Source organism: Dermacentor variabilis, chromosome 9 (genome assembly GCF_050947875.1).
Source record: "Dermacentor variabilis isolate Ectoservices chromosome 9, ASM5094787v1, whole genome shotgun sequence".
In the NCBI taxonomy this organism is placed as follows: Eukaryota; Metazoa; Arthropoda; class Arachnida; order Ixodida; family Ixodidae; genus Dermacentor; species Dermacentor variabilis.
This window is the reverse complement of record NC_134576.1, coordinates 104,399,587-104,460,534: the sequence shown is the minus strand read 5'-3', so window position 1 is coordinate 104,460,534 and position 60,948 is coordinate 104,399,587. Positions and strand designations below refer to the sequence as shown.

The 60,948-nt window shown below is 48.1% G+C and overlaps 2 protein-coding genes across 2 annotated transcripts; one reads left to right on the top strand and one right to left on the bottom strand.

Annotated features, from left to right (window-relative positions):
• Nucleotides 1-282: 282 nt before the first annotated feature.
• Nucleotides 283-16,067, bottom strand: sha (shavenoid). The gene is made up of 5 exons (XM_075670612.1): nt 15,621-16,067; nt 12,704-13,027; nt 8,974-9,221; nt 2,671-2,814; nt 283-1,317 (listed from the first exon to the last, which is right to left on the bottom strand). Exons 1-5 carry the CDS (start codon nt 16,065-16,067, stop codon nt 405-407), a joined length of 2,076 nt encoding a protein of 691 aa, XP_075526727.1. The 3' UTR covers nt 283-404.
• A 21,883-nt stretch (nt 16,068-37,950) lies between these two features.
• LOC142557205 (uncharacterized) lies at nt 37,951-41,636 on the top strand. Its single transcript, XM_075668896.1, has one exon. It carries the CDS (start codon nt 38,442-38,444, stop codon nt 41,568-41,570), a length of 3,129 nt encoding a protein of 1,042 aa, XP_075525011.1. The 5' UTR covers nt 37,951-38,441; the 3' UTR covers nt 41,571-41,636.
• The last annotated feature ends 19,312 nt before the right edge of the window (nt 41,637-60,948 follow it).

Sequence of the window (60,948 nt, the reverse complement as noted above, 5' to 3'; positions counted from 1 at the left end):
GAAGCTCAGTGAAATGTATGTAGTTTGCTTTCCTTCACATTTCATAAGCCGGCTTTATTCGCTGTGCGTTGGATGTGTCCACATCCATTTTAGATAAAAGCGCGCCCTGGCCACGCGACGTCCTTTTACTGCGTTAGATTCGTTGCGCGTGCCGGCATGCCGACATAGTGCTGTTCCATGATTGCTTGCAATGCTCTTATATATATATATATATATATATATATATATATATATAAAGTTAGAGGATAAGCGCTCCTTGCAACTGCATCCATGTCTGAGTAAGCGGACGTTAAACAACACAACAAGCTTATTTAGCGGTTTCGGCCGGCAAACTGACAGCGCTGGAAGCAATCATGTCGCGGGGCTATTGTCATTATTATTCTTTTTTGTTCTCCGAGCCAACGTCAGTTAGAACTCTCAGATGTGTCCAGCTCAATCAACGTCACAAAATTTCCTTTCCCATTAAGAATGTCTCCCGCCGCGTCTCCAACTTCTATGATCGTGACGTCCGGGGGCGACGGCAAAGGCTGCTTTCCGCTGCGCTCGGCGCGAGACCGCAGGCGCCGCCTCGCGCGACGCACGGCTGCGACCCTCGCCTCAGTTCGGGGCGAAGGGTCCGAGTAGTCCGGATCGTACTCCGAATCGGACGGCGACGGAACCAGACTGTCCGAGGCCACCGACGAGCAGCCCACACTGTCCCGCCTCCTAAGCTGACCCCTGCAGACGTGCATGAACTCGATGTCGCCCGCCGTCACCCTTCGAAGTGCGTCCATCGCGTCGAAGCCTCGCCGACACGGCGCGAATCTCGGGCCGGTCTTGATGCAGTTCTGCAGCGACTCCACGCTCATGTACAGACCGGCGCGCGGAGGCTTGAAGGAGCCCGACATCGACACGATCATATCCGGACTGAGCTCACGGCCAGAGTTCACGATGTACGTGGGGCGTGTGCCCCGGAGGGAGTCGAAGATGATCGGCTCGTCGAGGGCTTCCAGGAGGGTCTGGTCGGGAGGAACCGACAGTTTGGACAAGTTCCTCGAGTTCAACGAGTCCCAGGGAGAGTAGAGCGAGTCCAGCTCGATGCTCGTGGAGGAGACGTTGTCGCCTTCCAGGTCGTCGGGTCGCGACAGTTCCGCGGGAGAAGAGCAGAGGCGCGGCGGTGGCCTCGGTGGCGCCTCCTGGTGGGAGCGTTTGGGCAATGGCGCCGGCAGGACGTTCTCGTAGGAGGGGTTGTCCGAGTTACCGTCGGGTTCGCAGCGCACTCCGGAGGGTTGTAAACGGCTTTCCTGGAGTTTATGGAGCTTCTCGTACAAGTCCTTCCTGTAAAAAAGAACATTCCCGGCTTTTTAGCCGGCCATTTATACGTCTATTGGCAGCACAGAAAGACAGCATAGTGGTGGGAAGTGTTGATTTCTTTGGTTCCACGAAAGCGATGTTTGAGTTAACGCTACGGTAGTTTTTTGTGTATTATCATGTCATGATCTACATTTTAGAGAAATGTAGTCACGCAAATTTTTTTCATTCTCAAGAATTCAGTCGCTAGAATCACGTATCCCGTGGTTTTCAGACTCCACTGGCTAACGCGATTGCCTTCTAGCCTGATATATATACAGGTTTATATATATATATATATATATATATATATATATATATATATATATATATAGCGGCACCCTAGTCTTCGCCTCCCCCGCCCCTAGAGCCATTTAAATGTTCTGTTAGAGCTGATACGATCATGCGATGTACGCATTTGCCGACACCCTGCGCCGTGCATTCTTCATCGGTTAGCTCGCAGGGTCAAGTGCGTTGCCACTGCCACTTGTTTCCCGGCCCACTTGAAGTATGGCTCCAAGGCAAGCTGAGTGCAACTCGGAGGATTCCTATCATCAACACCGATGAGAAAAATATGCAACAGCGAGGCGATGCGAAAACAAATCGGTATGCAACCGTACATTTTCACCGAATATACATCCAAACAAGAATAAGAAACACAGACAGCGAGAAAAAAGATTTGTTGTGTGCGTCCTATCAAGTACAGAAAGTACAGGCGCACATGTGCGAACGGTGATAAACAGAGGCACTCGCAAAAATTTTGTGCAAAGCATGCCAAAAATTTGATTAGTCTTACAGCATCAATGAAAAAATTGTGGACAGTGTATATGAAGTCGGCGAGATACTTGTGATTAACAACCAGTAGTTCTTTTGTTTGTTTGTTCTGTAAATGCGCGCGAGCTGATATCAGAAAGCGCACAGTTTTATACATTGGAAGAATAGGCGGATCCGCTGCCTGATCCTATTTCAAGTAAACAGTTTTACAACTGCAGTGACGAGAAAACTAGATATCACCTCTTTGCCCGAGAGCCGCGCCACAGTTTATCCGATCCCGTGTCCTACAAAAGTGTGCTGAATCAAAAGCTTTCCCGTACGCGGATGCTCTTACGCTCACTCGAACGAGCTTTATTTATAATGTAATCTGTTTGGCAAAAGCAAGACGTCGTCCTTCTCGTGTCTACACGTCAGATAATGAAATCTGCTTTGAAGCTCCGTTCTACCGCGCACGTGAAAGCAAGCGTGACAGGGGCGAGGCTGTAAAGCTTCCTGTTCCGGATGTCTTTAAGAGGGAAAACTTTCGGGCTGGGCGCACAAGTTCCGACATGGCGGAGCAAGACTCACCGGAAGAGGTCAAAGCGGCCTTGGGGAGCTTCCTTGCCGCACGCCTTCTTGCGTCGGCGTTCAGGTGGCCGCGGAGGGTAGGGGGAGACGTGAGCCAAAGCTTCGAGGGTCGAGTCTTGAAAGCTCTCGTTCACTTCGAAGAACCTGTGCAGTTTGTTTTCGTAAACCTATTTTAGAGAAGGCCCAGCTCTTATACGCACTGTTTATCTATCTATCTATCTATCTATCTATCTATCTATCTATCTATCTATCTATCTATCTATCTATCTATCTATCTATCTATCTATCTATCTATCTATCTATCTATCTATCTATCTATCTATCTATCTATCTATCTATCTATCTATCTATCTATCTATCTATCTATCTATCTATCTATCTATCTATCTATCTATCTATCTATCTATCTATCTATCTATCTATCTATCTATCTATCAGTCACGTCTTACAAGAACTCCCGCCAAACGATAAAAAGACGGCATTTTCTCGCGGAGGATGGCCCCAATACTTTACGCCTAATGGACCACAAAGCCTCTGATAGGTGTGCTAAATAGGTTGCGATATTTGTTACCGATAAATGTGAAGCGTAATATTTACAACGCGCTTATACATTCTCGATTAACTTATTGTTTTCTAGTTTGGTCAACCACTACACAAACTAACTTAAGATCAATTCAAACACTCCAAAACCGCGCACTGCGCGCGATAGGTAACTTAGCACGTACTGATACCACTAAACCATACTATAACAAATATAAAATATTAACAGTATCAAAACTTCACACTTACAAATTATTCCTCGAAATTTCACGGCAATTCTGGGAAGACAAATGTTCCTTCCAAAGTAAATACCATGGCAAAACGACAAGCTATAACCTCAGAAAAACTCTGATAGGAAAACCACGTTGCAGAACAAAATACGGAGATCAAAAACTAGCAGTTCAACTTCCTAACCTTCTAAACGACTACCCCTTGTTATCGGACCTGCTAAATTCTGGAATTTCAAAGCAAAACTTTAAGAAAACAGTAAAAGAATTGTTACTATCCGAAGACTAACAGAAACGTTCAACTTCAGGTATAGAAAATTTTGTACATGTTTCTTGTTGTTGTTTTTAGAAAATTGTGTAAACTTTAACCTTTCAGCTACAGGTATGAAAAATTTCGTACATGCTTCATTTTTCCTGTTGTTGTTGTGCTTCAATTTTTTAGAAAACTGTATAAACTTTAATATTTTTTCTTTCTTCTTACGCGAATTGTGTACTCAAGTGTTGAAAATGTGTACTATAATTTCATGTGTGACCTCCTGAAAGCCTGCCACTGCCATGTTGCTGCCAATGTACGGGTGGCACGGCCTAGTCAGGCAAATGTTTGCCTTTAGCCGTGTCCCCTAAGACAATCTGTTCATTGTCTTAAATAAATCAATAAAGAAAGAAAGAAAGAAAGTATATGTAGAGGTCACTGCAACATGATCAGTACACGTTCAGTACGCGTCGTGTGGAAGCAAATGTTAAGGCCAAATCCTCTCTACGCTCATGGTGAAGTTTGCGTCAGCAGACCTGACCGCCGGAGTATCCGCCGAAGCGTCATCACGCCATATGAAGCTTAATTAAAGACAGATGAGAAAGAATGAAAAATGATTGATAGTGACAGTTAGTGAATGATAACGCTATAATGGAGATCGGTAGAGGTTAATAATGACTAGTAATGACTACTAATGACTTGTAATGACTACTAATGACTCCGAAATGACCAATATTGTCTAACGACGGCTTGTAATGACCACAATGGATTAGAAATGACTACTAATGACTACGAAATGGCCGATACGTCTAACGACGGCTTGTAATGATCTCATTTGATTACAAATGACTAAAATGATTATTAGTGAGCAGTAATGACTAATAAATACTGAAATGACTTGTAATGGCTAGTAATGACTAGGAAATGACCAATATGTCTAATAGCAATTTGTAACGACTACAATTGATTAGAAATGACTAGATATGCTTAGTAATGACAAGTAATGACTAATAATGACTGAAATGACTTGTAATGATTACTAATGACTACGAACTGACCTATATGTGCTACGACGAATTGTAACGACTACAACTGATTAGAAATGTCTAAAAATGCTTAGTAACGACAATAATAATAATAATATTTGGGGTTTTACGTGCCAAAACCACTTTCTGATTATGAGGCACGCCGTAGTGGAGGACTCCGGAAATTTTGACCACCTGGGGTTCTTTAACGTGCACCTAAATCTAAGCACACGGGTGTTTTCGCATTTCGCCTCCATCGAAATGCGGCCACCGTGGCCGGGATTCGATCCCGCGACCTCGTGCTCAGCAGCCCAACACCATAGCCACTGAGCAACCACGGCGGGTTAGTAACGACAAGTAATGACTAATAATGACTGAAATCACCTGTAATAACTGCTGATGACTAGGATATGACCAACATGTCTAACGACAGCTTGTAATGACCAAAATTGATTACGAGTGACTAAAGATGCTTATTAATGAGCAGTAATGACTAGTAATGACTACGATATGACCAATACGTCTAACGACAGCTTGTAACGACTACAATTCATTAGAAATGACTAAATATGCTTAGCAATGACCAGTTATGACTAATAGTGACTTAAATGACTTGTAATGACTACTAACGACTCTGATATGACCAACATTTGTAACAACAGGTTGTAATGACCATAATTGAATACAAATGACTAAATATGATTAATGGTGAGCAGCAATGACTAAATGAAAAAAGAGAAAGAGAAAGGGGTGAATGATAAGAGGAGGAAGAGTAGGCTTTTGCCGTTCACCTCTTAAGAGAGATCTTAAGAGACCCTGTAATCTTTTTCACTAATACTAATGTCACCTACCATGGTTGGCATTATTAGCATGCTTTGGTAATACATTGCAAAGTGTGACTGCATGTCCAAAGCCGTACGACCTGCTTGCAGTATCTCGTACTTAGCGTTTTTTCTTCTTTTTTGTATGCCTGGCGGTAGGCGTCGTCTAACTGACCAGTTATGACTAATAGTGACTTAAATGACTTGTAATGACTACTAATGACTCTGATATGACCAACATGTCTAACAACAGGTTGTAATGACCATAATTGAATACAAATGACTAAATATCATTAATAGTGAGCAGTAATGACTAAATGAAAGAAGAGAAAGAGAAGAGGCAAGGAGAAAGGGGCGAATGATAAGAGGAGGAAGAGTAGGCTTTTGCCGTTCACCTCTTAAGAGAGATCTTAAGAGACCCTGTAATCTTTTTCACTAATACTAATGTCACCTACCATGGTTGGCATTATTAGCATGCTTTGGTAATACATTGCAAAGTGTGACTGCATGTCCAAAGCCGTACGACCTGCTTGCAGTATCTCGTACTTAGCGTTTTTTCTTCTTTTTTGTATGCCTGGCGGTAGGCGTCGTCTAACTGACCAGTTATGACTAATAGTGACTTAAATGACTTGTAATGACTACTAACGACTCTGATATGACCAACATGTCTAACAACAGGTTGTAATGACCATAATTGAATACAAATGACTAAATATGATTAATAGTGAGCAGTAATGACTAAATGAAAGAAGAGAAAGAGAAGAGGCAAAGAGAAAGGGGCGAATGATAAGAGGAGGAAGAGTAGGCTTTTGCCGTTCACCTCTTAAGAGAGATCTTAAGAGACCCTGTAATCTTTTTCACTAATACTAACGTCACCTACCATGGTTGGCATTAGCATGCTTTGGGAATACATTGCAAAGTGTGACTGCATGTCCAAAGCCATACGACCTGCTTGCAGTATCTCGTACTTAGCGTTTTTTCTTCTTTTTTGTATGCCTGGCGGTAGGCGTCGTCTAATTAGGGATGCGCAAAACCTGATACTCCCTGTTATGGACTTCAGGTTTTGCGCATGCTGGCTAAAGGGTCGCAAACCGCCGCACGTACGAAATAACCCAGAAGGAGTACAAATGTGCGCCAGCAAGGCGTATGACTTTAGGAGCGCAAGGACGCTTGGGCGCCATTTCTAAACTATATATTTTCTGACAACATCATATGTAAAACACACATAGAAGTTTTTTTTTTTCACGGCGAGTTTCGCGTTAGTCAAAACCTGCAGCTTTCAGTCGAAATCGCATACCGATGCTCTTTCCACTGAACGTATATCTATTTCGTTTATTTACTATGGATGGATGGATGGATGGATGGATGGATGGATGGATGGATGGATGGGTGGATGGATGGATGGGTGGGTGGATGGATGGATGGATGGATGGGTGGATGGATGGATAAATGGATGGATGGATGGATGGATGGATGGATGGATGGATGGATGGATGGATGGATGGATGGATGGATGGATGGATGGAAACACTTTATTGAGAGTCCCGGGATACGCGATTATCGTGCAGAGGGCCACTCTCAAGTTTGGACGGGCAGGCTGAGCCTGGCCGCCGCATCGTGGGCTCTCTGGACGGCCCACATTTGGTCCCCGTAGTCGGGGCTTCGCAGTGACGTATTCCATCGTTACTGGTCAGTCTGATCCGTGCCTTCTAACGAGGGGCGTCGCCATAGCATCTGTTCTAAGTTATCTGAATCGCCGCCCTGAGGGCAGATATTGCTCGTATACGCGCCTGGATAAATCGAGTGTAATAAAAATGGGTTGGGGTATATCCCTGTCTGAAAAAGTCTGAGGGTTATTGTCGGCGCTTTGGTCAGTTCTTTGTGTGGCAGCAGATAGACCCTCCAACTAACGTAGAAGTGTTGCGTGACCTCGTTGTAAGTGGTGGCAGAATCTCTATTGTAGAATGTCGTGGGCTGCGGGGATTCTACATGGGCACGTAACCTGAGACCTCGTGCCTTGGAGTCGGCCAGCACATTTAGGTTGGTGAGCCACTCTTAAAAAAAAAAAACCTCTTGTTTGCTGGAAACCATGTTAGCGTAGGTGGGTATGTGTGTTTACCATGTCCAAAATTAATTCGTGAAATGTAAACTGGGTACGGCCTAGCGCAACAGGAACCATCGATGAGCTTCCGAGATGGCCAAGAAACCCGAAACGGTCCTGTCACTATCTCTGCCATTTCTCGGACCAGCTAATGTGCTCTAGTGATAGCAGTACCCTAAACCCGTTCTACTTCAAAGACGTGAACAATAGACAGCGTGTCACTGTGTTAAAGCGCACCAAACGTTCCCAGCCCAGACTGTAGCAGAGTAAGTTTTGTCCTTAAAACAAGACTAACGAAAATAAAAAAGAACCACTGTCATTATTGAGAGGACACTGCTCAATATTTCTTTAGAGGGGAGGGAAGCTCCGTGATGAAATGCAGTTCTCCTATGCGAGGGTTTGTACGTTCGAAACCTACAGCTAAGTTCGTATACAGTAGCTTCGTTCCTTTTTGGTCAAGGCAGAGATACATTAGTAGCGCGTACACGCAGGGCTACTTGTCACGCTTAGAATTGGTTGCTGACGCCAATCGATTTCGTAAACTGTATTGTCCCTTTCTTTTCAATGCTTAATCGCTTCCTCTTGTGTAGGGCAGGAATTCGGACGGAGCGTATATATGCTTGACTTAACGACGTATTCATCCTTTCCTCCTCCTCCTCATTTCTGGGAAAAGGCGAATGTAAACTAAAATTTAAGATTCCTGGGTTTTGACGGGCTGAAATAATGACCTCGTTATGAAGCAAGCTGTAAGTGGGTGGACCCCGGACTAATTTCGACCAGCTGGGGTCAAAGTACAGGAGCGTCTTTTGCATTTTGCCCCTATTAAAATGCGGTCGCCGTGAGCTGAATCGAACCCGTGACCTCGAGCTTAACAGCGCAGAACTACAGCAACTACGCTACCGCAGCGGGTGAAAGGATGATTTTGATTATACTGCTTTTCTTTGGATGACGACGTTTAGGGCTTTGTTTCTTTTGCACGTTCTGAAAGTTCTTAAACGTGAACTTAAAGCACACAATTTCTTAGAAAGAAAGAGAGAGATAGAGAGAACAAAAAGGAAGTAAATGGCAGAGAGTTAAACTGCATTACTGGGCCGTTAGTTACTGCGTAGTGGCGGATGAGAAAGCATGTACAGACTAATAGCACTGAGGCTTTGGCTTCGTTTCTTTCGACAAAAGACTGCACACTGTCGCTCACTTTTATTGGCGAGCAAATATTGACTGCGAGGCTAAGGTAAAAGCACGGGCCTATTCCTTAGGAACAAAACAAACGCACACCTTCGAAGAGATGTCCCGACGAATGTTGTCGAGCGCCAACACGCCCGTTTTAATTAGTTACCTGTGGCAGTCGGATCCAAGCAGTGGGTTGTGCCGCACGGCGCTTGCGCAGGCGCCATTGCAGACGCCGGCAGGGTTGTGGCCGCAGTCTGAACTCTTGGCGAACTGGTGGTGGTTGTGCTGCAGCTGCTGGTGGCGGTGGTGGTGGTGGTGTACGTTCGTGTAGTCGTCCTCCGGTATGTCGACGAGGGTGGGCCGGAACCGGAAGTTGCGCAGCCTGGCTCTGGCCGCGGCCACCATCTCGCGCACCTGCATAGCGTGAAACGCGGCGTGCGCCGACGTCACCGTGCGAAAACAACAACAACAACAACAAGATTAACTACTACTACTACTAGTACCACAACAACAACAAACAACCAAACGTCTGCTGCGGAAACTTGCCGAGGGGAGACAGTGTAATATTGCGAAAAATCGCAATTGCAAAATGCAGAGTGAAACGCGATGCAAACAAACAAACAAACAAACAAACAAACAAACAAACAAACAAACAAACAAAAATCCCGAATGCAAAAACTTAGCCACCGTAAGCTGCAAAATAGGAAACACAATACTTAAGCGGAAGGCGCCACTAAAGAGCAACAATAACTAAACGTAGGCGGGTAAGGTGTTCCATCCAAAGTATTTTGATTTAATCGGTGAGCAAAGAATGATTTTTGGAGTTGTAGTAGTAAACAACTTTATTTATTGGAGTTGAAATTTTCCTTTCTTGAATTTCGCGCGCCGAAACCTTAGTGTCTGTGTGATTCCCCCAGTACCTGTTACAAGAAACCTAAAGCGCTGTTAAATTCTGCCGGACTACTTGGCGCTGTAACAAATGCTCAGATACTCCGCCCCAGTAGCTTTTCCTTCGTTGCCCTAGAATCTTGTCCGCGAGTACAGAAACGAGTGGATGGGGGTCAAAATCCACGACCGTCGCAGCGAGGTAAGGCGGCAACTTGAGGGCAGCGTCACGGCGACCCTTTAGTTTTTTGTGTATTTTCTCAGCTACAAAGCCTCTTCTGGTAATAAGAGTGACCCGCGTTGCCACTGCATAAACTCAATTTACTTAACGCTTAACTGATATTACTATGTTGTGCCGTCATAAAACATGGACGTGAACGTCTGTGTCTTCGTTACTGCGTGTAGATTTTATCACTTTGGTCTCAAGACTATTTGAGTATTACCACTACCGAGCTGCTATTATAACAGTCAAACTATATACGGAAGTGCGCATGCAATATGAAGTGCCCGATCAATGGTTGAGTGTATATAGCGGGAAACATTTTCTTTCACATAAGCACGCCTCCAACAGAACGAGATCGAATAGTCTCCATTTGAGAGGCTTTCGCGTAGGTAATGAGAGTATCGAAGGTAAATTGTGTAAAAAAATATATAGGCATAAGTTCTACCCTGGGCGGAGGACGGCTTTATTGAGTAAGCTTTGTGGCGAAACGAAATGACTTGTACAAGGTTGAAACTGAAAAAGGGGTCGTTCGAAATAAACGGCGTGGTTTGATGATTCAACCTGTGCTCCTCGCGCAGGACACAATGGGGCATGCGCATTCTCGAGCGCTGCACAGCGACACCCTTCTCTTTTCGTGAAATAGGGCAGGAAAAACAGAAAAAGAATGAAAAGATAATATGTCGCTGGAACGATCTAAATTTGGTATGCAGATATTTCCATTACCATATATAATGAGCTCATATAGCTGCGCCAGGCCGGTGAGCTGGCTCATCAAGGCACGTGCTGGTTTCGAAAAAGTTTGTTTGTGAACTTTTCGATCTGCCACCCAGGTAAAGCAGTCATTCTCTCTTTATTGAGGTACTTAAATGTGGTACTTTCTTTCCTTTTTACTAAAGCTGAATTACGCATGAAGAAGCAACGACGATCAGTAGTCAGGGCGAACCTATGCGGTCATAACAGGAAAGTTGCGGTCTCGTGTTTGCGTTGAACTTTGCGGTGATGGGGGCCCCGCGTCTCACCGTGTTGCACGACAGGCACGTAATCACTATGGCGCTAAACACTCCGCAGAATATCATTGGTTGTAGGGCGCGTCATTACCCGCTTCACTAGAGCATTTTGCCACTCATAGGTTCCAACATGCGACTTTGACCTACATAATATTTTCTATTGCATTCCCAATCTACTCTCACGCTTTCGAATAAAAAACAAAATAAGGCAAGAAAAATGCGCATGGTGCACAAAGCACAGGTACAATTCATGGTGCATATTTTAGCAACACTGGTGTACAAAATGGCGATAGAAGGCTACGATAACTGCTGGAAATAAGCGGGCTTCTAAATTCCCGCGTAACTGCGACCTTCCATTGCCTTAGCTGTCCGGTAATCTTAGCGGGCTCTTTCGATTGGCAAAATCGGAACCCTTCTAGGACTCTACTTTCAAGTGACGAAAGAAACTTAAGGTTCCTAGCAGGTGCTCCGGAACCGAGAGGGCCAGTGGAATCCAGCGCCCCCCGCCTCCTTCATGTTTTGTACTGCAAATGATAGTAAATTAAGTCTTAGTTTCACAATAATAAAAAGAAAGATTGTGTAGGCGAAATGAGCACCGGGTCCCGCCCCCTTTGCTTTCTCGCGCACTTGATTTCAATTCACAACCTAACGGTTGTCAATTCAAAAGAAGTGCGCAGGCGAACTATATAAGCAGGCAATAAGGTGAGGGAAAATCCCGACGAAACGCGTTCTACGCGTCGACCTGACTTGCAGATTGTGGATAAGTGGCTATGCTTTTTATTTGATAATATCTTTTTTTTTAATTTTTTGTTGCTCCAAAGTATAGTGAAGTGAAAAGTTTGTGGATAACATCCAATTTGAAAGGTATTTTTGCGCAGAGCAAAACGAATTGTGGAGAAACTACGGCGTCGATTGAAACCTTCCATAAATAAAGTTCGACATGTTGTCAAAGCTGCGCTTTCAGTTCGTTAGAACAATGCGTTCAACACGACCAAAACATTCAACATTTGCTCTTAAATTAACGCACATTCAAAGGCACGCACTGTAACAAGAATAAAAACATAAATTCTGCATATAAACGTGCTTGAAAGCCCATGCGTTCATTGACGCCGGGAGCGAGCGGAGATCAAACGATAGCTGAGCGGACTGTGGTCTATAGCTAAGGCAGTTTCATTTTGGCACTTGTCATAGTAGTTCCTCACAGTCACTTGGCTCTGTAAAATTGTGACCGTGCAGTCACGTACGTGACTTCTTGCGTCGTCCTAGGTATTCCTCATCTGAAATCTCACAGTGCGTGCCCGCGGAGCAGCCAAGTTACACCGCGACGTCTCTAAAGATTTACTATGAGACCGCAACAGTCGATTACCCGCACGAAGACAGAATAAAAGCGACAGAACGGGTGTCACACGTGCCAGCATTCGTCTTGTGTTGTGTACAGAATGAAGTGTGTAACCTACGATGTGGTCAGTTCAAGGTCTCGAGTCCATTGTTTCGGCCATGTCCCTTCGCATTCAAACAATCAGTAGCCTTATGAGTAAAGATAAAGCGAATGCGGCAGCCGCTCAGGCACCTCAGTAGGCACTATGTTCTATATTGACATCGTATGAGAATTCTTTATTGTGTTTTTTCTTGTTTTCTTTTGTTTTTCAAAATGAGGCTCGCACGCTACTGCACTATAGAACCTGCATTGAGAATCCAAAGTTAAACCGACGCCTTTTTTTTTTTTTTTAAAGCGAGCCACGCAGAGCGCGCAGAGCACGCAGCTCAGCATCGTGGCGCACCTTGGTCAAAAACTCCTGCGCCGGCGGCGGGGGACACGCGAGCATTTCCGGCTCGAGCAGCTCGGGCCCGAGGTTCATCTGCAGCGCGGCGCGTCGCACCGAGCTCCTCGACTCGATGTGGTGCAACAGCGCCGCCTGCTGGACAGCGTCGCCACTACTGGTAGCGCTCCCATGCTGCTGCTGCTGCTGCTGCTGCAAGTTGGCGGACCGCTTGAAGAACACGTCACGGGTCGACGACTCACTTCCGGAGCTGCGAGGCGTGTCGTACGCGTGGAAGTGCTGCTGCTCTTGCCGCTGCTGCTGCTGCTGGTGGTCTTGGCCCGGCTGCGTGGCGAGACCCAGAGGTTTAGGCGAGCTCACTTAAGCGCCGTTAATGACTGAGAGTCGGAAGTTAGAAAACACGACGAGCGCGACGAAATAGTTGCCAAGCGGGACGCTTTCGGTCGTCGCTTTGTTCTACAGAGGTCCGGCGCGGCCTGACAATTGGCATTACAGCTTTGTTGTTGTTCCTTCTTTCGTCCCACTGTCATCCGCGAAATTGACTTTCCGGGTAATGGTTGTGTTGAGAGAGGATGGACATTTGCATGATCACGAAATCTGTGGCGTGTTGCAGATGAGGCAGTTGGAGCGGAAATCGCCACCACCTTAATTCACGTCACTGTTCACACGTATATATACAGCGGGAGAGAGAGAGGAGGGCAGGCACGCTTCGTAACTGCCTCTGCTGCGTTAGAAAACGAGTCAGCGTCCGAGAAATTTCTCGAACCATTTTCCATTTCAGCAGCTTTGCCAATGCCAGCGCCTGCTAAGCTTCGGATCGCGGTAAAATTTCTTTTATTTATGGCAGATAACCTAGGGCTAACTATTTACACAGTCACACAGTAGCCCTTACATAGTTCCGTTGCTTTTTAGTTTATTAGACATCCTCACCAAACCTTATAAACTTTAGACTGTCAAGACCTGTGACGTACCAGAAAGATACTACGTTTTTAGAGCGTAGCTCTTAGGCGCCCGTCCCGGCACCGAGCGTCAGCGTCGGCGTACCTCGTAACCTAGCAAACGAGGAAAGCGAAGGATTGATTGATTGAATGATCGATTGATTAATTGATTCTTTATTGGTTTATCAGATATACATGTGATGGGAGGCGAAGTGAAACGCCATTCAAGGATGGCTTGAGGGAGTCCTTCGCCCCCATACTGGCAAAGACAATAGCAGAGGTACACACGTTTTGTTCACATGGTCGCACCCTTTAACAAAACCATCATATTAAACACAACATTGTCATAAACATTGAGAAAACCATAAAATGAGACGAGAGCGAACGCGGAGCGCAGCGGGTGGGTGAAAGACGGGTACAGTGAGGAGAGCGCGATGAGGAAAGCGAAGGAGGAGGATGCAGCGCAATCATGAGGCGGAAAACGTAGGAGGAGGGTACGGCGAAAGCGTGAGTTGAAAAGCCTAGTGAGCCTAGCGCACGACGGGCTTTGGAGGCGACGATGGCTACAAGATGGCGCCAGAGTAGCGCGCTTCGTCTGCGTGGAAACAACGCGCTGCATGAGCGGAGGTCTGTCTGCGGCGGCTGCTGCAAATCGCGCACATGCGTCGCGATTAGCGAGGCAGTCGCGCCACACTTCGCTCCGCCTGCACCGTGCCGCATGAGGCAGCTTGGGCACGCCAGCCTATATATCGCGAAACGAAAACACAAATGCAGTTGCACTCAAATTTCTCGTTACAGAGTATCATAGTCGTCGGTGAATTTTTTTTTCTTACTGCACGAAGATTCAGCAGCCATTTTCCTTTTACCCTGCACCTCCTTAGGGAAATACAGTGGAGGTAAGTACGGATCCAGCTGCCGACATCCAGGTGCTGCTTCCTTTTTTTTTTCTCTCTAATCCTAATCGTGCTGAGGATCTCTACTTGCGGAGACAGCGGGTTGGGGTGGCCCTGAGACTATCCATCACCCAGGTCTCCGGACAAACAAATGGCAACCATGGAGAGTATCCTAAGTACCCAGCTACTGCAGCTATACAGCAGATACTCGATGCCTGTTTTTGCTCGGTCCAGGGACGTGTACATACCCCTCAATAAGCTAAAGAAAGTTCAGACAGAAGCCTGTGTGTGCCGGATAACCACATTCGTTGGGCGACATGTCAAGAAATTGCCGACATGTCACTGCAGTTCCTGCAATATGCACAGCTCCGTGAATTTCCGATATAATTCTTATTAAGCATGTTGGGAAAACATTTGAATGAAGGGAAATTACACTAAAGGGAACGCTGCTCACTCTTTTCCCTAAAGCATGCATTCTCTTACGCTTATAGCACGGACACACTCCATGGAGCGCAGCACCGCTTCTCCTACTGCAAACAAAGAAGGCGCTTATTCTATTCCTATATTTAGGGCGAACCAATAATAGAAGACGTTAGCGCCACTTACGCATAAAAAAATAAGCGAAAATGTGCGTCTGCATAAAGTTTACCGTTATCAGATGTAACATCACCGTACCGTGATATAATAGCATCTCCCCTTCGTAGCGGTGTAATTACACCACTACTACATGTCCAGTCTTGCCGCTGTAACGACGCCGCAGGCAAAAGCGTTGTCAATGCGATAGAGAAGCTTCAAGTTGACAAACAAGAACCCCATGACGTCCCCAGCGTGCTGGCACATGGTTGGAAACAGAAAAAAAATATAGCGCACCTTCGCGTATTCCTCATGGAGCAATTTCCATTCTTGGCCGCAGTAATCTGCGGCTGATAGGCAGTTTTCTTATGCACCGACATAAACCTAAGGATCGAGAGAACCTCGCATGCCCGACCCAAAAACCAGCATCTGTGCCGTGGGCAGCAGTCAACGGGCATCTATTCGTATGACATCATAGCCTATCTGGGAGGTCTACATGTACCGGTCGCTCACCCCGTTTACAGGCTGTTCGTCCAGGTAGCTGCGGAACGTCGACTTGGCACTGCCCTGGCGGACCCGCAGGTAGACGAGCACCGCCAACACGTAGGCCAGGCCGAGCACGCCCAGGCAGAGCCCGACGACGGTGAAGTCCGTCGTACGCCGCTCGACGGGCGCTATGCCGGGCGCCCAGCCGGCCCGAAACGCGATGCACGGCTCGAACACGGCGCCGCTCTCGTCCGCGCACCGGACTCGAAGCAAGAGCAGCTTGTGCTGGAGCGTGCGCCGCTCGTGCTCGTCTCCCAGCCACTGGAGGAAGGTGCGGTTGCTGGCCTGGTAGAGCGCGAACGGCTGCTGGGCTCCGGCCGAGAGGGACGGCGGCGCCCGCGACTCGATCCAGCCGGCTGGGCTCAGGTACTGGGTCCGATTGACTCGACACCATAGCGGGTCGATGGGAGCCATGCCTGCGACCAGTCGAGTGAGTGAGCGAACGAAGGAATTAACCATTTCATATTCAAGGCGGCTGATTTGAGTGAGATGATGAGTGGTAGGCGTAAAAAAATATAAATAGTATAAAGGGATTTAAACACGATATAGAACGAAGAAGGGGGGGGTGGGGAGGGCACAGCTTGTCAGGTCATTCCTAAGATGCCCGTCTCTTAAACAAATTTGTAGAGAGCGAGCCCGAGTCTCTACTTTGAGGGCTACCTACTCTTTTAGTGTCATTATCGCGCCAGCATATTTCGTGTGGTTGCGGCTACTGTGAATAGCAGGGATATACCATAGTTGGTAAATCAAGTTGCATGACAACGCGATGCGAGATTCACTACAATCTGAGGTTAGCGTTCTTATATGCACTTGACGCGTCCATTGTGTCTGGAAGCTACTTTCTGTAGCTCGAATAGACCCACACAGTACGGGTTGTGTTTTGCAGCTAGAAGGCAAGATATACAGGGTGATCACTTTCGTGTTTTATAAAATTTTAAGAGATAGCCTCTTGCAGATAACATAATTCTATTCCGCTAGTTGTATTATTCACAGAGGTGGATATTACATGCACGAGAAATTGAAACACGTACTCAAATAATAAAAAAATCGAATTATTTTTTGACTAATTTACCTTGCGGCATATATATTGCTACTTACGAATTGCAGTTGGTGAATTTGCAAGGCGAATTCACTTGGAATCAATTTCCAGAATGACGCCAGTTTGCAGGCATGTGCCATCAAGCTTGCCCTAAATGAACACTGTTGCTGCTCTTACTTATTTACCAAAGAGCTCTTTTATGCATAGAAGCACAAAAGTAACTGGAACGCCCATGTATTTCGTCCCACACTTTGGGAAATCATATCTAAAAAACTAGTGTCAACCTGGACGCTCATTTGAAGTGGATGCGTCTTGCAACCTCACCGGCTACAATTCGTTAATTGCGATATGTGCAGTAAAGTAATTAATTGGGCAGTTCATCAGTGAATTTTTCATAGGTAGATGAATATGTGTTTTCGATTTCTCGTGCTAGTAATGTCCGCCTCCTCGGATAAAGCAGCTCAAGGAGGAGAATTATGCTATCTGCCACAGCCGATTCTTAAAAATTACCTATAGATGACAAAATTATCACCCTCTATATTTAATAAAGAGCAATTAAGAGCTGAAAATTAGGTAGACTGTCCTATTAGGGGCAATTATAATAACAAGAATTCAAGACAACGAACAAACAGAAAGAAAGAAATTATTCAGAGTTGTAAGCTTTTTACTGTAGAATCTGACACAAGCAACAATGGTATTGCGAATAAGAACTATGGCATATTCCTCCTAAGAAAGAAAAAAGATAGGTTGGAGAAGAAAAAGAAACGAATCAAAAGTTTGTCTTAGTAGTGATTCTGGTGTAAGCTTGGTATAAGAGATCGAAAACTGCCGTATGAAGTCTTGGCGAGTGCAAAAGGCTCCATTTTGTCTTCTCTTCTTGCAAATGCGTGCACTAGGGCCTGGTGCTGCGCATTCTTATATTTCCTTGACTTCTATCGAGTCATACACGTTCACGCGGAGCGATATTCATGTGAATTTGTATCGACCAACGTCACGAAGTGTCTGTTCCTAACCAACAGGTCCATTCTTTCATTCCTCAATTATGTACCGGCGGGAACCCCTTGCCATCCTCCATTGCGTCTATTACCGAGTGAGGCATTTCAATGTGTGTGTGCATAAGGAAGCACTTGTGAGTGTGATGCAGGCTTGTGTACGACGACAGCAGCATGACGACGGCTGAGATGGTGACAATATCGTCAACATCGTGCCATCGCACGATGTTGACGCTACTTCGTAACGCGGCGATTGATGGGTTCTACACACTTACTGAACGGGCGCAGGCCAGCAACAAAAAAGAAAAAAAGAAAAAGAAAACGTACTGTGGCGTCGTATGTGTCTAAGTGTCACGTTTTTGCGCGTATAGGTCTACATCAAGTGGCGCATGTCGAAACGACGGTGGCATTAGTACTCCGGGGAAGAAACGCTAAAACCTGGTCGACTTGGGTCGATATTGTCACACATGCTTCTCCACAGCGTTGTCTGCTACGAGAAAGAGACCCGGGAATGTGGGCCGATCCTGAAGGCAGTGCGTCTCGCATTCCGAAGCTAACGCATGAAACTGGCGAGGCACGCACTTGCGAAAACGTTCCGAAGAGCAAGTGCGGCTGTTGCACGACAGAAGCATGCGTGCAATGCGGGGTTTAATGGTTCTAGCATCAGGTCACTGTGCTAGTAGACGGAGGTTCGATCCCACCGTCGGCGACGCATTTCTTTTGCTGCGATAAGAAAGTATGCGAACGATTGTAGCGTTATTCGCGCCGTTGGCGCCAACGCCGACGTTGCCGTGGGTTCCCTATATCGAAGGCGCACACGCGCAGTGAGCGCCAGGGGTTTAGAGGGTTTTTCAAAAATTCGGAGTGCGTTTGGTTGCAAAAAAAAAAAAAAACTACGAAGCGAAGTTATAGTGGATTAACCGCCGGCGCTACGCTCAATCATCTCTGTGGTGAAGCCAGCGCAGTGGTCTGCTGTCTTTTGCTCGAAAGGCCGTCGTGCGTAAGCACGCTATGAGCACATTAGCGTTGCCGCTGAGCATGCTATGCGCTATGAACAACACTGACCGGAACGGGCAGCAAACGTCGAGCTAAACTTCTGATGCGCCACTGGGCGCTGACTAACGCCGGCAGCTTCCAGACGGTTGCACCTCGAGCAACGTCGCAACTGCAACGCCCTCTGGAGACGCTCCTCATTGCAGCAGCGTCGTGAGACGCCTGGTAGGTGCCAGGGCACTGTTTCGTTCGCTCAGCAGGAGTTGCTTTACGTGTTGCGTCGCGCCAACATATCGCATCAGTGTATCACTAGAACAGCGTCCGATAAGTTCAAGCACGACGTTAGATCTTCGTATCGCTGTCAATGTTTCGCCCCTAATGGGGACGAAACCGGGAAACTTACATTGAAGAGGTCCGAAACGAGATGCGACAAGAAGCTACTTACACGCCTACCGCTAACTGCCTCGAATGAAGCAAAAAATGCCTGGAACCGAAACTGAGCGTCGGACAGAACCAGTGTACGTACGCCAGCGGTTTTCAACATAAAGGTGCCGAATGTGGACTCGCGACGCCACAGTCTGACGTGAGCCTGATCACGTGTGGAGAAAAAAAAAACATCATTTACCCGGCTGCAGCGCCGCGGTGCCTGTCATGTAAGTGGCCTCAAAGAAACGTGCCCGAACAAAGGAGAATTCTCTCAGGTCTCTTCGATTATTCGGCCACGAGTAATCAACAGCTGCGATGAGACTCCAACGCCACGTTGGCTCACGGAAGCAAGAAAAAGTCAAAAGCTGTGCAGTCGTCGTAGTGGCGGAAGGCCCATAATATCGTCTGACGTACGAGCCGTTACCATCCAAGTGAGAAAACTGCCTAGTCACTTCCCTGATCACAACACGAAAAAATCAGCCACGCAAAAACTAGTCCTATCATCCGAAACCTGAATCATGCCGGGGGAGCACAGAACGTTACCTCATATGTCGCTCACGACAACGCAAATGCAAAAGGAGTGGCCCATGTATATTACCGCAGCGCCCATTCCCAAGGAACAATTCCCAGAAAGAACGTCGCCGGACGACGGCAGGGAAATCATCTCGGCCAAGCGGCTGGGGAAATTCCCGAGCCATCCTGCTCACGATACGAGGGCGTTACTCTCCCATGCACCGAAGTCTTCTGGCCAGAATCATTCCCCAAGTACAAACCACTCGACCAAAGTCTGTGCAGCATACTCAGTGAGCAGTGACTGTACGCCGCGCGATTGTGGGTTCCAATGCCAGGGCATTCATCCGCCGTGATAAGCACGCAACTGTGCTACTTCCAGGCTGTGAACCAGAAACGCTACAGTCGAATGCGATCTGAGGTGCGCAAATATGCGGTGGCAACAGTTCAAAGCAATAGACTCAAGGTGTGTGAAAAAAAAAAGTTGACAAATCAAAGGTCGTGGTCGGCGAACGAGAAAAGCAAGGCGACAGAAAATACAGCGACAATAAACATAAATGAAAGAAAAAAAAAAACGTATGTTCAAATCGCAGCTCAGAAGGGACCAGACGATCTTCCCCAAAATCAAAACAGTCACTAGAACAATTCTAGGGCCGAGAAACATATACCACGAACAACAACAACAACAACAACAACAACAACAACAACAACAACAACAACAGAATACTGCCAGGATTAATGAAGCAAGCCCAGCAAGAGTACGAGGAATGTCAGACCTTGGACAAAATAGTTGAGTCAAAACGAGATGCAGGCTTTAATGAAAGTTGAGTCTGTCGGGATGTTCTAACGGTTTTCCGGATGACATAGTATTACATAGATGACGCAGTAACGAGCAGCATACATATATACAGGACAGCGAATCAAGTACGCGGGCTGTCCAGTATAGAAATAGACTGCACCACTAATGAAGGCCCGACACAGCGTCTCGCGTCATTCGCGCAGAATTGCAAAGAGCGGAACAAAATCCAGAAACCTATATAGTAAACCCCAAATAGGTTTCTCAGAAAAGGAAGTTTCAAAGTTGAAGAAAAAGTAATCCCGGTCAGGTGATAGAATCCTGCATCAATGTCATTTTGGGGCGGCCGCTGTGCCACCTGAGATTACCAGGAGTCTAGAAGATCACAGAGTGAGGTCGACTTTATCAACAACTAACCATTGTATAATGATGCATGAACTGCTTTTCTTGTCTCTTTCATTTTCTGTACATGCACCCCTCACACAATGCTCCTATTTGGAGCCTGTGAGTATGTTGAATAAATAAATAAAATGAATATTCTTCTCATCGCTGTCTTTACGTCTCTTAACGTTACGCTTGTTCTGAAGCAAAACTATCTGACGTAGCGGCTAGGGGAATGATAGGCATCTAGTCGTAAAGGGTTTCAAATAACAACCTGCGTTTGAAAGTTGCTCATTAAAAATACATCACAAATGCTATATTGTCAAGGTCTTACTACTTTCGCGACTTGAGAGGAGCATATCGCACGCACTTCACGTGCTAACGGTAAGATATGCTGAAGCTTAAAACACGAATCCCGTAAACATGTTTCTCTGGACATGTCTCTCTACAACTAATGCTCTATTCATGTTACCCTAAATGGATAAGTGTGGGAGGCTCTCAGACACTCAGGTCGCTATATCAGAGGAGATCAGACGCTCGCGAAAAAAAAAAAGTTATCCACGCGTGAGCGGAGACTCCAGGTGCAAGGCACCAGTAGACCGGACGATATGGAAACATTGTCGAACACTTTTCAGTCTATACGCTTACTAAAAGCCGGCCACCTACTCATGGTACGAGGAATAACACATCACGGATAGCAGCCTCGGAAACAGGTTCTGCTCTTAGGGATACGCGATACAGGATGTGAGCACGTACGCAGGAGTACCATTGCTTTCAAAGTACATTGAAACTCAGGAAACCTTTCAGGATGTTTCTTCTTCTTTTTTTTGCCAGATACGTAACGGAAACGCGATCTGCAGCGGACTCTGGAATCGGGAAACTACGTTGAGAGAGTCGCACGGCGCTGACTAATGCACTTTTGAGGTACAGCTTCCAGTGCGACGCAGTACACGCAAGGTTTTGAATTCGGCAAGAGGTAGTGAAGGTCTTCCCTTACACCGAGCGTGTCTTGGCATTATAGTGAGGGAATTGGTCACTTCGCCACTGCGGGGGAGCATTACGCGCTCCACGTGTCGTTGGCGAGATGCTAAAGCTGAACATACCATTTCCGTAAACATGGCCCTCTTGACAGCCTCCTCACGGGTAATGCTCCATTCAATACTTCCGGAAATGGGAAGAGCGGAATTCCAGGTTGAAAGACTGGAGTGCTTACGTCGCACATTAGCGACGGAACAGGCGCTGTCTGACGCAATTATTATTATTATTATTATTATTTGTGTTGAACACATATACACATATATACAGTTAACAGGAAAGGGAAGATGAGGAGCAGGCTGGCAACTGCCACCGGAAGGGGCACAACGCCTGCCTACTCTTCTGAAGGGAGGTGACAGCAACACAGAAATGGAAGATAGGAAGGAAGGGAGGAAAGAGGAAATGAAGAGCAACAGGACACACACAACACACAACACACAAAAACACACACACACACACAAAAAAAAACTCTGAGACCGAGCGTTGGAACACACACACACAAAAAAAAAACTCGGAGACCGAGCGTTGGAACACAACTGCTAATAATTAAGCCCGGTCCTAACACGCACAGTATACATTATGGAAAGGTGCACAGTACTTATTACAATAATTACTAGAGGGCATTGAGGCACTGCAATCATTGTGCTACCGCAGGAGTGATAGGCAGGTACGTGGATTTGTCTACTCTTGGTGCTGGGCTTCAGACTTTCTTGTGACGTCACTTATTATGCTTTATTTATCTAAGCTTCCAAGCAAACTCGTGCGTGCAATAGGTTTGTGAATAAACGTGCAATCCATGCACTTATAATGCAATCTTTCCTTTAGATGATGAACTCACACAGCCGCATGCCCGTTCGAAGACGAATTTTTCAGTAAGCTGTGCATTAATAGGACCTATTCAATTGGTCTTACTGGCTTTCGCAACAAAAGAATAATCCATACATCATGTACACGAAAATGATGCGGAAGAGTGACATTACGCTCGTCTTCCGAACGCTGCTTCGGGAGGTCCCGCACTTCCCGATTTCACAATCACGTCGACAGTGCTTGTATCCCATCGCAGGTGCAACTTCACGCGAGATTACGGGACCTCTTGCGCGATCACACGACCACTTCGCGGGCTTGCACACGCGGCCGTGCTGGCAATAAGATGCCAAGGAATCACAAAAATCCCGGTCATTCTCCCTCGTCTCGTACGAAGAAGACATGCCATGGGGCTTATGCTCAGGCTGAGAGGAGCAAATTGTTATTGTTATCGCTTTGCCTACCTAAACACAAAAGAACCTAGATTTGAAGCACTCGAAAGGTTTCGTGGGCATAGGTAACGAAAAGCCAGTAGAACATGGCGGCAAACGCGCGTTCTTTCGCAATACCCACACTGTGGCAAAAGACAAATGTAGAGCGCACAATTATCGCTTCGCTTTCTCCTAAATTGGGGTGTGTTGTCATGTTCGTGTGCATACTTCTATTTGTGAAATTTCGACGTGCTAGGTGACTGGCCAAATTAGAGACTAATCGAAACCTTCTCTTGCTACCACCGCGGGGATTCCCCCTCATGCCACTGAGCAAGTGCACTTGAGAGCCGGACACGCTAACCAAGGAGTGATCGAACGACAGTCGCCCGGAAATTTAGGCAAAATATTGCTCTCCAGATAGGGGCTGAGAGCGGAGGCGTCTGTTAATGCACTTCTGAGGCTACATCGGGCGGTACAACAACCGGACGTGGATAACGTGTGCTTCACATAGTACTTGTTCTTGCGAAGGCAGCGGTGCGTTTGGTGTGCAGTTATTCACTAGCACGCTCGTGAAATTCAGCGTCGTTGGTTGATGCGAGGTGCACGTGACAATGGTGATGATGAGCCTCGAACGCGTCAGATTCCCTGAATCGAGGATTCATTTTGTGTTATTTCTTCCTTTCATTTTTTTTGCTCTTCTTCCGAATAGTTACATATTGCCAAAAGGGCCAAGAAGAAAAGTAGTTGCGCGTCGGCTTGAAGGAATCCTTGATGCCATGATGGGCACTTCAGGCAACAATACAAGAATGCCGCAAGCTAAAACATGGAACTGAGCAGAACACTCTTCTAGAATTCATTAAACAATGAGGCAATACTGAAGATATCACGCAGGCAAACGTATATGAAGTACGTGGGGCAAATTTAGGAAGGGTGCTAATTTACATGTGAGAAATGATAGTATGTCAGGTTTAGTTGAAGTGGAATGTAACATTTATTTGAAAAATTCTAGAGAACCATAACGCACAATTCCCTTGTTACAATCAATAATTAACTCTGCTAGGTTTTTCGAACACAAATTTCGGATTTACGTCATTTATTTGCCAGTGGAGGCAACTCATTTCTGAGTGCTCGTAAGCTGTAGTCAGTTCCAGAGTGTGGAGTCGTCCAGTTATTACTATTTTTAATGTAATTCGTCAGATTACGTAACCGTTGTAAGTTCTAAATCATACGAGAAATTGGTTTTCTGTTTATTCTCGCTAAAGGTGCATTCTCCAGCAAAATTATGGCGATATATTATATTTACTGGGACTGCTGTAAACTGCTTGAACCATTGGACATTATAGGTGCTGAAGCTGGTACATTCCTTAATAATTCGGTGAATGCCTTCTTTTTGTGTAATCTGAAAGGATATGGTTTCGTCGGAAAAATTCTCGCTGGAAGCTAATCCGGTGCATTAAAAGGAACTCATTTTGCGAACCCTGGGAAGAGATAGTGGTTTTCGTTAAGTGTATCTATGTAGAGATTAGCTTCCTTTGGGATATAATTTACGTGGTCGTCCCGTTGTAACGGTGACGAGAAAATGACAGCGAGCGCTTAATTGCTTTCAACTGTATCCATCTTCGCGGATCTGCATATAAGATAGGTGGTTGGCGGAAAAGAATGCCGAAAGCAGGATGCTGTCATTGCCGATAACGACGTCTCAACCACAACGCCATAGTTCCTTCTACATATAATGGCCCACGAATCAGAACGACCAAATGCGTTATATGCCAACCTGTAAACGTAGAAACAATGAGGATTTCTTTTTCGCAAGTCTAGTAGGTCGTTTACATCATGAGATTTGGCAAATCCGTTCTAGAGAAAGTTATGGCTTCTGAAGTGGATAATCTCCATCCACGAATTTGAGCATTACTCGCCGAGGTTGAAAAATCGAAGAATTTTCAACATGAGAACTTGTGAAAGGATATGGACTAATCGTGCACGCCAGGCACACCTGCTTTCATATTCCACATATTATTCAACTGCATCCCCTCCCCCTAACTACTTTGTAACGACCCGATTTCTTCACCATTACCAAGCAGCGTGTGAGCGCTATTATTTGATCGTGTAACAAGCAACCAAACAGTATGGCTGTCTCCACTGGGAAAGAATGTTGCTGTCGCAGTACATGACGCGAGAGCCGAAGGAATTGCTGAAGGCCGTTCGGAGTTCTATTTTTGCCCTTTTTCACATGAGGCTTAGGGCGCACAAATCGCTATTACGTTTGTCCTCACCCAGGAGGATTTAAAAAAGAAATCCTGGGTTCTCACTGAGCGTAAATGAACACCCGCTGCTGTCACAGCCAAGGCTGCCCCATGTTGTCAGCACTATCTTGTCTGAACACACGGTAATATAAAATATCACATAAAAAAAAGAAAAAGGAAGTAAAAGATAAAGAAGTCGCAGTTTCGCCCTAATGGCGAAGCACCTATTGCGATAGCAAATTAGCGGACAGCTATACGAAGTAAGGATAGTGGTATTATCAGCCATTTAAGCTTGTAAACATAGGCATACTAACTAAATTAGCAAGCATGGTGTCACTTCCACTGTCGGGCATGTCTATTTTTCATTGAAGGAGACCCAGACGAGGCAACATAGCATAAGTACTTAACACGTGCCTCTACCGTAAAAGTGCGTTGCAAGAGACAAAGAATTGCTTCTCATTAAAAAAAATGCAGATAACATTTTTTTTTGCAATCTGAAAATTACAGCACGCGAGAATGTATTGCGAATTGCTTAAGTAAGTACGACGGAACTAAATACGGCGCGTACAACCGTGTTTATTTTCATCCTATGCAGCATGTAAGCTAATGCCCTGCTTACATTTATGTACCGCACGTGGTAAGAATTTTAATGCCATGTATTTATTGTCTATGTTAATGCGCTACACCGTATTAATCCACCGGGAGAGGAATCAGGTGAGGTATCGCATTAATGCGCCAAGAGAAGGCAAGTGGAGACGGGTAAGTCTAAACGCAAGTCAACTCGCGTGGTGCCTCTAAACCCTCGCCAACTGCAGCGAGGGAGAGAAGGGCAACGTGAGACGGCTGCAGGCGTGTGCTGGCCTCTACGACCGGGCAAACATACTCGTACTCGTACTTGTTTTGAACGGAGGGGGAATTCTCCACGCGTAAGCACTGTCGCATAGTATTACCTTAATGCGCTGCAGGAAATGCGATACGTCACTGTCGCATTCACGTAAACGCTACTACTGTAACTTTGGTGAGCTGTTGGCATACAAAGCTCTCGTCCGTCAGAAATGTGAGTATGTGAGTCCAATATTTCACCCTTGCTTAACTAAGACTAAGTTAAACACTCGAGTCAGTTCAGAACCATGCTGCCAAATTCATCCTAGCTGGTTATTGTTACAACTCTAGTATCATGGCACTAAAATCGCAACTTAATCATTCTGCTTTAATAGGACCTCTCGGCTAGATCTTTCTCGCAAGTTCTTTCGCTCGCTGCTGCCTAACAACGAACTCACCGTACCAGTCCGTCGCACGTTCTTCACCCCCATGAGAGCCAGGTATCCTAAGCCCTAGATATGCCGTGCCCCTCCCCCAGTAGATGGTAGCCAACCGGAGATAATCTCTGGTTAACCTCCCTGTCTTTCCTTTGCCTTTCTCTCTCTTCACCACCATACCGAATGTCGTTTGCCACTCCACGTGCCCATACCACAGCGTTCTAGCAGTGTCCTTTCTACACGTACTGCGTCTGAGTGAAATTTGCCTTCGCAGCCATACTGGTACAATCACCGACTCTACTGGCTCGATATCCGCCATTGAACAAATGGTGTCATTGAACAAATGGCAAAGGAATGCCTGTACTACTGTTCTCATCCTCACGTTGTTATATTATCTGTGACTGTATCCACCCTTCATGTAATGTCGCTCACGGGGCCTTTGAGATAGTATAAATAAATAAATAAATAAATAAATAAATAAATAAATAAATAAATAAATAAGTATTTATTACCGTGAAGCGAAACGGCGAAAACATTCTGCGTTGGAAGAAGAACGTGAACGCCGTTTAAAACAAAATGAGGTTGCACGTATAATGTGTAATTTTGCACAGCGTGTAATTAATATGTTTCAAGAGAACTTCAGTTAACACAGATTTCGAGAAGTTTGCTGGCTATGCGGCTTCTTTTTCTTTTTCTTTTAGTGCAGCTGAAGATCATAAGGCAGCCTGACGACCATTACGAACATGGCGTTACGGAAAAAACGAACACACACAAACAAAACTTCGAGCCTTTATCTGTTGCAAAAGAAAAGGGGGACCCTGCACCTTACATTCAAGTGAAATAAGCTGCGTTCACGTTGCGCACACAGTAACAAGCACGTATACATATAAACAAAACCATGCACTTTGTTCATCGCAGGTTATTAAGCACGTATTCTTCATCTACGTAAGTATTCAAGTATGCAAGTTCTCAAATAACTGAGCATTTGCCTAATAAGAGGAGAATGATTACAGAAAAGAAAAAAAAACATTCTAATCAGTTTAGGCGCGCCCACATTAGAGTACTTTTGCTTGCTCAGAGTCCTTGGAAGTCCCGCACTACCTGCTAGGTTCGTTTTGGGAACGCTTACCGCCTGGGATGTATCTGAAATGCCAATTAATTTCATCGTACATTTGGGAACGCATACGTTTAAGCCAAAGCAACTTCAGAAATAATTTTACGTTTGCGGACTAGCAGGTTCCGATTAACACCTGATTATGTGCGCCCTAAATTGTTCGTTGAATCGTGCAACATATACCTCCGGTCAGGGTGTAAATTCGGGCGACTCCTTCATTTATATTTTATTTGGTAAAGGGCGAACAAAATAGCGCAGCAACAGACTGGACGAGCGCAAATAAACACCGCGCTACGTCCACCTGACGTTTATTGAAGTAATTAACATAATACGTAACGAGAAAGAAACGAAAAGGCATCACGTATAATGCGACTACTGCGTCGGCATGCCGTACTTGTCTTTGTTACACAAGTAACTGGCGTTCCTTGCACATGCGATTAGTCCACACGAAAGCAAGATTATCTGTTCTAAGGTTACAAGGTCGGGCTACTTGGTTTAAATTCACGTTGAACAGATCTAGAAACTCAACGGAACACCGTTGTGTTCCGGTGCGCTTCGAGATCCGTTGAACACGAATTATCTGCTGCGCCGCCTGCTTGCAAGATGTCTTTCTGCTTTTGCCCGCGATACGTATTACGTTAACGTTTTGCAATAAACGTTAAGCAGCGCTGCGTTTGTTTCACGGGTGCCCTCCTGCTTCTCTCCTGTCTAGGGCATACTTAATTTTGAATGTGTAAATATTGTTCGCCTCTTCGAGTATTCTATAGGCCTAAGCAGTACAATTGCGTTCTCTGCCACAACCTGCCACTGTAGCCCCGTTGTCTTCGGCGTCACACTGCCGAGCTCGAAGTCAAGGGTTCGATCACTGCCGCGGCGGCCTCATTACGATGGGGGGGACGAAATGCAAAAAAAAAAAGAAAGGAAAAAGGGCTCGTTTATACTTTGATTTAGGTTAAAGAAGACCAGGCGGTGAAAAGTATTCCGCGACCCCCAAGCTCCACGGCGTGCCTCATAATCATATATTCTTTCCGACACTCAAAACCCCTGAATTAGCCTTTTTTTCTGAGCCACTTGAATATTCTGATAACCAGATAAACAAGAAAGAACACCCGGTGTATCAAGTTGATGGAAACCGACGACGTGAGCCCAGGTGTGCCATAAATGAACACGCTACGCCCATACGTAGCTTATGAAACATCGCTCAGGCCCGCCAGGAATGGGGCCAAGTGTACGCGTAATGGACCAAGGCTATAATGGGCAACGTGTGCAGCCGGTTTTGATGATATCGCTCGGCGTTGCTCTTATTTTTGGGCATCGCCCGCCCATCCAAAGCGTATACGATCCAGGTGTTGAACGCTGTCCGTGGAGCGATACCGAAAAAAACAAAGAACGATACAGCAGCTGCTAATGACGACAAGATTACACGGCAGCGCGAGTTCAAGGCAATTTCGCCTGCGCCCCTCTTAACCGCTCGTCGTAGGTCGCTGAGCATCGGTCGGCCTAAACTTGCTCTCCGATAAGCTGACTCATACTCCACACTCTTGTCGCAAGCCTGAGATAGAGCGTTGGTGAGTGACGAAGTGTGAACGGGGAGTGAGTGCCCGAGAGTGTAGTGGATGTTAGTGTTTGTGAACAGGAGTACACGAGTACCAGTTAACGCGAGCGTATGAAACGAAAGTCAGGGACGGTGAATCTGAGCGTACGGAAGTATTAACAGGAGTGACTGTCGGCGAGCGTGATTGGTGATTGGATGTAAGCATGCGTGTGTGCGTTGCGTGTATGCGTGTGTGCGTATGCGTAAGTGTGCGTTGGTACCGGTTAACGCGAGCATACGAAACGAAACTCAGGGGCGGTGATTTTGAGAGAACGGGAGTATTAACTGGAGTGACTGTACGGAAGTATTAACAGGAGTGACTGTCGGCGAGTGTGATTGGTGATTGGATGCAAGTATGCGTGTGTGCGTTGCGTGTGTGCGTGTGTGCGTATGCGTAAGTGTGCGTTGGTGCCGTTTAACGCGAGCATACGAAACGAAACTCAGGAACGGTGATTTTGAGAGGACGGGAGTATTAACTGGAGTGACTGTCGGCGAGCCTGACTGGATGTGAATATGCGTGTGAGTGAGCGCTGGTACCGGTTAACGCGAGCATACGAAACGAAAGTCAAGGACGGCGATTTTGAGCTGATGGGTGTATTAACTTGAACGACTGTCGGCGAGCGTCATTGGATGGGAGTATGCGTGCGAGTGAGTGCTGGTGATCGGGAGTCGTCGCGTGTGTATAGGCATGAGTGCGTACTGGTGAGCATGAAGAGAAGCGACTATGAACACCAGTGCGAGTTGGTGAGGAAACGCAGGAGCGTACGGGAATGTTCGTGAGTGTGTAGGCGTACATATAGCCTGGGAAGAATACTGGCGAGTGAGCATGACTGACGGCCGCCTATTTCTACCGACTTATGTCGCTAAGCTTTCACCCCCCCTGGCATTGCAATTTGGTCGTGACACAAATTAGAGCCGCAAGCGAACTCTGAGCGACCCTCTCCACTGGCTGCTTTTCGCAGAAGTTGGCACTAATGACAGTGTCTGTGAAGTGAGGTAACAGAAGCAGCACTATGGAATGTGTCCGTAGAAACGCGCGCTGCAGCGCTATTAGTTCGCCATCCAACGTGCGCTAACCAGCCCCAGTTCGGCACAATTGTGCACTAATGAGAAACGCCTACGCTCGTCACGCTTCAATGCGGCGAGCTATTCGCCGAGGCCCAAGGACCAAAATGTCAAACCGGTGTGGTCTGTTGTGTTAGCGTCACTTTTCACGAACATTTGCGCTTGAGTAGTGTGAAGTGTTGTTATTACTAAGCTGTCACTGCGTTGGAGAAAGAAAGTATGCAGTCATTAGGAAGCTTTCTCACTTCTTTTTCCTTTTTTTTTCAGAATACGCGCTCCCAGCTGTCCCATAACGTATACCAGAAATTACAAATGTTCTCCGGCTCTTTTGTACTTTTTTTCCCGTTCTTTTGCACGTAACGCTGACGGCGTACGCCAACTTTTCTTCTTTTTTTTTTTTTGAAATTCACTGTTCAGCATGATCACCACCGTAGGCTAACGACGACGCTAAAGACTTCTTTATACTGGTATAGATTCGGCGGATTCGCAACACCGCACATAAATCTTTAAAAATAATATCATGTGTGCAGCAAGTAATTCATAACAATGCTTTTGCAAGCCGTCGTCCCTACCATGCTAAATATGCCGGTTCTCGTTGATTGATTTTGCAAAATTATAGCATATTTAGTAATGGACGTAGTTCTATATAGCGCATACTTTAAGCTTGACTTTGGCATCACTGATCACCTTGTACCTGAAAGCCGGAGTGAGTCTCAAGGCCCGTGTCACAGCAGGTGATTATCCGTCGTAGGGGCTGGCTGCTGTGTGCTTTTTTTTCATAAATATGTTGTTCTTTTGTCATAAGCACGTTGCGTAAGGATATCTAGGATGTTTGCTGTATCAGGGATCTCAATTAGTTTACGGATATCAGGATGTCTGCTGCGCCGAAGCGGATACCTTGAGCGCCCTGTCCCGCGAACCTGTCGCACCGACGTATTTCAAAGGAAAACCGTTTTGATAGTTCGAGGGCAACGCTCAATCTTGCAATGCCATTGTCAGTGCCCCGCCTTTCTGGCGATAGCTGCCAAAGTTTCTAATTCCGAATAGTTACTGGCGAGCATTGTTTTCTGGGGCTCAACTCGCAAAGCCTTTCCCTCATGAGAGCTGCTTGCCTTTGGCCGACCAGCTTTAATAATGATATGCACGTCGTCGCGGCCAGCTGACTGGTACGTAACAACTGGCCTGCGAATACGGGACAATGAAGGACTTGGAATAGTGGAATTTCTAATTTACATCAAAATATTTTGCTGCTGTACAACAAGTCTGCAGTGAAAAGTGACCCTCACAGCCTGAAACCATGCAGGATAAGACGAACTTAAGAAAAAAAATGCATGTGCTGCGCAACATTTTCACGCTAGTTGAAAAAAACCATAGAGAACATTGCATAGACCTTTGTTTGGTACCTGTGTGAGGAACAATAATACGGACAATAGGTTTAGTTATGTGGAACATTGTTTCATGTCATAAAGGCTAATCTTCCTCGAACAGTGTCACATATTTATTACGTTATATGGAAGATGTAAACCAAATTGCATGGTTAAAATGCATAAAATGCCGTTTATTATATTTAGTGATTTTTTTCGGAAAGCAAGTTCCGTTTTGGTAACTAAAAAAAAAAAAAACATTTATTTTTCCACATGATAGTTTGTTGGACCTACGAAGTTGTGACATATTTATTTTTAAATTCATAACCTCCTTGATTCGAACCGTAGATTGTCCTACACTAATTATTGTATGAAAATATGTGGCTGGAGCCTATACACCATTTTGACGAGGACGCCATGGTCGCCACCGTAACGCCCTCTTTGCTGTGGTAATTGGAAGTAACCCCGCCCCCCCCCGCCTCCCTGCAAAACAAAGCATTGCAAAAGCTGCCGCTCGTGCCTTTGCGCTCCGGCGCTATAGACCAGAGAGGAGGTTCTTGCTCTCCCAGATGAAAACGTAGAACGATATTAGGATTCTAGTAATAAAACTATATGGCCCTATATAAAGCTATATAGAACTATAGATAAATATTTCTTCCGTGTTAAGCACATAAGAAGTACGTTTATTACATCTTGAAAAGCGGGACGTAAAAAAGTACGTGTGAAACAGGGAGAGGTGATAGCTTTAAAAAAGAAAAAACGTGGGGACTCTGTGGTTGGCAAAATTTATTTGACTAGCTCAGCGTCGAAGGTAGGGAAGGTGCGTGTGTCTGAGCAAAAGCCTTCACTTCTCCCTCGTTACTCCAGACACTCACCTCTGATTTAACTGTTTTGTTGTCCTATACAGTGGTCTTGTGCACTAACGAGAAATCGTTCAATAAAGTTCCACTTCTTGCAGCGTCGCCTTTGTCCGCTTGGCTATGCAAATGTAATGCGTGTGCACACCCTGAAGTTCTGCGCTTCGCAAGAAACTCGCTTTTTAGACAGCCGAATAAATTCAGTTCTGCCACCCCAAGAGCACTTTCTGTTATGTCGCCTCCCGTGCGTGATTATTCGCTCTTTGTATCGCATTTTGAAAGCATGCCGCGTAGTACTTGCGAATGGATCATGGTAACGTAGAAATGCTTAGTGGGCTGCCTCAGGTTCTACCTGATCTCGCTGAAGGTCTCTCTGAAGGACCATCAGCTGATGAAGTGAAGGCAACATTATCTTCCATGAAGCGTGGCTCGGCCCCAGGGCCAGTCGGGTTACCGGTTGAGTTTTATCTAATAATTTGGGTATATAATAGTGGCACTTTCGTGTCCGTTATCAGCCGTTGCTTTGAGAACTTTGAATACCCATCTTGTTTTCGCGAAGGTCGTATTGTGCTGATACCTAAGCACGATCCACCGCCAGTTCGTCCAGAGGAATGGAGGCCAATCACGCTTCTCAACGTTGACTACAAAACATTTACAGCTGTTGTCACTCGACGCTTGGGAAGCCTTGTTTAATAGGACACCATCAGGCATGCTCAGCCCCTGGCAGAGAGATACATAGTCCCTTTCGTAACGCGTGACATAATGGCATATACGTTGATCGGGTCAGTACGTGGTCTCTTAGTTTCACTAGATCAAGAAAAGGCATCCGATCGCCTTGAACACAGCTACATAGTTATTGTACTGACCTCATTCCGCTTTTGGCCAAATTTTGTTGAACTTTTTAGGACCGCCTATTCAAATATCCGTACATTGTTCCTTGATGGTCGGGAAAGTGCACCATTTCCCGTTACTCGTGGTTCTCGTCAAGAGTTCTCGTCAAGGGTTCTCGTCAAGGGTTCTCGTCTATCCCCAGTACTCTTTGTGCTTAACCTTGAGCTATTTCTGCGCTCGGTACTGAGCGACCTTACCTGTGTGGTCTCCCACTGTCTGGAAGCAGTGATGTGAAGGTGACTGCGTTCGCCGATGACATCACATTGTATCTCAGGAATTAAGGTAGCTTATCCCATGGTATTCGAATTTTCACGGAGTATGGAAATATTTCAGGCGCTGCACAATTTCTTTTTTCAAAATGTCCTTATTTGTTCATTGGTTCATCACAGACACGCCTAAGCCCCCTTTTTCCTCTTCAAAAGAGCAACTCTCTTCTTATTTTAGGCCTTGATTACACCTATGATGGCATATCAGACACTGCGTGGCTCTCAATTCTTGAATATGTAAGGCGAAATATTCAGGATGTTCAAGGGTGTTATTTGCCCCTATTAGAAAGAATGTATATTTAGCACAGTCTGTATTTCGCGGCCAAGGGTGGTAAGTTTGTCACATTGTTCAGACACCATTACGGGTTACTAGGTCCTTGCAGTCTCTTCTTGATTCCTTCTTCTGGTCGGGCTGTGCAGAACAGGTCTGTCGCGCGGCGCTTGGGCAACCATGCACTCGTGGTGGGTTCGCGTTCCCATCCGTGTCTGTCCACTGCCGGCTGCTTGCTCTGCGATTTTGGCTCCGCCTGTTACAGCGTGATCAGTGTCCCACGCGTGAGCTCGCCTGCTATTTCCTTGGCACAAAAATTTGTTACATGATACCAGGTGTACACTTAATTCACGGATCAAAAGTGTTAAACGCACCTGCATTTTACTCTTCGGACGGGGCGTTTTATCGCCCCGTAAAGTAGTATGCACTGATGTAGACGTTATCGAAAACCGTGTTGTGGATACAATGTCAGCCTTACTACTTCCCCTAGTTCTCCCAGCGCGCCGCACACGCTCCAACAACGTGTTGTGGGGTGCGATGACGGCGTCATTGCTGCCTGGCCACCTACACGACTTCTTGTGGCGTCTAGGGTGGCAAGTGATCCCAACGCGTGACAGACTAGAGTAGTGGGGCATAGTCCCATCTTCGCTGTGTGCCCCAATTGCCAACAAGCATCCAACAACAGAATCCAACAAGCATGTGCTGCTGCAATGCGTCGTTGCTTGGGTATTTTTCAGGGCCGTGCATGGTGGTTTCCGTGGTCTTGGGGTTAACCGCTTTATCATATCTGGTCGCTGCTCACATGGCCGCTTTGGGCGACTTTTAATTGCTGCCCGGGCCTTTTGTCTGTGGCGTAACCGGTGAGAGGCAGTTGCCGCGGGACATCGTCGCCGCGCTGTTTCCACTTGTAGAGGGGTTCTACTTTGAGCTACGGGCGTGACTGTCAGAGTATTTGTTCTTCATTGGGGAAGAGGAGTTCCTTCGACAGTGGTCATGCCGTTTCGTGTCAGTGGCTGATGGCCGCGTATGGCTTAATTTTCTACCAGCCTGGTTCTTTTAGCCAAGCCATAAGATGTATTCAATGAATGTACGTTTATGTAGAATAGAATAGAATTTATTGATAGGAAAGACAGAGAGGTCGACCTGAGCTAGTGCGCTCTAGCCTGCTACTCAGCACTGGGGAAGAGGGAAGGGGAGTGAAAGTATTGGGATGGATGATGATGATAAGAGAAGTGGTGAGTGCTTATGTACATGAGACAGTTGCCTCGCTAGAGCCGCTCGTCGAGCTTGGTGTCCTGCAGGAACTTCAACAAAACTTTTGTTGCACGCACTGAAATTGCAGTGTCAGGCCATGGGCGGAGGATAGCTTCCTCCGACAGTAGTTGTCTGCCAACGCTGGCTAGGAAACTGTCTAATGTCCTTCGCTCCAGCATATATGCTGGGCAGTCGCACAGTACGTGTTGCAGTGTTTCGTGCATCTGGCAGTGTACACAATCAGGGTTGTTCGATTGGTCGATGAGGTGTGCGTAGCGACGGGTGAAAGCAACGCCGAGCCGAATCCTGTGTAGCAATGATGTTTTGCTCCGTGTAAGCTTCGGGGGCAAACAGAATTTACCGTCTGGGTCAATCGTATGTAGACGTCTGTGAATATTATCAGAGTGGGCTCTATAAGGAGAACCGCTAGGGGGCCACGGAGTGCGGACGCGCGTCGCACCGGCTCCGCAAATTTTCTATGGTTTTCGGCGAATTATCTACAGCTATCCTGTTCACGGTATTCCCAGCTGCTTTCGAAAGTTCTACGGACTCTCTCGATACCAGATTTCGGCAGGTGAGCCCGTTTTCCGGCCACTTTTCGAAGATTTTCCGCGTCGCCACGTCGGCACGATAGCCAGGCTGGTAGACAAGGCACGGTAGGCCTAAGCGTCAGCGGAGCCCCGATCCGCTGCGCCGGCTTCCGAGATGGAAGTCGTGCAAGTCGAAGGGGAGGAAATATCGCCGACGGAGCTCGGAAAACAGCAGGGATGGTGCGAGATCAAGCGTAACACCAAGAAGACGGCGGGAGACGACGACCCTGCGATGAACCAGCAAGCCGCGACAGCGTCTTCCAAGAAGGCGGCGTCTATAAAGCAAGCGACGCACTACGTGCGGAAGATCAGCATGGCGAGCCGAATGCCCAACCTACCCACGGACGACTACAAGATCATCGTGCGGCCCCGGGACGGCATCAACGTGTCGAAATACCAGAAGGACCGCGTCCATTGCTGCATACGCAACGCAGCAGGCGTGGGACGCGAGGCAGCTGACGAGGACAGCGTTTGTCTCAACGAGCGTCAAAACGTGATAGTGGTGAGCACTCCGTCAGAAGATCGCGCTAGACAATACGGCAGCATTTGCAAGCTGCGCATTGGCGACCGCGAGTTCGAAGCAAGCGCCTACAGAGCGGCTCCGGAGAATACATCCAAAGGTATTATCAGGGGCATATCGCTAGACGAAAAGCCGGCGGACGTCGTGAGAAGTCTCGTGAACCAGCGAAACCCGAACGTCCTGCATGCCAAGCGCATGGGGAATACGAACAACGTGGTCATCCTCTTTGACGGCTACTACGTGCCCCGTTACGTGAACTACGGCGGGATGTTGATGAGGTGCTCTCTCTACAAGAAGCAAATCGACATGTGCTACGAGTGTGGTCGTCTGGGACACAGGACCGACGTGTGCCCCAACCCGAACGACAAAAAGTGCCGCGGGTGCGGATGCAGCAACCCACCCGACGACCATCGGTGCGAGCCGGTGTGCCAACTGTGTGGGAAGGGTCACCTTACCGGGGACCGCAAGTGCAAAGCCAAGTACAAGACGCCGTACCTAGTCAAGCGACGACAATGGGAACGCAGAATGCGCGAGGAGGCTGAGGCCGCTTACGGCAGCAGCAGCACCTACGACTGCAGAGAGGAGAGCTACCGACAACGCCCCACACAGAGACGAGCTAGCGCCGACAGCCGCTCGACCTCGAGGGAGAGCCGTGCACGTAGCCGCACTCGCTCCCGCACTCGTTCTCGAGCCCGCTCTCGCACCGGCTCCCGCCCCCGCTCGGTGAGGCCTCGCAGTAGGTCTACGGCCCGTGCCAGCCATGCAGTTGCAGCGGAAGATGGACGAGGATCCAACCACCCACAGGTGAGCTGGGCGGCGGTCGCCTCCGGAGGCGCACCTCGTGCGCCGCTATCGCGAACCGAGACTGCCATTAATAGAAACCCCGGAGCAGCTAGAAGCAGCAGTAGCGCTCAGAGCAGCAACTACGGCACAGAAAGCCTGTTACAGAAGCGACTGGATCAGTTAGAATCCGTCATCAAAACACTACAGCAGGAAAATGCTAGGCTAAAGAATGAAATTACCACGTTAAAAGGGGCCCCATCAACCCATTCTCCTCCTCCTCTGACCAAACCAGTCGCCGCAGACGCGGCTGCTCGAACGGTCGAGAGCGCGGAGGAAGTCATGGAGGCGCAGGACGCACAACCCGCTCCTACTAAACGCAAGGCGCTAGACCCGCAACAGAGCAAGACCAAATTGCAAACGCGCGAGCAGGAACTCCGCGAGCGAGTCGACAGACTCGAAGACAAGGTAGACGCGATGATGACGCAACAAGCGCATCAAACAACGCAACTGAACCGCGCAATAGCTCAGCAAACCGCGCAAACCGAACAGCTGAGCAGTGCAATAGCACAACTCACTCAAATGGTCGCGACGCTCCAATCGCGCATAGACAATATTGAAATGCGGCTCCCGGGCGCAGCGGGTCGCCCGGTACGGACGACTGGGAAACCGTACCTTAGGCCGATACCAGACGAAGAGGTGCAGGATCAGGCGGACGGAAAATCATAATGTGGACAGTCACCATGGCTCAACACACCACACAAACACAACGCCCACGACAGCGTAACACACAGAACACGTTCAAAATCTGGCAGTGGAACTGCAGGGGGTACAGGAGGAAACGGGGGCATCTTCAACAATTCCTACGCAACCGGGAACGGCCTGACGTAATACTATTACAAGAAACCAACGACGCGGTCAAGCTGGCCGGTTACAAAGCGATCGATGAGGCCGTGACCGCGGGAGCACCGCCGGCCGCTGCAACGCTAGTGAGACGCAACCTCACCGTGGCGCAACGCGAACTCAAGAACGTTAGAATACCGCACGTACTGATTGAGATTATTCCGACGAAAGGGCGCGGTCTGTTTGTATTGAACGTGTACAGTAGACCTAAAGGCAAACACCGCTTTAGCACGTTACTGCGAAAGGCGAGCGAGGCAGCTGGCTACAGGCCCTTAATCATCGCGGGTGATTTCAACGCGCCTCACGCGGCGTGGGGGTACAAGTACGAAACGCTGAAGGGTAAGCGCCTGTGGGAAGACGCGCAGAATGAGGGGCTGGAGCTCGTTACGGACCCTTCCGCGCCCACACGCATGGGCAACAGCGTATGTGCGGACACTTCGCCCGACCTTACGTTTACGAAGAACGTCGCTGGGGCGCGGTGGCATAACACCCAGGAGGACTTGGGTAGCGATCATTCGGTGATCGAGATCCAGGTCGATGTGGGACCGCACTACCATCACCACGGTCATCGGGACGGCACCAAGGGCAACCACTACCGGCTGGTAGAATGGGACGCGTTTCGCAAAGCCCGGAAGGAGCATAATCGCGGCAGCGATGCTATCGACGACATCGAGAGCTGGACCGCGACGCTCAGGGGGGACGTCGAAGCGGCAACGCGGGAGGTACCGCAGGAAGCACACCTAGAGGTGATAGATAGTAAACTCCTACACATGTGGGAAGCCAAGCGCAGCTTACAGGACAGGTGGAAGCGTCAACGACACAATCGAACGCTACGCAGACGCATAGCACGGCTAAACAGAGACTTAGAAGTCCACGCATTGCAGGTATGCAAAACACAATGGGAGGAGACGTGCAACGGTATGGAGAATCAGCTAGGAATGGCCAAGACATGGCACCTCCTCCGGCATCTCTTGGATCCTGAGGAGACCAAATCAGCGCACGCGCATAAGATTAACAAGCTAGTACACGACTACGAAGGCACGTCCGCGGACTTTCTAGAAGCCGTGCGAACCCGTTACGTCAAGGCAACTAGCCCCGTCGCGCATCCGGCGTACGCGGGGAAGAGCAACGTGCAGCTAGATGAAGACTTTAGCGTAGCAGAGGTGAGGGCGGTACTGTACAAGCTCAACAGAAAATCGGCGTCGGGCCCGGACGGCGTAACCAATAAAACGCTCCGCAACTTGGACGACGAGTCGATAGAACGGCTGACGGATTACATTAACATGTGCTGGAATGCCGGCACGATACCGAGCTCGTGGAAAACGGCGCGCATAATTATGATCCCCAAACCGGGCAAACGGGTACAAATCGACAATCTTCGACCAATATCCCTGACGTCCTGCGTCGGCAAGGTCATGGAACACGTGGTTCTCACTCGCCTTACCAACTACCTCGAGGACCGAGACATGCTGCCGCACACGATGCTGGGGTTCCGTCGTGGCCTTTCTACGCAGGACGTCATGATTCAACTCAAACACCACATCGTAGACAATCCCACGCGATCCACAAAAGCAATACTCGGTCTTGACCTCAAAAAGGCGTTCGACAACGTAAAACACGCCGCGATACTTGAAAGCATACGAGCATTGGGACTGGGCGAGAGAACGTACGACTACGTACGGGACTTCCTTACGGGTCGCCATGCCCGCATAGTGATCGGCGGACTGGAATCGCAAGACATAGACATAGGTTGCACGGGCACACCGCAGGGCTCTGTCATCTCGCCCATGCTCTTTAACATCGTGCTTCTCGGATTACCCCAGAAATTGGCAGAGATTGAAGGCCTCCACCACAGCTTGTACGCCGATGACATTACGCTCTGGGTTGCTGAGGGAAATGACGGCCACGTAGAGCAAACCTTACAGGCGGCTGTCGACGCGGTGCAGGAGTATCTGCGTGACACGGGCCTCGAATGCTCCGCGGCCAAATCGGAGCTCCTGCTTTACAGACCCACGCGCAGAGGCCGGAAACCCAAGAACTCCGATTCCGCAGCCGAGCACGCCGACAGAGAAATTAGGGTAGTCACATCTGACGGCACCATCATCCCGCATGTTCACAAAATTAGGGTACTGGGCTTGCACCTGTCGGCCAACGGCCACAACGGCGAAACCGTACGCAGACTAGAGCGTACGGTCAATGAAACGATCCGGTTACTGATGCGTATCACGAACAGACATAGTGGCATGAATGAAAGCAATACGATCCGCCTGGTACAGGCGTTCGTAACCAGTCACATAAAGTACGTCGCCTCCTACCTCAAGTGGCAGGTGGCCGAACGAGCTAAACTAGACCGCCTCATCCGCAAGGCGTACAAACGTGCCATAGGATTGCCGATTAATACCAGTACGGATAAATTTCTCGAACTGGGTTTACACAATACCCTAGACGAGATAATAGAAGCGCACAACGTCGCGCAGTACGAGCGTTTGTCAAAAAGCAGAACCGGACGACACATCCTCGAGACGCTGGGCATCAGCTACTACACACAGCAGGGCGAAAAGGTTGCGATACCCACACCGATTCGCGAGCGCATCGCCGTTTCGCCGTTGCCCAAGAACATGCACCCGACGCATCACGCTGGCCGGCGCAACAGGCGCGCGCGAGATTTACAAAAGAAATACGGCAGCAACAAAGAAACTGTCTATGTAGATGCGGCCCGTTACGAGCGGCAACGTGGTTTCGCGATCGCAGTCACGGACCACAGCGGAACTTGCGTCGCGAGCGCGACGATACGCACGGAAGAGACGGAGGCGGCCGAGGAAGCAGCGATAGCCCTCGCGGTGGCCACCACGGATGCCGAGGTGATAATAAGCGACTCGCAGGCAGCGATACGCAACTACGCTAGCGGCCGGATCTCCCGGGAAGCGGCCCGCATTCTCCAAATTCAACAGGGCAATATTTGCCGCAAAAACGACAGTTTCCTCGTATGGACCCCCGCCCACACGGACCCTCCGCTCCCGGGAAACGAGACGGCCCACGCCACGGCTCGAGGACTTACATGCCGAGCCGCGGCGCCCGCCGGCAATCCCGACGTCTCGCCCACCGCGAGAGCGATGCGGGAGTGGACGTGGGGGGATCGCATGACCACTTTCAGAGACATCACGCAACACTACAGATTGAACAGATGTAAATACCCACCACCGCACGCCAAACTAAACAAGAAACAGGCGGTTGCCTGGAGGCAATTGCAGACACACACATATCCTAACCCGGCGATCCTTCACCTCTGCTACCCCGACATTTATCCGTCCGACGCCTGTAAAGCGTGCGGAGCCAGAGCGACGCTGCAGCACATGCTGTGGGCATGCGCCGGTAGCCAGCAGCAGGAGTTCCCGACGAACGGGATAGAAATGGCAGTCTCGCACCGAGGGGCGCGTTGGGAGGCGGCCCTGCTCAGCCACGACCTCGCCGATCAACTGTGGGCCGTCCGGCACGCCGAGGAAGCCGCCCGAGTCCAAGGACTCGAGGCCGTCACCTAGGCTGGGGTGCTCATGGCCCCACCCCGCCCAAATCGCCGGACATTTTCAATAAAGTTTTCACTACTACTGGGCTCTATAAGCCTTTGTAAGGTCCTGCATGAGTGCCTTGATCATGGAGTTGGTGTCAGGGCGCGAGTAGGCAATCCGTACTTCATTAGAGGAAGAGGAGGCCGATCTTGCCTCACTGTCAGCGAGTTCATTACCAAAGACACCACAATGGCTAGGCATCCATTGAAAGGTGATCACGTGGCCACTTAACTCGGCACTGTGACAAAGTTCGACGATTTCCAGCACGAGCAGATAGTATGGTCCTTTCTTTAAAAAGTATTTTAGCGCCTGTAGCGCTGATTTGGCATCGCACAATATCGTCCATTTATGGGGTGTCTGCGTTCTCATAAAACGGACAGCCTCTCGTATTCCCGCAAGTTCTGCAGCCGTAGATATCGATTTGTGGTCTAATCGAAATCGTTGAGTAATTCCAAGTTGTGGGATGACAAATGCGGCCGTTGTGGCAGATGGCGTGACCGAACCATCGGTATATACTTGTACAGTCCCACTATATGATGTAAATATATGGGACAGGGTGAGCTGCTTCAAGCCAATGGAGGAAACGTGAGATTTCTTCCGAATTCCGGGTATCTGAAGCTTCACTAGTGGTCTTGGCAATGTCCATGGAGGTGTCACGGGGATGTCGGTGGCCTGGAATCTTGCAGGTACAATGCTTGCGTGACATGCAATAGCTTTAGAAAAAGCACGGTCAAGGTTGGTGCTTGGAAGTGTTGACAGTGGATGGTGTGAGTGTCTGGTTAGCAGGCGAAGATAGGTTCGCACAGGTTCACAAGACCTGTATATGTCGATAGGACAAGCCCGTGCTTCCGCTATTGTGCCCTTAGTTGACGTGCAGCGTGGCAAGCCAAGACATATTCGTAGTGCTTGTGCCTGAAGGCTCTCCAGCGTGCGTATACAAGATGATTCCATGTTAGATAATACAGGCATGCTGTAGCGTATGTAGCCCACAAAAAGTGCCTGGTACACTTGGAGCAAACTTCGCTCAGAAGGGCCCCATCTCAGTCCTGATATTGCACGAAGAACGTGTATGAAGTTGGTCAGTTTAGCCCTAAGCGCAGTAACATGTTTGGTCCAAGAAAGGCTGCGGTCTATTATCACGCCAAGATATCTCTGGTGGGTGACTAAAGGGAGCGCTGTTCCGTCGACAACGATTGGATAATGTGACATTGATTTGCGCGTGCATGCCATGACTGCACACTTAGTTGCTGAGAGTTGCAGGCCTCTACGGCGCAAGTACTTCGCCGTTATGGTAGCCGCACGTTGGAGCCTTGCACGCACTTGTGGACGTGTGACCCCAGATGACCGAATACAGATATCATCCGCGTACGTACTGATACGCGCTGTTTCAGGTAGCTCGTCTGCAAGGCCCACCAGTATGATATTGAACAATATTGGGCTAAGGACACCACCCTGCGGAACACCCCTGCGAACGTCATGTCTATCAGTCTCGCCATCCGAAGTGGACATGAAAATGGTGCGGCCACTGAGGTAACTCTGCAGCCATGCATACATCCGGCCACCAACACCAATATCCTCAAACGCCTGAAGAATCGAATAGTGGAAGACGTTGTCATAGGCACTTTTGATGTCCAGAAATATTGCGCATACCAGACGACGGCGTCTCTTTTCCTGTTGAACAGAAGATACTAGGTCGATCACACCGTCAATTGATGATCGGCCTCTTCTGAATCCATTGATGAAATCAGGAAGTCCACCACTTTTCTCGAGTAGCCATTCCAGTCTGCTCAGTACCATCCGCTCCATCACTTTACCGACACAGCTTGCCAAGGCTATTGGCCGATAATGTGAGAGAGCATGTGGGCATTTCCCAGGTTCTAGTAAAGCCACAAGACGACTGCACTTCCAGTGATTAGGCACAGTTGCTGTGTCCCACGTAGAGTTGTAGAGCGCCAGGAGAATTTCTCGAGCTTGTACTCCAAGATGAGAGATCGCGGAGTATGTAATTCCGTCTGGTCCTGGACAAGTTGACCGGCGGGAAGAAGATATCGCAGCGTCGAGCTCGTGCATAGTAAAAGGTGCGTCCAGACGGTGATCACTAGATGACGAGAAAGTCAGTCGTGAATGGGTTGGTATATCGTTCGAGGAGCTCACGAGTAATTTGCAGAAGTCATCGGCGACCTCAACTTCACGCCGGCCTTGCCGTATGGCCACAGCGCTGAACGGGTGAAGCTGTTGTGGAGGCGAGCGAAGGCTTCGTACAATTTTCCAAATTCTAGAGAGAGGTTTTCTCGGATCCAGAGAGCCGCAGAATGATCTCCAGCGTTGTTTGTCAAGCTTGTCAAGGTGGCGCAGGACATGACGCTGAGCCCGGCGTGATGCAGTGACGTCTAATGGTGATTTGGTCCTTCTGTATTTCCGTTCTACTCGACGCCGTATCGCGCGAAGTCGCTCGTACTGGTCATCAATAGATGATCTCGGTGAGGGTGCGCTGAGGTGTTTTGTTGTGTCACGTAAAGTTGCCGCGATGACATCTTCAATATTGGATGGTGCTTGGATGGCCTGACATGCATTGGTCACAGATTCTCGAAATGTTGGCCAATCGATAGAACGCACAGTGTGAGGAGCTGGGGAACGTAACCATTTCAACTGAACATATGTTGGTAGATGGTCACTTCCATGGGTGTCGAGATCAGTACACCATCGTGTAGCAGACAGCAGGCTTTTTGAAACAAACGCAATATCAAGACAACTGCTGTAGTAAGAGCCTCGAAGGTATGTTGGCGAGCCATCATTGATCACCATCAAGCCTTGACTAAGCATGAAGTCAGCCAAGTCTCTACCGCGGGCGTTCGTCGAAGCAGAGCCCCACATGGGATGGTGGGCATTAAAGTCACCGATGACTATGTGGGGACCCGGACAAGCTTTCAGTATGGACAGCAAATATGAACAGTCTATGCTCGATGTTGGGGGTATATACCCGCCAATTACTGAGAGTGTGCGCCGCTTGTACTTCAGCGTTATGCAAACGTACTCGTTGGAAGCGTGTGCAGGAATGTCTTTACGAAGGCACGTTAAATTCCGACGAAGAAAAGTGAGCACTTTGCTTGAATTGTGATCATTCTTTGACCACAGTGGCACATATCCAGATACACGTAGTGAAGACGTCATGTTTGGTTCACATCTTACAGCCACGGGAAACTGGTATTTGAACATCCATTGCCGAAAGTCTGCGAGGCGGCCTCGTAGGCCTCTGGCATTCCACTGCATTATTGCAGATCTTCGTAATTGGTTTTCAAAAGATAGCGCCATGATGCCTTATTGTAGAGCCGCGAGGAGCGGTTCCAAAGCGTCTAGAACATGTAGCGCGGTCTTAGTAACCGGCGTCTGTAGTCCGCAGAGAAGTGAGCGCATCGTAGTTATCAGGTGTTTCAGCATACTTCGTACATTTTCATTTTCTGTCTTATCATTCTCAACCACCTTTGCAGACACATCACCCGACGCGTTTAAGCCTGTTTGGTTGGGTGGGAGCGACGGCCAGTCAATGTCAGAGTCGGTCGGCGGAGGCGTCGTTTTATGCAGCGCATGTGTTCCACGTGCTGCTGCCGAAGAAGGTACGTCAGGCCCGCATCTTGATCGCAGAAGCAAACTTGGCAAGCGAGGAGTTTGCCATGCGGCCGATGGTCCATCTGTACGGGAAGTACTCTTGTCTTGCTGTCGTCTGTGTCGCGATCGACGTCTGCGGCGGCGTATCGATGTAGCAGCCTGTCTGTGAGTGGAGTTGTCTCGCACCATCTTTCGAAGCACTGACATTTCGTCCTTGATTTTCTGGCATTCTTTTGATGTCGCTTCATGTGGACCGGCGCAATTGGGACATTTTAGGGCAGTAGCATCGCAGCTATCATTTTGATGGGCCCCTCCACACCGTTGGCATGTTACGCCGCCCTTGCAAGCTGCGCTTACGTGTCCTATTTTGAAACACTTCCGACACTGCACCAGTTTTGGCACGTAAAGGCGCACACGGTGTCTTACGTATCCTACTTTTACGTAGTCAGGAAATGTTTCAGAGTCAAATACTATTTTAATACACCGGTATTGACCGAAGCGGTGAATCTGCACTATTGGTGCGGTGGAATTCAAAAGCTTCTGGAGGTCAGTGTCTGCGATTTCTTTGTCCACATCAGAGATAACGCCAGTCGAGGTTCCTTTTCCATACGCAAAGAAGGAGCGCACTGGGATGTTTCCTAGTAGTGTGGCAGCCTTTAGCGTATCCAGAATTGACTTGTTGTTCACGTCCACCGAAAGGATGTTCCTCCGTGCGTTAATTCTGATCTCGCTGACTTGGCCGGGCGCAATTCGCTCAAAATACTCCGTTAAGCTTTGCCTGTTCAAAGTATTCAGATCGTCGGTAGCTGTGGTAGGGACGTAAGCAACAGTGAATGATTGCTTACCACTGTCCTGCCTGGGCAACGATTCACTGTCTGTTGATGTCCTCCTGAGTTTTCTCTTCAAACGGCGACCCACGGCAAGTGTGAAATCGTTGTCCGATTCCATTTCTGCAACCGTTGAGCTGTCGGAAGATTCAAGGGCGACAGCGGAAGGGCCAGTGCGGTCCCTTGTCTGCGATGCAGCCAGTGGTGGACGACCAGGGTCAAACGCCTGGCTGGGATTCCTATCCCCCATCCTGGAGGATGACGTTGTGTCCTTTGCACAGCCTCTGATGTTGAAAAACGTCCGCGGCACAGAAAGATGAAGAGACCACAGCTATAGGCGTTCTTCTTCCGAGGCACTTCTTCTGTGTGCTCTCGTATGCATGACCATCTCTCTATGTACACGACATAGCATCGCTACAAAACGATGTAAAAATACGTCATTATACCTAAGCATTGTGTACGCGGCATATATTGAACAGCATCTTGTGTAATGTGACAATAAGTTTATGTGTAACTATGCGTTTCCGTGGGTCTGTGGGGTTATAGGTTAGTGAGCGTGGACTGGGACACTTCTTTCAAAGGGTGCCGTGTATACAATGCTTCGTACTTCATACATGTGATCGTCCTGGTGGAATTGTGTCGTCACTATGACTCAGTGTTCATATCGTCTTTTGTTGAAATAAACTTTTTCTATGGCGCAAACTACGTTAAAAGAAGTAAGGAGCGACGAAGAAAGTATTTGGTTTGATTGATAACGAGAAACAGCTGTCTGGGTTGGTTTGAAAGCTTAGGTGTCGCAAACACGGACACCAGAGGGACAAGAAAACTAATAATGCAGGATCATATCTGATTTCGGACCCCAATACATTTGACGTAGCAAGTGCAGCCGCTGAGTGCTATAGGAACAGTGAAAGAATAGTCACGAATAGGTCAGCAAGTACAACGACATTGAAATGTCTATCGCTCATGGAAGCAAAGTGCAATTCGAGAGTGCGGACTAGAAGGCGACAAAGTATTTAGTGGCGGAGAAACGCGACCAAGCTGCCACCACCGACCACAGCACCTAAATCTCGACACCACCCTCCCCTCCCCCCCCCCCCCCCCCAAAAAAAAAGAGAAATAAGAAAGGCTCTCGCCAGTGAGCATATGCGTCTCAAGGAGTTAGTTCCCATTGAAGAACATGCCCGTTCGAGTACGAAAACGGGTGAAACAACCAAGAAGGTATTTTCTTTAATAAAGCAGAAATATAGACACAAAGAAAGATGAATTTGGCGTTTTAAAGGGAATGACGTGCACAAGGACGTATACATTCACTGCAGTCATGATATGCATTGAGCCACATTTGGAGATGGCGTTTAGTTTCCGTGAAACGGAAGTTCGCAGGAGATCTCGAGAATAACCGGGCTTGTTTGTGCGGCAAAATCAAGACAAAAGCCGTTTGCGTTCTCTGCATGTTTTTTCAAGTGTACGTGTTTTCGACAAGCATAACCTTTGAAACAATGAATTGACTTGTTACTATGAAAGTGACAATGCTGGCGCCTTTTGTGTCGCCGTGTTCTTGACAAAAACGGTTCAGCAATTAAAGGATGATAGTCATAGGTGACGTCATAACATTTACAAGAAAAGAACCAAAGTGCTTCTTAAAAAAAAAAAGGGTTGTGTGCGTTAGGCTCAACTATATTGTGCACTAACTTCATAGCGTAAAAGCCGACTAAAATCAGTTTTGAAGCACGCATTTCTAGCCCACAAACTGAACACAGAAGGCGGCATATCGCTGGTGCGAAAGAATAATGTTCGTACTACATCTCACACGTTGCCATTTGCAGGGCTTTATAAATGAGCGATATACTTAGGAGTATGCTGCATCTGGCTGCACCTAAGGTTCTTGCGATCTACGGGGCTTCACGACAGACTCTAAGAATGCCGCCCCCTACCGCTCTGTAGTGTACGCGCTTTGTTCATGCTTGTCTCCCTTTCTTTCTATCTCCCCCTTCTACTCTGTTTCTCTTTTTATCCCTCTTAACCCTTCCCCCTGCGCAGGGTAGCCAACCGAAACTACCTCTGGTTAACCTCCTTGCCTTTTTCTGCATTATTTTTTCTCTCTCTCTCTCTCTCTGACTTGAGTAATCTGCAGCCATATTGTGCGGTAGGCTTTTAATACTGCTGTAGGCGACGACGCTACTTACAGTAAAGAGCTCCAGCCATAAAAATACAGTGTTGCGCGCTGCGACCAATATTTGGTGCGCCCCCCTTAAGTAGCTATAGAAACCCACTCAGCGAAATATAGGTGGCCCTATACCTGGACGCTTACAGATGGAACAAGAGACTGTTTCAGATATGGGAAGCTCTCGACGAGAACAGCTGTTATCAACACAAGATCAGGTTCACACGTGCATTTAGTTTCTTGAATACCGATTTCCGCGACTCATGGAGCAAGTCTTACTTCTAATAGACATAAGTTGTAGCGTCGGTATGGATGAAAATGTGAAAAAAAAATAACGAAGCGCCGAGATTGCGACGTGAAGCGGCAACAACGCCGCAAGTGACAGTGGGGAATGCGGTATACGACTTAGCAAACAAAAGGCACGTCATTGCAGTGGGATACTTTTCAAACTAAGGAACGCATAATATTCGACGAGCAGTCTTACAACACTCCTTCTCTACGCAGAGGAAATAATAATAATAACATTATCGATGCTCAATCTTTTCAAGGTACGCGAAATGTTTTTTTCATCGCTTTCCATGGAGCGCTACGCTGCGTGCTAGTGCATGTTCCGATGGACCTCAATAATGTTTTCCATTCTATCACTTTCCATTGGACATATGAGCCTCACGTGGTTCGTAGAGACTTGCGACAGTGCAACTTCTTTGCAGTCGAAACTACAGCAAACCACAGCTAAATGTTTCTCTGAAGTTTCTATAAGTCAACAAGGCTGGTTTCTGCGTTTGCTCATTTAATTCAGGTTGGGATTACTGATGTGCGAAAACAGTGACATTAAAAAGATGAAAAAGAAATATGCAGAGAATGAAAAATAAACCAAACGGCAGTAGAAGGAAAAAACGTAAGGAGACAGAAAGAATTTATAATCGCTATTAGTTAAACATAAGCAGTACAGAACGATCATGTATAACGGGGAAGCAAGTATTTAATATAATGTTTCCATTGCTATATAACCCTGGCTAATTACCCTTCGTGGGTACATGCCGCAAGGTGAAGGCGAGGATGACAACTGATTGACCACGAGTCGAGGTTACTTAGGTCGTGCATTTAAAACAAAACAATACGATGGACACCATTTCCTGTATTAATCTTGGAAGACACGTTTTCCACTACAACTATAAGCTGTTACCTGTTCTAAGGAAATGTAACAATTACATTGGGAAACTCCGCCAGGGGAACGCTTGGAGAAGCGCAAATGCAATTCCCCCCTTAATTTTCACTGTGTTCACGAAGAAGCCCTGGGATGCACCCACGCGAGTTGTGAAAGTGAATCACCGGCGGGCCCCGACAGAAAGGACAGGACAATGGAAGTCCGAGCCGTCCACGTCCTTTCTTCACCTACGCCTTCCCAGTTCACCACGCTGCTGTCTCCGATCACACAACCGAGTCACGTACTCCGAACACTGTCGCGAGGTTCCTTGTCGCGTTGACCCACGCGGCTTTACGGGCTGTTAGGCGCAGCGTGCCACGAATACGAACCCCCCCGTTTGCGTCACTCGAAAAGACGCGTACATAGTCAAACAAAATGGGCGCGCGTGGACCTGTGCCAGAGAACGTCTTTTGAAGCGAACATGAAACCGACAAACGGCGCATTTCTAGACCTATACACAGCCTACGTCGGAAGTACACACGGGATCATCCGAGCCGTCACAATATACGTATGTCTATCGGCTGTGTGCCGTCGTTTCCTGTGACGAGACCGACGCTCCACACACTGATTGATGGGTACGGGAGTTGTTTGCATTTCCCAGCGCCTCGGAAGTCATGGCACAGAGCAGGAACTGACGCCTTAACCAGACTGAGTGGGCCTGGCAGTCCCAGGCTACGTAGCCCGTGTACTTTTTTAACAATGACTTTATCGATTAGGGTTTCAACGAAAGCCTGACACGGAAGCCCAAGGCCAAGCAGTAGCCGTTTCTGATGCGACGGTGCAAGGACATGTGGTGAGAAACTGGCTCTCCACATTCGTGAAGGACAGTCTCACATGCACGTCCTCTAACGTAACAAATTAAAAAAAAGATAAAGGGACGTGGTAGGGGGACGAAGGACCGCTAAGGGCTAACGTGTGCTTAAACGTGGCTGCTTGCGTGGCAAAAGTTTTGTGCGCTGTGAATAATTATTTACTTCTCCTCCGCTCCCGCCCAGCCTCCCGCAGATAAAGCAACATTATATTTAGTATGCGACGTGCTGCCGTTAAGTCTTCTTGCCGCGAGATACTAAGTGTTGGCGGAAATATTGCCGATGGAGTATGTTTCTTAATGTGAAAACTGACGTTGTGGCTGCACTTCACACACAAAGATACGTCATTGCTTATAACCAGTAATTACCAGTAGATGTGAGAACTAGCAAGGCAGCATCAAAATCGTGCCACCGAGATAGAAGAGAGAGATAGAGAGAAAACGAAATATGAAAGGGAAAGAGAACAACCAGATTATCTGTCTGGTTGGCTTTGCTGCAGTGAGGGATGGAAGAAGGGTAGGAAATATTAGGGTAATATATATGAAGAATATCTGTCGGCACAACCACGAGGACGGCAACTCACAACGACTATGGTTTTTGTTTATTTTGTTCTTAATGCAATAGCACTGTATGTCCCATGGGGCAGAGAAGGCGGTGTTGTTCGCAACGAGTGGTACCAAAAATGAGTGTGACGTCATCAGCATCTTCTATGGTGTTAACAGTAATACATAAAAGAGAAAATGGTATTACAACTTTAATTAGCAGCAATTAAGGGTGATTATACTTAATTAAAGTGAATAAAAAGAAATTAAGGGGAACTAGAGTGAAGTCAAACAAATTACAATTATAACAAGCTAGGGTAAGGTGATATAAGATGGAGTAAAGTGAAGTAAGGTGAAGTAAAAGTGAACGAAGGTGAATTAAAATAGGCGAAGGTGGATGAGAGTGGATTAGGGTGCACTAAAGTGAACGAGGTGCATTAAAGTGGGCTATGTTTGGTAAAATTCAGTTCGGTGAAAAGAATAATAAACTGAAACTGAACTGAACTGAAGGTACATTAAGGCACAGTTGTGAAGGGCACGTGACAAATATGACGTCGTATCATGGACGTAACCATTAACTTATAGAAATCATAATCCTTTCGCATTGAAATCTTGTAAGAATACTTAAGTGACTGTAAACTTCTTATTCAATCCCGGTGGTTTAAAAAATAAAAATAAACGACAACGTGTTTAAGGCAACTCGAGCAGACGTCGGCTGTGACCAGGGTAAAATAATTCTGCTTTCCGTAACGTGACAATTGCCAATCTTTCTTTTCTGTCAAGAGCGTTATTTTTTCTATTGCGTCTAGAAAGGGTGTCAAGTCAACTCCATCAATCTTCTGAAAATAAAGGTTGGTGCAATAAGGCACACATGTCACGACTGCATTGAACAACTGAGCAATGCGGAATGCTGAAGCGTCACATGCGCGAATAAGCGAACGCCATAGCTAGCTGGTTTGAACTCACGCAGGGAAAGTTTGCAGCGGAGGAGCGCAATAATGGTATCCCGTGTTAATCAAAGAAATATTATTAGGATCACACACAAAAATAAGCATGGAGGCAACGCCTGAGGCATCATTTCGAAGTGCTACGATGGTGCATTTGTACTTTCCTAGACTCGTAGCCAAGTACCTATTTACGTCCCCGGACAAGCCACCATTCTGTCTGATCGTTCTGTTCTATTCATAGCCACCGTTACGCTGCACGAAGAAAGTTTAGATCAATCATACTCTCGGAAAAAAAAATGAAAAAGAAAAACAAAAACGAACGAACAAGTTCTAAGGCTTTACGTGCCAAAACCAGGATATGATTATGAGACCCGCGTGGTGGGGGACCCAGATTAATTTTGACCACCTGGGATTCTTTAACGTGCCCTAAATCTAAGCACTCAGATATCTTGCATTTTGCCTTCATAGAAATGTGGCAGCCAGGGCGGGGATCAAACAATGTACTCTAGCTAATCAACGTGACACGTTTTGATGATTTTCATTACTACACAGAAAGACCAGCTTCGTAATACAAGGGTGGATCAAGGTGCACTCGATGAATTAGTGTCTCGGTACTTTTCTACATATTATAGTGTTGTTGGTGCTATGCGAAAAGAAGTAGCCGTCACCATTACCTGGTGACTACATCGCTTTCTTTTATTTTCATTTCCATAATAAAAACGGGGACATCAAATACAAACTAGATTCTCATTTTGTGTTTTTTTATGGCTAGTGAGAAATAAACCAGCAGGCACATTATTTTTTGTATAATCTTCTAATTTATAATTGAATTTTTCTTGGCGAATCGGCAGCCTTTTGATCCCGTCACCTTAAGAAGTGGGCTGTGTCAGCAGCCAGTCGCGAGCGTACTCCTTCGTCGTCGTCGAATAAATGGCCTCGCAGAGGTTTTTTGAGTGGCCCAAGAATACGAAAGTCACAGGGCAATTTTTCTCTACCAATCAATCAAATTATTATTAAACACTAATTCAATGACAAAGTAAGTGTAATACAGAAGAGCTGGGAATGTGCTGGGAATACAGAAGAGCGAGGGAATGTGCTCGAGTGGTATAACCCATTTACCTTAATTTTGTCTAAGCAATAACTGCAACGCACGGTCTCGTGTTGCCGTGAAGAATAATCACTTTACGCATTGGTTGGTCAAGCCTTTTGTGGCGATAAGCAAAGTCTCGCTTAAAAGCTCACATTAATATGCAGCATTGCTGGTGCGACGATCGTGCGAGAAAACACTGTACAAACTGCCCCGGTGCTGCCACAAAACAGCTGCGAGCAACTTGCCAGCTGACAGCCGAGTCGTACCTGTCAGTGGGCGACGATCACGGTTTCCTCGTTTTCAACCTCTTCACGGCCTTCCGTGAGTCCCTTATATCAGGCAAACACACGCCGCCTTGACAGTGTTTGATCCGCGGACTACACGGCAGGTTAGTTTGCTATTTCGGTCGGTTTTACTCTCTGGGGACCAAGAAGCTGGGTAATAATACGAAGCGCAATCGACGCATGCACCTTTTTCTCAGACACGTTATGACGGACTACGGAATTAATGTAACGAGACCGATCGGCTGCTCACGTGACTCCTGGTTCACGTAATTCCTTAAGCGGCAGCTCTCTCCTATACTAACAAAACGCGCTCTGCAAAAAAAAGAGGGTCTCGTTTATATTTGGTGCACCGTAGTATACATATTTCTCTTCTTGGTGTTAACAGTGCGAAACGTAGACGGGATGGAAAACCAACAAGGCCAAGCTGCTATTCTGTATTTCTTTCGCACTCACAGAAGGCGCTCGCGTGTTACTAGGCACGCATTGCTTCCTCCGCAGGCCATTTCGGGCGTTCGGGCTTACCCGTGAGGCTGAGGTGGGCCCCGGGGTGGACGATCTGTCCGGCCAGCGGCAGGAACACCAGCGGTATCTGCTCCATCGGCGCGCCGGGCCGCACGAAGGCTCCGAGCCGGCACTCGCCCAGGTCCCGCACGCAAGTCCGTATGTCCTCGCGGTAGGTGTGGTGTGACGGCGCGCACTGGCACCTGCACGGGTCGTCGTCGTCGCCACCGGGAGCCTGGGAGGCGTCCGGGCCGCAGCCCCCGCAGTCCCGGAAGAGGTCGCCCCCGTGGTGACGCGAGACCTCCGGGTCGACCCCTTCGGCGACCGGCGACGACGTCGTCCTCGCGCTCATCGCGAGAGGGCCCAGAAGAAGCGAGGCGGCGAAAAGGGCGAACATGCTTCCATTATGTATCGTCGCCCCTTAATAGCTTCGCTCGGCTGCTCTTCGAGAGGCGTCGGGAGGCGGTGAGAAACGGGGACGTCGTCTCAGACTTTGCGCATGACGGATGGACACGCGACAAGCGTGCTGCGCCCGTCGGCATGCAGTTGGAACGACAAGCGGGAAACATGACAGTCGGCAATCACAATTTGACACAGGGGCAAACTATACCATGGGCGTGACATATGATGAACGATGCTGCGAAGGTGACGAGCGATGTTACGAGAACGAGCGGTGCTAAACAGCCGTCTGTGAATAGCAGTTCCGAAAGCTTGCTACGGGATGAAATGCTCAGCGCGTCCAGCGAATCGGCAAGCACTATGTCTTCGTCATACACAGGCAACTTGCGTTGGCGAACATGGTAAACGTTCGAATCTAAGTCACTCCACACTTAGGTTTACGGCCATGCACTCATCCCTCTGCTGTGATTGTGGCCAAGTTCGCCAGGTGATGCGCTGACTTAATTGTAAAGAAAAGGGTGCATACTGGAAGAATGCCTCTCCACCGAAAGTCGCGGTAAGATTCCTACACTTAATCACGATATTCAATGTTGATCAAATTTGGTCGTCTTGCTTCCGAAGTCCTTGAAAGTAAAACACGAGAACATCAGTTCATATTTCTAAAACACAAGAACATCAGTTCATCCAGTCTGCTAACCTTAAGTCGCACGGTGGAGCTCAAAAATAATTACCTTGCAGAAAAAAAAAAGAGAGAGAGATGAGTCTTCAGCACTGAGTATGATCTTTGGCACTGTTGATTCATTCGGCCCGCGCCAACAAAACAGATGCGCTTACTTTTCTTTTCAACGAGTTTAGTTCAATAAAACGCGTAAAGGTGCGAAGAAAGCGTACATCGCCGGTCTAAGCACGTCTAGCAGTAGCCTACCAGACCGTTACACCCGTTCACGTTCACTGGCGCACGAACACACAAGACACGCCGATCGCGACGAACACATTCCTCGGCTTCGCGCGCATCCGTCGAAAGCACCGACGTCTCCGAGCAACTACATCCTCTTCCAGGAGCCAGCGGACACCACGGAGACGTTCGATACGGCGTACCACTCCGGGCCATCGAGATTGCAGGCGTCGCGTCTCTCAGACCCTTTCCCGGGTGCGGCGCGAAATTCGATGCCGGCAGCTTCTCGTTTCGCTCGAACGGTTCCTCCGCCCTCTGGGCTGCTCCCCCGGTGCGGGTCATCACCTGAGCGCCTTGACCTTCCGAGATGCCGCGCGCAACGGGACTTTCTCGCCGCGGGAGCGTTGCGGAGCCCCCCGGACGACAGCGTCCGCATCGCCGCGTCGAAACAGGTTGCCCAGCTGCGAGCCGCACGTCGACGGCACGCGAACAAAAGACGACGGCCGCCTCACCCCCCCTCCCCCTTCCCCCCCATCTATTCCCTCACCTCTGACAGACCCTCGGCGTGAACGTGGTGCCGGACTGCGCGAGAAAGGAGAACCGGTCCGTTCTATCGACGGCCGGCTCGGGTGAATAAAATGGATCGCTGAACTGAATCCTGCCAGCTAGCGCCTTCTCACCTTCCTCCGCTGCGCTCCTCAGCTGGCAGGCCAGCAGCCTCCTCTTGGGGCGGACAAGGCGAGGAGTTAAGAAGGAAGATCGAGGAGGAAAGGAGTGCAGATTGTTTCGGCCGCCGGCGCCGCCACGGAGTCCAGGAACGCGTACAGCACGGGACGGCAAGAGTTTTCTCCGCCGAAGGAGAAGGGGGTCCATCGTTCGCGCGCGGCCCCTTAAACGGAGCCACCTGAGCGGAAAGCTCGAGTTGGACCCCCCTCCCTCTCTCTCTCGCTTTTCATCTCTTTCTTCCTTTTGCGAAGGCTACGTTTCGCCCAAGAGTCAGAGTATAGCGTTCTCCCCAACGTGTTCGGCCGAGTGAGTATGCCCCCGGCTGTGGCAGACACGTCGCTGCGGGATCTCTCTTCAGGCGTTGCTGATCGAGGCAGAAAGAGAATGAGAAGAAGAATAAGCAAAGGAAAAGAGAGAGAAAGAGAGAGAGAGTGTGTGTGTGATGGTGGTTACGAAGAAACGGGGGAATGGAGCGTGCTGACAGTGGAGCGGCGCAGTCGACAGAATTCTCGGAGATTCGGCAAATCTTGCATGCCTGCTGCATTGCGGGAGACAAACGGTAAGGGAGGGGGGTGGGGGGTGCCTTTGCGTCAGTGCGCCAGTGCGCGACGGAGAAGATTGCTCTCGCCAAGGCGGTGGACTGGTGGGAGGCACCCCACAATGCAACACCTCCTCTTGGGCGCAACACTTCCAAAGTTTGCCCGCCGCCACCCGAGAATGCTCGCGCTGAGGGTTCAAGTGGAAGCGTTTTACGATATGGCGTCAGTCAGGTGTGCAAGGTCGCTGTGTTATGGCGCTCTCTCTCTCTCTCTCTCTCTCTCTCTCTCTCTCTCTCTCTGTAACGCCTGGCTTCGGCTCGCGAGCGTAATAGCGGTCGGCCCTGCATGCTTTGTGTTTCCGTCCTCGATGCGCCGCATCCACAGGGACGTCCGCGGATCTTACGATCGCCCTCTTCCTGGTTGGTAGCAACCGCCCCGTGACAAACGGATGGAGCGCAACTCTCCAGCTATAGCGTGCCGGTTTGTTGGAGGAAATCAAGCAGGCGCGCGGGCAGTGGCGCTTGCATTGCGCACAGGAAACGCGCTGGCGCGAAAGGGAATGAGCGGCACACTGTGACGGGTACTTGGTCGACCTGCCACGCAGCTTGCTGCAAGCGCACTCGCACTTTCCGACACCACGTGCTCACTCGATAAGTACGCTTCAGTAACCGCCCCGGTCACACTTCATTCGCACCTGTGAACCCTCGGAGAGGAGTAAAAAAACACACAAGCTCGATAAAATTAGGATCCACAAAAGTCGCTCAGGTGCTTATAGCGTGAGACATCCTGCAGCAGTCGAGTTAACGCATGAATATGCAGTGAGAAAGAAAACGAAAAATCAGTGCGAAGAAAACAACCTGGTTGTCGAAAGCGCCCTTCTTAAAGGGAATTCAGGAAGCGCGGTTGTGTGATCCATTTTCGAATACAAAAGAAGTATTAGAGTGGGTCAGAGCTGCGAAGAAGGGGCTGTCAGCTTCTGCGGAGGCCCGTCTGAAAGCATTGTGTCGTTGGCACATCGCAACGTCCATAAAAGAAAAGGCAGAAAATGGGACGAGAAAAAGCAGGCTCCTTTGTTGGACTGCCTAAGCGTCGAGACTCGTGCCAGTGACGAGAGCTTTGTTGGGATGGGTCCGAGGCAGAATAAAACGCAGGTAGCCGGGAACCGCCAACTTCACAGCTCTAAATGACCTCACGACACGATGGCCTGGTCGTGCGGTTTATAAATGACGGAAAAAAAGAACGTTAGCCATGAAGATGACAAGGTATAAGTCTAAGGCGCCACAAAGGAGTAGTAGGCGCATCTCACGGGTAGTAAATGACGTGCAAAATAGAAAGCTCTGCAGGAAAACAAAAAATGCGCTGCCAACTCAAGCCCCAGAAAGCGTACGACTGTTACCCCCTGCCCGGTGTGTGTTATTCAATATACTGGAGCTATAAGCAGCAGGAAGACCACTTGCTATTGCCATTCGTTTCTGCTAACTTTCGCTGGACACTAATTGCTTGACCACGTGAAGCAGTGCGGCGTGTTTCACACTTCCAACGAGGAGTCACGGCGTTGGAGACAAGAGTGCACACAAAAGCCGACCGCGAGATAAAGACTTGCAAAGCGGTGTTTGTTAACATAAGTCAGTTGGCAGATTAGAATGACCAAGCGTCTAATTGAGCAAGGCCCTATTATTACGGCGCCTCGGACTCTCATCCCTTACATCACAGCCCGTTAGGCGATGTAGTTAAAGCAGCTCGCATTGTGAGGCCTTTCTTTGTAGCGAAGATAATTGTCGCTTAATGCGCTCTCTCAAATGTTTGCGTAGTTATCTCGGAACTGTATGAACGCATATATCAGTATGCCAGTGCGCAATGCAGCTTACTTACACGCAAAGCCTCACATACTCCAGATTTGAAGGATTACGTAACACAAGAGTCGGGGATTGCTGAGGAGGGGGTGCTAAACAGGCTGTAATTACAAGTAGAAACAGATATGCAATTATGCATTTGAGAAATGCAATGTAGAACACAAGCGAATGCACAATAAAATCATTGGGTCCAGATTAAACAAAGAAAAGGTCATGTAGTAGTTAGCAAGAACGTAACAAGCAAGGAAGGAAGAACAAGGACGACAAAACACCACAATTATGTGGCAGCTAATGCAAGTATAGAGTTTCTAGAGTCGCAAATAACGCATTTTAAACGAAATCATTCGGGAGTTCAAGCACACGTGCTATACTGTCGAAATAAAATTGTTGGGGTGCCTGAAAGCGCGTCTGAAGTTAAGATGTGTTCGTTGAATTGTAATTCCCGGGTGCTGTCCGAATGAATGATGTGAATTCGTATTGAGTGTGGATAAATATCACGCATGCAAGCTTTATGCAACGGCGGGAGGAGGCGGGAGAGGAACATGTATGCATTTTAAATATACATCCTGTATATCTAGGCATGGTTGACCCACTATGATTTGAATATACAGGAACGTGCTTTCCAAGAGGCTCTAAATGTGACTGACAGTTGACGGACAGCCATCGGCCTGGAGCTCCCTGTGGAAAAATACTGCCCTGGTCTCAGTTACTGTTCGTCGGGGCACGCTGCCGTTGACTGCGCAGTTGACCCTTTCTCTTACCCTTTACTGTCGTCCTGTTTCAAACATGGGGCTCTCGTTTTAGGTCACTATATAGCGGCTTCTGGCTTCACAGCTCCATGGGTGAGAGAAGCACGTCGTCGCTCAACCCAGCTGCTACATGTTGTTAGGCGCATATCTTCAAACACCGGCGGCGCTAGAAGTGCGATAGCCCCATCACTCGTCCGCGGTATACTGCAGCTAAAGCTCGTCTATCGGGCCAAATTTCAACATACGACTGTTAAGGACTGGGAGCGGTTAGAGGTGGCAAACACAGATGCATTGCGAACCGTCAAGTGACTTCCACGCCTGACCCCTATTTTTGCTATTTTGCGGGGGAAAGCAGGGCCCAACACGTTAGACGAATTAGTTCATCAGAGGCGCTCATGCTGCCGTTTTAACCTTTCAGATCACCCGGCAGTTCAAGCATAACACCGTTGCACGGGAACAACACACTAATCCTTCACAGCACGGCCACACCTACCTACCAACATGGTCACGCAAGCAAGAGACAGCAAGCCTCTTGGTCGCAACCGCAGTCCAAGCCAGCGACGGACTCCACGGCTGCCATGCTGCAAGTGAAGACGTCGGAGAGGTCTAAGCTTTTGTCGATGCCAATGTCACCGGCCACGTAGTTGCTACTGCTTTAACTTGTCCTGCCTTAATCCCGCTTCAAACATGTCCCTGTCACAGTTCCGCTTGCGCTGCCGCCTATATTCGCCGAGCAGCCGGCTACATATGACGCATAGATTACGTTGCGGTCACAACTATACCACTAGAAACACCAAAAGAAGTTGTACACACAGATTCGGCTCGAGCGATGAGTGACCTTCGCAAAGTAGTGAACGGATTATCTTTCACCGACAAAGTGAATTGCGAAGCGTCGACGCTCCCGTGAAGCGACGCGAATTGTTTAGATAACCGTTTCACCTGCGTCAGGACGCATCCAGCGAGACGCAGCCAGTCACCAACCTCCACTGCCGCTCTTCCCGCAATAGCCGACGCCCCACATGGCTATTAAAAAAAAAAATCAACTCCTCCAACGCTCTACATGAGCATTCATAACTCGGCATGCGGATCACGCGTCCGCCCGGGCGTTCCCGCCGCGAGGAGGTTGTGTTTAAAGGATACATGCGGGTGCAGCATTGACGCCAGCTTTGAATGTACGGTGTATGTATATCGCTGTATATGAATTGTTGTAGTCTTTCTGTAAGAATTTGTTTGTACTTCGCAACTCACCGTGCCGAAACTGTGTCTACGTGAATGCAGGGTGTCTAGGGACTAGTCAGGTGCCCAGGTGTGTCATCTCTAGCCCTCTTCACCTGAACAACTGTATATTGCCGAAATTTCAATAAAGTCAAAGTCAAATGGTGCAGCGTGTCTATACGGGCTTCGGACCGGAGGGCTGCCTTCGGCACGACCTGTCCCTTCTGCCCTCACCCAGCTGTCCTCGCAGATCTATATATATACATATATATACAGCACCTCTTGTGGAACTGTCCCGGACAGCACTCGTCAAGGCGCCACTACCCGTGAAAAGGGGGGCTATAACCCAAGCCATCCACGTGACTACCAACCGTGGATACATGGTCCTCACTATAGATCCTCGTTTAATTTTTCTGAGAAATAATCAAATATACATGTATATATAACTCGCGCTCACCGAATGTTGTGGGCCGCAAAGCGAGCTTTAAAAAAAAAGAAAAGAAGGTCGACATATTATATTTGCTAGTACTACATGCTCGAAGCAAAACCAAGGTCGGAAAAACTTCATAAGAGCTAAGGTTGAAGTTAGTTGGACGTACAGCACATGTTCAATGGTTGCAGCCTGCTGCCCTGTCACGTAAGACAGAAATTATTTCTCAGTATAACGCGCTGCTGTTATTCAGCAAATCTTTATATGCGCTACTTTAGGGTTGGATGACAGATACAGTCTGAGTTACCTGCAGAATGTCACGCAGGTGGCGTGGCTGTTATTAGGACTAATAGGCACAGCCTGAAAATATTTTTTTTTCTTCCCTTACATATATCGGTGCCAAGTGTCACTTTCCAGCAGAAGTTGAATATACGATCACGGAACTGCGAAAGGTCAAGCTGCCGTGCAGCAATATTTCTGCGCAAATGTGGTTTATGTGCGCATTAGTGAAGTCCTTTCGCTTTGTTTTAGCTTAGTGACCAGTTTTTGATGGCTCTTCGAGAAATAG

Excerpts from the sequence above, each read along its gene's own strand:
- sha (XM_075670612.1), bottom strand. The coding sequence starts at position 16,067 with ATGGCTCCCATCGACCCGCTATGGTGTCGAGTCAATCGGACCCAGTAC. Across the intron at positions 13,028-15,620 it reads ACGAACAGCCTGTAAACGGG|CCGGGCCAAGACCACCAGCA; the intron begins GTGAGCGACCGG and ends CTCGCCACGCAG. Across the intron at positions 9,222-12,703 it reads CGCAGGAGTTTTTGACCAAG|GTGCGCGAGATGGTGGCCGC; the intron begins GTGCGCCACGAT and ends CACGCTATGCAG.
- LOC142557205 (XM_075668896.1), top strand. The coding sequence starts at position 38,442 with ATGGGCAACAGCGTATGTGCGGACACTTCGCCCGACCTTACGTTTACG.